Here is a 72089-nt window from a genome sequence, read left to right on the forward strand (position 1 = left end):
ATGGGAAGTAAATTCAGATAAATAACCTAAATGTTCATTGAACAAATCAATTATATCGTTCTTAAATTTTTTTTCTATCTTATGATATACTGAAAAAAACTTATCTTTTTGTGTTTAAAAAATTCTTTTACAATTCTAGCTGCTCTCTGTTGACCACAGTGAGCACTGCAATTGCTCTCATCCTAAGGAAATGCATTTACTTGTAGTTTTTTATTATGCAGACCCTCATTGTATACTAAACGGGGCATAGAGTGATAATTCAGGCATGTTGTCAAAATTAATGTTGACATGTCAGATAGCTGTTGGCAACTGATGACACATAGGAAAAGTTCAATGATTCAAGTATAAAGATGACAGAAAAAAGTCAACAAAACCTCTTGAAACTTGTACTTGTTTTTTTTTTTTTTTTCTTGACCAATACATTTTGGTTCCAAAATCAGTATGTGGCACATAACTATCTTTGTCAACATAGATTCATCAAATGCAAGGAAAATATATTCAGGACAATAAAGATAGTTATTTTCTGCCAATCCATGTGGTATTGATTTGCCAGAAAAATTTATAATTATATATATATTACATAAATATATATAGCCACATATACACATATTATATAGATATATAAAATTTGAAAGTACCTGGTCCTATGATCCTTCAGGAATAATATGAATGCAAAGAAAAATTCCTCATCAAGATGTAATGTTACTTGACAGTGGGACACAAGTTTTGGCTGCATTCAGTGTGACATTGCTGTGACCTAATAGCTTGCTTTGCTGCAGTTTGCTGCTTTTTTTGTTGTGTTCAAATGAAGATAAATTTCAATATTTCACTTGCTCGCATAGTCTGCTGTAACATCCTAAACTATTAGTAGCTTTTCCACATATAAATTACTGGGCTATCACTTCACAGAATATGGTGTGGTGCTATTTTTAGCATTCTGTGTTTTTTTCCCCAGCTTTTTCTTGGTGGCATTACTGTTACAGACCCATTAGAGGGGACAGAACTGCTGTTAGTGCACAATGTTAGTGATATATATATTAGGAATCAGATTGCTAAAAGCATACATATTTAATGAAGGAAGCCTAAATACAAGGTTATAGTATTTAAAAGCATAAAAGAGGTAAAAATATATATGTAGAAAGTCATCTTCACATTACTGGATGCTAGACTCCAAAATTAGAAAACAGCATCCTTGCGAGAATTAATGAAAACTATTCTGTAATATTTTTCTGTCAATATAACAAATAAAATGAGTTTCTTATTTATGTGATTAAATTATCAATGCATGGCTACATTATTAATATTATAGCAATTGTAATTAGTTTTATGTTTCAAAACTATGATGTAAGTAAATTACTTCTAAAGACAAAGCACACTGTATATAAAGCCCTCTCTAAAATACCATTTTCTAAATAACATTGGTATACCTTTTTTTTTTATTTTTACAACTTTACTTCTCTGAAAAATTGAAAATTTGAAGTCAAGCAAAGAAAGAGCATCATGCTTTTTATTTGCACATACTATCTTCTTTTCATTAAAAATGATATGTGAGAGTTAGAACTGGTAAAATACGTGGAAACTAGTTAAACTCAATGTTGCTCTTTTAAAAAAAATGTATTGATTTTATTTAATGTTAAATAAAAATGATAATTTTAAATAAATAGCTTTGCATTTTGAAACATGTATTATTATATTTATCATTTGCTCCTATTTCCAATTTTTCAAATTTGATAGTAGTTGTTATATCATACCTTAAACATAACCTTTTATTTTTTACTCTAATGTTTTTCTAATGACTGATAACCAAGGATTGGCATTTGGTTTTCCAGAATTTATTTGTGCATCCTGCATGTAAAGGTCATAAAGCAAAAAAAAAAAAAAAAAAAAGCAAATGCAGGTTCATCTATTGGCACAGCCTGTGCATTAAGCAAATATGTTATGTATAAGACAGAAATACACAATCATATCAGTATAATACTAGAGTTGTTTAGATGGAAAAAAAATTGAATATGGCCTAGTTTTCAGAGAAACTTTTACAGAAAAAGTGAGAACAGAGTGAGAACAGAGACAAGCTTTGAAGGATGGATAATGATTTTAGGAAAGAAAAGAAAATTGAGAAGAATGTTGATGAAGTCAACATTTTGAATTTAGTAGGAAATATCTCGAGAATAGAAAGAGAGGTAACAATAAAAATTATTGACTTTATTCTTTAGTCAGTGGGAAAATATCATAGAATTTTGAATAAAGAAGAGGTCGAATAGAAAGGTTTAGGAATTTTAACATGGAATAGTAATAACATGCTGTTCTTAATAGCTAGTTGTCTATAGCAATAACAAAGGAAGCAATGGACATAAAGGATACTTAGAAGAAATGCTGCTTGCAAAGAATTTGGTATTAGCTGGGAGTGTGATAAAAATTTTTACTTTTCTAACATCTCCGATTCATTAAACAGGTTTCTTCTCTAGACTTTCTTTTACTAGTAGTGATTCAAAATTTCCCCTATCACCAGTTTCAAAAAAAAATTAAATTTTTTTTCTCTTCTTTTTCTCTTTTCTTTTGCATTTAATTTCTTAGCTGTACAGCATGTATCTGTGCCATGTTTCCCATCTCTGTCCTTTTTTCTCAGTTCCCCTGACCTACCCTATGCTTTTTAGCGTTTACTCTTGGATGAATTTCTAACTCGTTTCCTGCCATTGCGTCTATCAGCGGCACATTCATAAGACCTCTTTGGTATGGCCCAATATTCTTTTCTAGTCTTGCATCTCATTGTTTCTAAGTACAAAATGGAAGCTCCTGTACAAAAAGCCTACTGTTATATGAATATAACATTCTTTATGTTTTAATCTCTTATGTTTCTCTTGTGCTCTCAGTTCACCTTCTCCCAACCACAGAAGCATGTCTGTGCATAGTTGTGTGTGTGTGTACAAACATACACACACACACATACAAGCCCACACCCGTCCACTTCTACCAATAACCCCAATTTTTCAAAAAGGTTTACATTATAAAATCTTTTAATTATATACAGACTTCATAGAACAGCATAATGAAGCAATATATTTTATTTACTCAGCTTCTACAATCATCGCATCATTATGGTCAGTATTTGTTCATCTAAATCCCTACCACACTGAAAGTATCATTCTCATTGCTCTCACTAAAGCTTTCTGCTCATTATCCTTTCACATGTTTCCTCTTTTGTCTGTTTGTTTCTCCCACCCAGCTCACCTTATACCATTTATCAACCCTTCAAGAACACAAACTATAGATTCAATTCATCGAGCTCTGGTACACTTAGAAACAGGATTGCTGATCCCTCCAAGCTATTTCGGACAAAACGAAACCACCAAGAGCCCCTAGCAAGTTAGACCAAAAACTGGAGAAGAAAATCCATCAGGATCTGAGGTCATTTCAAAATCACCATCTTGCTCTATCTTTGTATCTGGATCTGTAGCCTCTTAATATCACTCATAATCACATTGTTTCAATCCTGAATCCCTGTCTTTTTCTCACTGATATACCTACTTCCTGTTTCCTCAGGCAGACACCAATGGCTTTTATGTTTGGCTTACATGTAGCCCATGGTCCTCTCCATCCATGACTTACCCATGGCATTTTAGTTCAGCTTTATCTCCCTCATGAACAATTATGGCCTGAATAGGGAGAAAATGAATTAGCAGGTATGAAACCAGGTTGTGCAGGTTACACTCCTTCAACATACTTTCATGTGCCCTCTCCAATGGGAGAAATTGATTTGCCCATTTCTGCTCATAAGGATGTGAGGTCACCGTGGGATTCCTCAGGGGAGGAAGAACATTGCTCTGCATGTAGTTGTCAAACATTGAATTATTAAGCATCCAGATTATGAAGAAAATAATGGATCAAGGCTCAAAATCGCAATTGTGACAGGGTAGGTTATAAGTTTTAGCCATCTGGGAAAAGTAATAAGACCTCTTTCTCTACATTTGGGAGTTTCTCTTATGTCATTGATTCTCTGTTCACAGTAAGGAGTAGCAGGATAGCAGTTCTATGTGGATTTTAATTCTCTTACCTCTGGTGAAAGTGTAGTTCACGTCTTAACTTGTTCCTTGGGATTATTTAAAAGAACTCATCAATTGATCAAATTTCTTTCCCACTGGGTTAATTTTCTGGAGCTGTAAACAGCCTTCCATGAAACAGAAATTGATCATATGAAGGACTTCCAAATGACAGAGTTAAAAATTGGGTGAAAATATTTTCATAGAATGATTTTCCCCTCAATCTAGGAATATCTGTGCCTAAAACATCCTAAACATCCTAAACATTGACACGTCTGGACCATATTTGAGACATTGAGTATCAGCAGATGTCCTATTCTACTAATTACGCAGACCATGATATATGCAAAAGAAAAAGAAGGATAGAAAGCGTATTATACAAGTCTGACATAACTATTGTAGTTTCATTAGGAAGCTACTCAATTCTAAAATAATATTTTCTATATTCTTATTTTTAATGTCAGACTTCTATATAGACGGTCATTGTAGGATTCCCTTGATATCACCAATCACTATTAGTTCACATTCAAATAACTATTTAAAACGCTTTTTTTTCCCTTATAAAATGAATATCTGATATAATGGGTAATAAGTAAAAGTGCTTTGTTTGAAGTTCAGTTGGAGTAGGTAGTTATGCAGCTTTTTACAAGTTGGTTAATATTTTAGGGTTTACAGGTTGTAAATAATGATTGTCCACTGATAATATGCTGCTTATGTGTAAATAGCATTTTAGTTTTCAGAAAATATCACCTATGGAATTGAGTTTCCTGAATATTTTTGTGTAGACTTCCAAGTAATAAAAAGAGAAACTACCATTTACTGAACATCTAATCTGTAACCCATACTTAAACAGTTGTTCTTCTATACAAATAATGTTTTTTTCTACTTGTTTTACAGATAAATGCAAAACATGTTGCAAATGCATACAAATTATGTTAGGCATCAAGTAACATGATTTTTGGAATACCCTGTTCTGATCATTTTAATGGTGCTTGAAGTAATAATCTGAGCAACAATAAATTAGTAAATATCTGCTACGAGACATAACCATTGTATATGGCTGCTTATTTAAGTAAATAACACGTTATTTTACATTAAAAAAGCAAAGACTAGTTCAAGATAAGTCTCTTGCCCAAGAAATAAGATACCTGTGTGGGCAAAAAAATTAACTCTGCCCCACCAACTCCACTTCTCATTCTTTTTTTTTTTTTTTTCCCCCCAGCAGCAGCAATCACTGAGGGCTGGAAGAGAAAGAAACTTGGGTGTTAATTTTTCTAGCTTCCTCCTGCCAATCTGTATTTTAACTGTGACTGCATTTTTTTCTTCCTAAAGCACCACTTCTGCTGGTTGACTTTCTATTTGTACCTACAGCTGCTGGTTTCTGTGTTCTAAAAATGGTCCTGTCCTTCCTCTTTCAGACTGGGGCTGGTAGTGCTTTGCCCCTTTATTGACAGGGGGACTCTTCCTATCCACGCTTGGCTAACATAGTACAACTAACAGATAATAAACCAGCCCTTGTATTAAGCCCTATTAGAGTCCTTTAATTTCTCTCCTTAGGGAGAATCGACTTTTTTCTAAAACTTTGATTAACATAGAAATTGTCATTAGATTTGGACTCAGGAAACAGAAACTCAGAGTGGAATTCTGGTGTTGGATTATTCATATACTTAATGATCTTGCCATTTTCTAGCCAGGGAAAATAGGGCATGATGATCTGTGGCATATGGTGGCATTATTAGGGCAGGTACAATACAAGATGTTCTCAGAGCAAATTACCATGACTCAGAGTCACTATAGCTACAATAATAATTGCAATAAACAAGGTATAGGCTGGCTGTTTCTGATGGCGCCAAAGAGTATAGACAGAGCAATGGACCAACTGAAAGACTCAAATGTATGCCCAACTCAGGACATGCAAAAATTCAGAGGGCCACCAAGACAACTTTAAAAATGGCTTGATCTTCTGTAGCTACACGAAAGATAAAACTTACACTTAAGCGCAATTTCAACTGAAATTGTCATAGAGTTGAAACATTGATGAACATGACCCCCTAGGATTCTAATACTAAAGCAAGAGAACTTAGAGGAAGAAGAGTGCTACTGAGACATAGTATGGGGATACATGAGCTGACAGAATCCTTGGCTCACAATGAAAATCAGGTCCTAACAGTGCCCAGAAAAAGAAGTACCAGAGAATTTCTCCCTTGCAAGAAAAGTCTCTACACACCAGAAAAATTGCAGAACTTCTTCAATTTAATTCAGCAGGAAACTGGAGAATATATTGATATGGATTATGAGCATGATAAGCCAAGATAAAAAATGTATAGATACACTTATCAGGAAGCGAGATTTTCATATACTAGCCCAAACAGTTAGGAGTGGTATTAATAGATTACGAGACTAGTTAATTAAGTCTGATTCATCTCAATCAGTGAGGTTTAATTGCCAGACTGCAAGGCATGCTCAAAATCACAGCTTGTCCCTTAGGCCAAGTCTGGCTAGCCGGTTTGTATTTGTGAATTAAAATGTTACTGGAACACAGACACACCCATATTAAGCATAGGCTGTAAATTCTTTTGCATGAAAATGGCAAAGTTAGGTACTTGCAACAGAGAGCATATGGTCCACAAAACCCAAAATGGTTTCTAACCAATGTTTTACATAAAATGTTATCTGGCCTCTCTGCTAAAGGAAGGAATCAAAAGCTCCAGCAGAAAAGAACATTAAAGAGTATTAATTGTATACAACTGTTCAGCCATCCCTACTGTTCCCCCACAATATTCCTGGTAAAGCTGGACAATAAATACCTCCTTAACCAAGGAAATAATGTCCCTCTTCTAAGTGCTATAGTTGGCACTGGGTGATACTGCAATCAAACCCGACTCAGGAATTGAGGAAAGTATTGTGGGTTCTGTTATTTCTACAATTTTGAAGTCTTTCTTTAAGTAAAAAGTGCAATATTATGAATGCAAAAAAAAAATGCAAAAATGATGAGTGATTTAGAATAATAAAAACAACCACAATAAATAAAATATTTTAAAAGCTGTTGAATAAAATAACATTATAAAATCCAATAAAATACATTTTAAGAGAATAAGTAACTTTATGATCAAGTTTTAATTATTTTTTGTTTTCAATTGAGAAAGATTGTTTTTAGTTTATTTTGCCTTTAATTTGTTTTTTTTGCTGTATAAGAACTTTTCTTATAACAGTGATTCCACAATGGTAGAGGCCAGATGGTAAAACTTCACCATTGGATAAGTTGTGCCTGATTAGTATGATTAGCTTTAGGTATCTATATTTGTGGCCCATTTGTCACAAATTTCAAGGATAATGCAAACTGATAGCTTCTCTAGGTCAAGTTTGACATTCATAATTGGATAATTCAGTTTGTTGGGTTCATATTAAGTTTTGTTTCTGGGGATCGATGACCTTTTGTTCAGTTTCCAACCTAAGCCAACTCACAAATCTGGTGTCCCTCTATTGATAGGAAGTTCAGTTACTTTAGGAAAAATCCACATCACAATTCACTTCTGTATATCTGACAATATTCCTCCAAGTCTTTCTCTAAAGGTACTTGTAGAAATTTATAAGAATTACTGCTTGAGTAAAAGGGCAATGTTTAGGGCTTACAAGTTTATACTCTCTATTATACTAATACACAGACATTTTACCAAGCTCCATTGCTCATAGTAGAAATATATAAATGTCAAATGATAAATGGATTCTAGACCCAAGTCTGTCTCAGAGGTGCCCAGTTGAAACACAAATTTATCTAGGGTTTATTGTTCAAATTTTAGAATATGTTTTTAGAATATGTAGTGAGAGTAGATGTACCTAGTAACATATAGAATCTCCACATTGGTCACCAGATTTGTAAAGAGTTATTATATTAGGAAGGGTCAAGTGGAAATAATGAAACTGCCTCCTTTCACCCTTCATCTCTCATGAAAGCAAGCAAACTGAAAGCGTTATTGGACCTTTGAGGGCACAAAATATATAGGTGTCATCATCAAAACCTTAAGGGATAAAGAGGTATTCCTTACATGTTTCTATATGATATGCCTGATTGTCCAGTGAAAAATCCAAGTGAGCCTTATAGAATGACTAAGGATTATTAAAAATATAATTGTGTGGTGATATCATTTCCAATTGTGATTGCAGCTGTGTTATCCCTACTGGATCAAAAAAGAACAGTCTCTGGCATCCGGCATGTGACTTTTGGCCTAGCACCATGTTTTCTTTTCAACTCCCTTTGACAAAAATACTCAAATTATTTTGCCTTATAACCCATGGATAGTAGTCTAACTACTACTTTCTTACATCAAGATAATACAAACTCTCATGCTTTTTGCAATAATGTGGATTTCTAGTACTGCAGTTATAATTATATTGTACTAATTGGACCTCGTGAGTAGATTGCAGTGATCTTTAGTAAGAATGTATGTCAGAGGAAAGATATAAATCCCATGAAAGTCCAGGATCATGACAAATTAAAGAGGTTCATATAAGTCCAATGACCTGGGAAATTTAAGAATATTTTGAAAGATAATTTCCTGTACCTTATACTGCCTATCATAATGAAAGACACATAATTTCATAGGTTACTCTGATCTATTGACCAAAACCTGTTAGGCTGACAAGGTTAAGGGGCCTGAATCAAAAATAAATAACTCTCGAACAGTTCCAGGATATAATACAAGGGGCTCTGCTCTGTTTCTTGGGCCTTATGACCCAGAAATGTCAATGGAATATAGAGAACCCTATAAAACCTCTGAAAAGTTTCAGGAGGAAAATTACAATACTGGACCTCTTCTGTTGATAATTATTCTCCAATTCAAAAGCAACTCCTGAAACTGAGCATCTGATCTGTGATACACATAAACAAATGAATATTCAACTTAACTACACACTATGAACTAGTGTTATATGATCCATCAAATCACAAAATGGGATGTGCATACAGCATTTTATTGTTAAACGTAAACAACATTTATAAAACTAGGTGGTACAGCTTCAGCGGACCTAACTCCACTGAAGAAATTTGCCATTTCTCCATACATTAACTACAACAGCACAAAGTAGCTGTATTTGATTTTCAGTAAGTATCAGCATCAATTTTGAATAGACAACTGAGAGAAAAATTCACCATCGTTATTATCAACCTTTTGAATAACATATTCATGAGGGCAATATTATCTTAACTTTATCATAGTCCTCTTTTACTCTTAGAAATTAAATTCCAACAATATTACTCTAATGAATGCTTTTTTTTTTTTTTTTACTGTTATTTACAGTGTTTGACGTGAACTTTTGGGGGTTTTTTGTACATTTTTTTTTAATGTCTGATTTACTGGTTAGATATTTAACTTGCATCATTGTCCTTTAAATACTTAATAGTTTTTAGATTTGCTGTTAAAAACTAAATTGTCACATGATGTATTTCATTTAGTCATTCTTTTTGAATATATGGATGCTCACATGCATGCATAAATATGTTTGGAGTAGCTCGTCCTAATGCTTTGTCTCTTTTTAAACACATAAATTGACCTATACTGAACCTCCTTTAATATCCCAAACATTTCTGTATCCCTAAAAACAAAGTTTCCCACAAACTTGTCACCAGCTATAATTCTGACAATTCTCCTGAGACTACTTGGTATTCTTAACAGATCAATAGGAATTAATCTACTTTATATGTCCAAAGTCATTCTGAGTTTCATGCCTGCTGGGTCTTTGAATTGCAGTGAAGAGAAAGTGATTCATTATTAAGACTTGTATTCTCAGTCATGTGGCACCCATGAGGAGTGAAGAATTTCTTTCAGTAAGTATTTCTCTCCAGCCTTGACAAGAGTTAGTATACTCTAAAAAAATGGCAAAAATGCAGGTCCATGTGAGACTAAATGGTAACAGGGCATAGGAAGGTCCTCACTCAATACATTCATTCCTTTAGGTCTGTGTTTTACTGATAGTATAATAATAGGTTACTGAGGCTGAACTTTACACATTTATAAGTATTCCCTTAGACTTTCTGAGTATCAACGAGTATGACTGACATATTGAGAAGAAGGCAGAATTAAGAGATGTTTAGAGGTTAAAAGAAAAAAAAAACAGTATTCTTTTTAGAGATTTTGCCTAAATCCTATGCCTGAAAGCCTGTTTCTTCCTATAATGGTGTTTCCTGTTGTAATTTATATTTACCATGTGCATTTTAAATAGACTTCTATGGTTGTCAGGAAATGACTCTTAACCTTGCAGTCTCTTCTCTAAGCCTAAACATAGACATCTGTTATGAATAAGTTTCTTATAAAGTATCCTTCTTGATGAGATCATTAAATTGTCTCTGTTGTTTTCTTTAGATATTTCTTATTTTTACAATTAACTGGAGCACTTTTCGAAAAATATTCCCTTATCTTCTCTGCTCTGACAATCAAACTGTTTTTCATTTATTATATAATGAATTAAAACCATCTCTGAATTTCTTCTGCAATTCAAAATAATGTGTGGAGGATTTAGATATTTGTATCCCACTTATTCATGTAAAGATGCCTCCCTAAACAACCATTTGCCATTTTAATTTCATTTCACCGTTCTTAATTTTAGAATGCAAAACGATTGCTTTCTTTTCAATAGCATGATCAAGAGGAGCATTATGGACACACACCTTAGATTTCCACTTCATTCCTTTGTCTCATTATGATTTTATTTTACTCTGCATTCCTCTTTCTCATCTGATATTTATATTTTTCTTATTGAGATTTCTGAGATGCTAGCCTTCTTTCTTATTTATTATGTATCTTTTAATTATAATTGTGGACCTTTCAGAAAGTTAAAGAAACTTCTTGTATCCAATTTCTATTTTTCTGTCTGGATAAATCATTGCCAGTGCTAAGGGCTGGCTAGTCACCTTGTATAAATAATCACAGAACTATAGACACTAGGAGAATGAGCCCTTGTCTTTTCCACATTTTTCCCACTAATAAACTTATCAGCAAACACAAAGGCAAAAGTTGATTTACAGTCACTGCATTAATAATAGGTAGACAATTAATAAAATTTCGGTAGGCCTATTTTCAAGCAGCTGTTTTCGGAATCAATGCAAAACCCAAAACTCATTTTTCCATTTATCCCCTCTGTATACTCCACTCAGCTTTCAACTTGTACTAATCTGGTACACAGCACCCCACTGGGAAAATGCCACAGGTGGGTAAATTAGGTTTGTAAATCTATGCCTTTTGAGTAATTTGTCAATAACTTGGGAAGTGATTTATTTTAACATATCTTTTTATGAGATATGTCTAGTTATTTCTTGGTAATTATGCTAATTCAGTCTGGCTTGTCTACATTTTATTCTTCAGAGATCAAATTTTTGTAAGAACTAGAAGTTTACTTTTGGTTTTATCTTAGAGATAGCAGTTGGCATTAAATTCTATTTGTTATTTTATTGTGTTACTTGAGCACTTTTGTTTCTGTTTGATATCAGGCTCTTTTTGGATTAACTTTATTTATTTTTGAAATGTTAAAAAACACCGCGATAGACAGAACGTTTATATCTCCCTAAAATTCATGTAGTGAAACCCTAATCCTCAAATGGATGATACATGTAGGTGGTGTCTTTGGGAAGTTATTAGGTCATTTGGGTAGATTCTTCATAAATAGAAGTAGTATCCTTATTTAAAAAAAAATACTTTAGAGAATTGCTTTTGCCCTTTCCATCATGCGAGGACAGAGCAAGAAGTCTGCAAAAAGGAAGAGAGCCCTCACCTGTCTATGTTGGCATTTGATCTTATGATATAGAAAGTGGTCTCTCACCAGACACTGAATCTGCCAGTGCCTTGATCTTTGAGTCCCAAAATTCCTAAACTATGAGAAATAAATTTCTATTGATTGTAAGTGATTCAGTCTACGGTATTTTTTATAAAGCAGCCAAAACATACTAAGACAAATACTAATATAATTTATTGCCAATGTTTTTTAATTATTTTGCCTCTCAGTGGATAAGTAATGAATTTGACAGGGATGCTATAACAATGACATGTTTTAAATGACTCTGAATTCAAATAATCACTGTGTATCATGAAAAAGATATTAGCTTTTTGTCATGTTCATCAAGCATGCAACCCAGTGCCTGAGATGTGATATGAAATTGATGTGTGCATTGAACTCAAGATACAGTAAGACTACACCCCAGTTATTCTATATAATTATAGAAAACTGGGCAAGAAAATAAAACAGAGAAACCCTCAAGTGTCTTATATTAAATTATAAATAATATCTGATTGACAGAGTTATGTGAATTAATAAAATTGTACCTAAAAATAGCAATTCTCCTTTCTATAAAAGTGGATTAAATTGTTGCCGAGAATATCTCTCATTAAGACCTAGAAAATATAGAGAAAAAATAGATTGTAGAATATCTGGTTGGAGGCATTAGAGAAATATCAAAATTGCCAAGACTTGAGGACCTAGAGGCCAGAGAACTTCATTGTGGTTTGACAAACTCAGCATTTCCTTTCAAGTCATTCATAATTCCTACATGGTAATAACAGAGAGGCAACAAGGTCAAGCAGAAAGTGTATGCTGGAAAGACAGACACCTTGAGCAGAGAAGCTACAAAAATAACTTCCTTAGAAGACTCAAGCAACCTTGCAAGTTGAAGAATAAGAGTAATATATAAAATCAAATCTTTTCTTTCATGTGGCTCTGTGTTACCTTTGTGCTAGAAAAGCGATGTTTATATATTAAATTTAGAAAAACTGAGAGAGTTGCTACACATTCTTCACCCTTCAGTTATTACTTATAAACTCTTTTCTATGTTGACATGCAATAAAAATCAGGAATGTGACATACATTTGGTTGTTTGAGTCCTCTGGTTCATATGGTAAATGAGAAGCTGAAGAATATCAGTATATTTGAGAAAAGAGGAAAGATACTACAACAAATTACCACAAATGAATAGTATAAATATATTCCTGAATATCTAAATTTTTCAGAGAATATAATAACACATTTAAATTAAAAGAAACTTTCAGCATAATGGAAGAGAGATCTATTTATTGATGCATACATATTTCCACAAGTTTTAAGTTTTAAAAAGGTTTTATAACAGCATATATAGTATAATCAGACTTTAAAGCTATAATGCACAGAATAAACATCTTGAAAATCATGCATCAAGAAATCTATCAATGATTACCACAGTGTGAAATGATTCAGGGTGATCTTTACAGCATTATTTATATTCATTTTCTTTTCTATTTTTTATTAAGCATGACTTATGTTAATATCTTAGAGGAGATATTAATGTGAATGTACATCAATTATCTTAGTGCTCTTTCTCATCATTAGAAAATAAAGTGGGTATAATCTATATTGTTTAATTTATATTTTGTCTCCTTGACATGGATTGATTGTCGTTTCCAATAGGTTCTTTATTACCGAATCACCCAGATATTAATCAACCACTTACAGAGTACATTGTGAAGGTGCAAGTAGTATATCTGATCACTGAAGATTGAGTACTTATTACATAAGCTAGTTCTGCCATGGTGATATCACCTTTACCAACATATTTCAGCCTTGGTCAACCTTCTGAAGTAAGTATAATTCCTAATATTTGTTAGTAACTTACAAATTAAGAATGCTTTATAAAATATACATAATGTTTATTTGAGACTTACAGCAACCATTCAATGTATACTATATCTCCCTTTTACAGTGAGGAAATTGAGGCTCAAAATGTTTATGGAAGTCCCTGATATCCATTGAGGAATTAACTATCAGAATTAAAACACAGATCTTATACACTAAAGATACTTGGCTCCTCCTTTATTCTTTGCTTAATTCTTGAAGAGGACTAAAACTTTAAGAAGTTAAATTATGTCTTCAAGGCACTCAGCAAATAAGAGCTAGAATTCTAACCTAAGTCTTTGTATTCTTTCCAATAAAGCTGTGTTAGTGTATCAACATGTATAGGTATGTGCGTGTGCGTGTGTGTGCGTGTGCGTGTGGGGGGGGCGCATGCGCCCCCACACACACACGTGCTCATACACCGACCCTACAATATCCTATTTATCCCATAATAGCCCTCAAAGACATTGCCATAGAAATTAATTATAGTAAGCTAGCATGTATTAGAGTTTCCTAAACAAAATATTTCTCAAGTACATGTGGTATTTGTAATTTCTTGGTGAGACAGATATTACTGCAGCTCATCAATACTTCTGATTCTTCTTTCCTCTGGTGTTTTAGGGAGATTTGACTCTTTCATCCTCCTAAAATGAAGTATAATTATCTGATATAAAAATACTTCACTTGAGAGAAAACCATGTCAGAGTTGATGTGTTAACTTTCAAGCCCTTTTCCTTTGCTCTGGAAAACCTTGCAATCCTTTATTGAGATTCATAATAAGATGGTGGAGCCTCTTTCAGCAGAAATCTATAGCAGAGTCACTCACATAACCTTCATGAAGCATGAAGCATAAGCAATAGATAAACCCTTTTGTTCAAAGCCACTACAATTTTGAAATATTTATTAATGTAACATAAACTGGACACTACTAATTACTCTTGAATAACTTTATTTATAATTTGATTAAGTACTTCAGAAACATGCTTTTTCTCTTATTCAACACATATTTATTGAGTGCCTAATACATGTGAGCAATATACTGGATCTGTATATACTATGGTATGTAAAACACAGGTATGACGTCTGTCTTCATGAAATTTAATACATAAAGGGCTCAGCTGATTATTTTACGTTAGGATTATAAAGAAGCATGAACTGCAACTTCCCTAAAACATATAAAATTATAAAAAAATATTGTTCCCTTTTAAACAATACAGAAGCAATTTTATTATTTAAGTTATATTATGTTTATGACAGTCTTAACTATGGTTTATGGTAAAGGATGGGTGAAATATATAGTTAGTAGACTTATCAAATGACTGGTGGAGAACAGTTTGTGTGTGTATAGAGTTAATAGACCAAAGTACAATTGTGCTAAGAGCCAAGACATAGAGAAAAAAAAAAGTTAAAACTACTTAAATTACTATTAAAACTAGTAGTACGGTTTTTCAGTTTCCTACTACTGTCCATGTGGTGTGTATATTTTATTATTTTACTCTCTAACATCTTTTTTTTTGCTAACTTTGTTCACTTATGTTTGTTCTATGTTATAGATTTTCATGGTGATATCAATGGGAAGAATTTGGAAACTTTGGCTGAGATGAAAACCAAGTATATTACATTGTGATTCTTGACTCTACGTTTCATGATGAAAGAGCTGACATCTCATTTACTATCTCAAGTCAGCAATTCCCTTCAGTAAACTATAAGTTCCCACTATCCACTTGTTTACACCTCTTAGATGATGAACACGATGAGTCAGTAGAGGTAGATGTGGCCGATATTTCCAATCCTTTCTTCCTATTTGATTAAATCGGACAATTAAAAATGTTTAACAGTTTAGCGTGTCCTCAGAATTTCCCAATTAAGCACAAAAATCAATGTGTTTGAGATGAGAAAGATTCCACCAAGGTTTTCAAAATTTCCTTACTATAAAAAGTAGAGTATGGAAGTACATCTATATTTTTGCTTTAATATCTTTTTTAATAGTATAAACATTTTGTATACATTTGTCTTTTTCTTGAATTGTTATGCTTTAATATAAAATATCTCAATATTTTACCTTTACCATTACAATATCTAATAGACAAAAACTAGAAAAAATGCAAATATCCTTTAACACTGAAATAGATTTTTTGTGGCATATTTATACAAAGGAATATTGTCAGTAATCAAAATTAATGAGCTACTACTACCTACAATATATGTACTTTTCATAAAACCAATGTTGAATAAAATGTGTCAAACATAAAATGTAATATATTATTCAGTTTATGTAAAGTTTAAAATAGCAAACCCAAATTATCTATATGATATTAATTAATACAAATATCACTGGAGAGGACTGTTCTGGGTTTTAGAAGCAATTTTTCTAATGATTTCTTATAGTTTTATATTTTTGATTATCTCAGTCTTTTTATGGGTCAGTTCACTCTATAATTTTCTCCAAGTCGTAATGCTATGATTTATACAGTTTAGTGGATATTTTTATACTACAATGAGGAGTTAATTTTAAAGAATAATACTTTTTGATAACATTCTCAATACTTTTCTAACCTCTCAAACTACATGCTATTACTTTTGTTTTACCTTTTTAGAATTTTTTTCACATTTACCATTTCATTGTTCTTCATTCTTTTCTCTATCTTTAGCCCTCTATTTGTTTTTTTTTTTTTTCCTACCTGCTAAAATATATTCATGACATTTCCCTTAGTATGGGCATACTAATGATAAATTCTCTTCAGTTTTTGTTTGTGAAATAGTTTAATTCACATTAAATTTGAGGTAGGGGATTGTGCATAGAAAACTATTGTTCTATTTCAATACATGGAATATGTAATTCCATTTTTTGCCTTCCATACTTTTATTGTAAGATAGCTGACAGGTCTCATATCTCCTGTAGCATTTTATTTGTTTTTGTTTTACCATATGATTATATGTAAAATTTTTAATTTACTTTTTAAAAAAATTCTTTTTAGGTTTTGTATGACTTCTTGAAACTGTAAATTGATGTCTTTAATAATATTCGTACAGTCTATCATTGTCCTGTCTAACACTGTTTTGCCCTCTATTACCTTTTTCTCTTCCTCTTAGGGCTGTAATAAGCATATGGTAGATCTCACTGAACACCTTTTATGCTTTATATTGTTTTTAATATATTTCCATCTTTTTTTTGGTTTCAGTGCTTATTGTGAATCATTTCTTCCCTATATTCCAATTAATTATGTCTTCTTCAGTTGTGTCTATTATGCTGCTAAATAAATCAATGGATTTCTTAATCTGAAATAATAATAAAATTTTATTTGGGAGAATTTTTGGAAACATTTCTCTTACTGTGTTAACTTTTAAATTGTATGTCTTCCTTCTTGATCTTAATTAGTGTGATATTTTAAAGTTTGTGTCTGAAAGAGCAATCTATATGTGGAACCACTGCAGGTCTGTTTCTTTATTTTGATATCTTTGTTGGTGGCAATTTATATGGTATTTCTTGCTAACGATAACTCTGGTACAGGCATGTAATGAATAGTTTACATTTATAGATCACATTATGAATCGCTTATATTTATAGACCAACAGTAGTGTTGGGTACTTTTTCATATTACATTTAACATGTTTTTCAATCTCTGCAATTGTAGTTAAATATTACCCATTTTATAGATATTAAAACTGTGGTACAGGGAGTTTAAATGCTAGCGACATATTTGTTATGTTACTAGCATTTAAAGTTTCATCAATCTGATCCCAGGAAATATTCTCAACCTCTCTGCTACCATATATTTATTAAAAACAAAGAAACAAAAAATCTCCTGTCATGTGATTATTTTGCCTACTCAATAACTTTCAGGAATCAAAATAATTGATAACTAAAAGTTCAGAAAACTATTTTATTAACTTCACTTTGTTCAAATGCCCACAGCTAGAAATGGGCAGAATAAAATTTCAAAATCAAATTAGTCTGGTTATTAAAACTTACATTTTTGATTTCTGTGCTATGCAGTCTTTCATATACATATAAAAATAAATAACAGATATTGAACTTATAAAAGATTTTTATATCTATTTTCTTATTAAATTATGTTACTTTTTACTGAAAGTATTACTCAATTATAGACACATTCCATAATAATACACCCCCAAACATACAGAGATGCGTATTATTTTTATTAAAACTCTAGCATTGACCAAATTGTGAGTGTTAGTTCTCAAACTGAGATACTTCATTCATTTTTACAACCAAAACATTAGCCTTAAGGAGGCATAATTTTCAAGTTCAGTTCAAGCCTATGGAGCACACAGCAGTAACTCATTTTTTTGAAATATGCTTAGAAAATATCTTTGAAAAGCAGTCTGTTATATTTTTATTTAGAGCTTTGAGTAAAATGGTATATTCAGAAGAAACTTATATAGTACCAAATGTGATAAAGAAGAAATTTAAAATAATATTTTTAAATAAATACATTTTTGTCACTGAGTTTATCTTTCTTAAATGCTCAGAGACATGCATATATGAAAATTTGTAATTAGTACGAGACACATTTAAGATTGGAAATGAAATTAAATATACTGAAATGCCAACTAAATTTGGATGATACATTTTTCTGATTGGTATAGGTTTTGCTTTTTACTTCTTTTCCACAAAGTCTTGCTTCAATGTTGCATAATCATCGTATGTTTATTTCATTTCTTTTTGCTTCAAGAGGTTTTGGAAACAAACTGTCTGGTAGGATGTCTTCTCTCGCCTAAAATGCCATTTTCTGATTCCTTTCACAGTTCACCCTCCTTCATTCTTAGAGACTTAGTCATTTTCTTTGAGAACCCTTTCTGATTCTTTTCACTCCTCGCCCACCTGACCTACATTTTAGTGAGGCCCTCCTATGTGATTTCTTAACACAGTCTGTGACGAACTTCATTTATCCACAGATTCTTACAGTTACTTACTTTTGTCCTCAACCTCATTGTGATTTGCTTGAAATGACTGTTTATTTTATTTTTTTAATACCTTTATTATGGTATAACTCATATATCATACAATTTACTGATTTAAATTTTTTAATTTAATATTCGTTAGTGTATTCACACAATTTAGTATAAACACAATCCAATTTTAGAACATTTCATCCCACATAAAATACTCCATACCTATTAGTCAGTCCTCATCCTCCCTCATAGTTTTTCAGCCCAAAACAACCATTAACTTTGCATTATCTTAAAATTAGTACAATGATAGATACATAGTAAAGTCTAAATAAATGCTTGCTATAAAATACAAAAAGTGATATGTATTAGTTTCCTATGTCTGCCTTAACAAAATGTTATAAACTTGATGACTTAAAACAACAGAAATTGTCTTGTAATTCTGGAGGCTAGAAGTCCAAAATCAAGGTGTTGACAGAGCCATGTTCCCTCTGAAAACTTGTATACAAATTCTTCCTTGCCTCTTCCTATTTTCTGGGAGTTATTAGTAAACTTGGGTGTTTCTTAGTTTTAGCTGATAATTACAATCTTTACTTTTTAAATTACATTGCATTATCTCTGTGACTCCCAGTTCATATAACTATCTTCTTATAAAGGCATGAGTCATATTGGTTTAGAACCCACCCTTCTCTTAGACAGCCTCATGTTAATAAATTACAGCTATAGAGACCTAATTTTCAAATAAGGTGGCTTTCATTGGTGCTGGAGTATATTTTATTTTAGGAGTAAAGGAAACAAATTAACCCATAACACAATGAATGAATGATTAATGAAACTATTCTCTGTTCTTTGCAAAGGTTTTCATCTTAATCATGTTAAAAATGAATAAACATACAAAATTTATTTCTCGAGATAGAAACAACTTCATAACATATATGTTCTATGAGCTACTCAGAATAAATTATTTCTAATGTAGGCTGCTATGTCTATAGTCTGCAACTTCTCTTTGGTGATATCTCCAATGAAATTATAAGTAAAAGTTGCCACCTACATACAACACGCTGTATTTTTTTTTTCATGGAAATAATGTTGCTTTGTTGAATAATTCAAATTAGAGCAGTATTATTAAAAGTAAGAATTATGAAATTTGTTGAATTTTTAAATATCTTTTCCCTTTCTACAATGTAACTTTCTGGTGAAATCTTGGAACTATTATTAGGCTCTGAATTATTCTGCTACCTGAAAAATAATTTTTGATCCAAGAATCCTAGGTCTCAAAATACAATCATTGATCAATAAAACAGGACAAATTGTTTATAAATTAGAGCAGAAATTAATTTGAAAATTACACAATAGCTCTCTCTATATATCAATAACCAATCCCAACATGAAAAATTGTTAGAAATTAAGTGAAAAAGAAGGAAATGTAATTTCAAGGATATAAATTTGGAACTAGAATTGTAGTTTCCAGATACTGGAAGCACCCAAAACTCTCTGATGGAAGAGGGGAAAACTAAAAGAAAGTTCTTTGGTTCTGTATTTATTATATGTTTATGCAACTGTAATCAGTTATAGGCAATTTATGGTTGCACTTCTAAGGCCAGATCTCCAAATAAATGAGCTTAAAAAAACATTCAAGTACTTATCTAAGTGTGCCATTAATCTTGTGATGCTTAATCTGAACTACAAAAGAGACTTTTATCTGAATCAAAGAAAAATTCCAAATAAATCACAAGTAGATCTCCTGTTATGTTTTGTAATTTTCTTTGTATAATTATTATTTTTTGATTTATAAGATGTTACTTTATATTGGTTTCAGGAAACTTGAAACCTTGATAGCTTAATGTTTTTAATGGCCTGGTTTCTTCAAATAATTCTTTTACATGTTAACCTGTTTTTACCTTAACATCTACTCAAACATGAAAGGAGGAAACCTCTTCTATTACCACTCCGGTATTATAAATACTTTTAAGATATATTTTGGTTAGAAGCATTGCATTTTACTCTCTAATTTGGCTTTATCATATTCTGATATTTATATATCTCTTTCTTATAAATCTTCCTCTGTCTGGAATGTTAACAATTTTGTCTGAGAGGTTAATATTTTAAATAGAAAAACTGAACAGTTCACATTTGTAGCTTTTTATTCTTATCGCTTGGTTCCAGAGTTGAATTAAGATGGACTTTAAAAAATCATTTTGCTAAAAGTATAAAACTAGACTACTATTTGACACCAAATACAAATTAACTCAAAATGGATCAAAGACCTAACTATAAGATCTGAAATGATTAAATACACAGAGGAAAACATAGGTACTAAACTTATGGACCTTGGTCTAAGTGAGAATTTTATGAATTTAACATCATAGGCAAGGAAAGGATAAGCAAAAATAAATGAATGGGACTATATCAAAATGAAAAGTTTCTGCACAGCAAAACAATAAAAAAACAAAAGACAGTCAACTGAATGGAAGAATATATATGCTAACAATACCTCTGATAAAGGGATAATACTCAAAATATATAAAGAATGTATATACCTAAAACAAAAGAAAACAAATGATCCAATTAAAAAAATCAGTAGAGGACCTGAACGACATTTTTCTTAAGAGGACATACAAATGGCCAACAGACATATGAAAAGATGTTTGACTTCACTAGCTATAAGGAAAATGCAAATCAAAACAACAATGAAATACCCCCTCGCACCTGTTAGAATGGTTATTATGGAGACAAAAAATAACAAGTGTAGAAAGGAATGTTCAGAAAAAGGAATTCTCATGTACTACTTGTAAAAATATAACTATGTGCAGCCACTACAAAAAGCAGTATGGATTTTCTTCTGAAAATTAAGAATAGAGCTACCATATGACCCAGCAATCTCTCTTCTGGGCATCTACATGAAAACCTTCAAAACATCCATTCATAAAAAAAAAATACACACACACACACACACACACACACACACACACACACATTCATTGCAGAGTTATTCACAGTGTCCAAGATATAAAAACAACCCAAATGTCCTTTGATAGCTGATTGGACAAAAATCACATAATATTATTCATATTTAAAATGTAAAACAGAAAGCAACAAATGAACAAATGAAACAAACAAAAACTCATTGACAGAGACAACATTATAATGGTTACCACAGGAAAGGAGGTGGGGAGAGATTGAAGAGAATAAAAGGAATCAATATATAGTTATGGAAAAAGACTAAACTTTGAATGTTGAGCAACAATGCAGTATACACATGCTGTATTATAGTATTATACACTCAAAACGTAAAATCTTATTAGCAAATATCGCCCCGATAAATTTAATAAAAAATATTTTGCTAATTTTATTTTTTTAAATATTGAATGATTCCTACATTGTCCTTATGGTTAAGAAACTGTTCTAGATCATGTGGGGATTATATTTGTGAATAAAGCATAGTCAGTTCCTTTAAGAATTCTTACCTTCTCATAGTTTAATAAACAGAGAAATGAACAAAAGGACCGAGGGGCCAAAATTCAGTCATGGGCCAGAACATTGGTGAGCCCCGTGCTATTTTTATGAGTTCAGATAACTTATAAACGTAATTCATAGATTCTTTCTCCCCAAGAGTTTTATTTTTTTATTTTTTTTTGTAATTTTATCTGGATATTTGACAGAAAAATTATAGCAAGGAAAATCTGAGTATTCATATAAGAAGATTAATAACTAAATACAAACACAAAGTAAAGAACATTTGGAAAGCAATTGAAAACAAAGTTCTTCCTAGAATTAAAATATTTTTTAAAGTATTATTTGTCTGCTTAGCTTTTTTTTTTTTTTCTAGAAGATAAAGATTTATAAGAATTTAAAATTATGCTCTACCTCTAATTTTTAGACCTAGTCTTAGGTCAACATGAGAAAAATAATAGCTCACCTACTATTTGTTTTAAGATAAACTAATGGTTCTTTTCCAGTCTTATCAAATTTCAAACTTTTTAGAAGCACAGAAGTATACTTAACCAAAAAGATAACATTCCTTGGAAAGAGAACTTTGCTTAGAAATATGAGTATATAAGATTTGTTGCTTTTTTTTTTTCTTTAAGGAACTCCTGTTAGTGCAGTAGCAGAGATGTAAAATAATGAGAAACAAAAGATAAGGAAGGCCAAATGGTATAAAGTTATTTTATCTCTGGAAGTCTCCCAACGACAGCTCTAAAACAATCTACATTGTGTAGCAGAACAGTTAGAATCAGTGTGGCCATCTGGAAACAGTCCAGGCATTATGGGTTGATGGCCCGAGACAATTTCCCTTTGACAACTGGGCACATTCATACAAAATCCTACCTCGAAGTCTGTAGAAAAAAAAATGCTCATATAAAAAAGCAACAGGATGGATTCTTTATATGTAAGAAATAAACAGTCATGCAAATTCTTGAACGAGTAATAATGATGATAAGAAACTGAATTACCAAAATTAATTCTGTATGAACATTGCACCTGACATTATTTAGACTTGTGTTTGATATTTTTTCATTTTTTACATTATAGAAAGAGAAGAAAATAATTGTCATATGACATATTATTGTGAATAAAAATGCAATAATTTTGAAATCTAAAATAAAAATAAGAAAAATGTAATAATCACATATTAAATTATATCACTAATCCATATTGTGGACTAAGTATCACAAAACTCCATTTTGGAACTAATAAATAATAGTTTCGTAATAATTAATCTTTACTTTTATGTTTTTGAAAATGAAACTCAAGTGAATATAGCTAAATCATGTTCCCAGATAAATTATTAAATATTGATAGATGTTTTCTCTAGAGCGATAAATTTTAAAGTGGAAAATGGAATATTGCTGCTGATAAGCGGTATCTAATATGCTCATGTGAATCTGCATGAAACATTGATCTCCAAGTTTGGTTTAGCTTCTAACATCAATGTTTCCAAGTAGTTCTCAGTACAATTAAAGTTGTATAGGTGGCATAAATCCAGGGAAGAACAGCTGTCCCTATTGATACACCACCAATTGTACAGAAGATCATCTCGTGCTTATTTTTACTATTTCATTTTCACTATTTAAGAAATATGAACATAAAAGCTACAATTGTTAAAATATTAAAGAATTATACAAAAAGTATTTTATGATATTTCGAATATCATCATCAACTAGCAATTGATAATGTATTAGATATTATTTGAAGAACATAAAGTTTTCATGGATGCTATGATTCATTTTGTAATTATCATTAATTTGCATGAATAAGTACCCATTTGTGAATAAAATTTCTTGATTCTCTAAGAGAAAGTATCAATGAACAGAGCTCATTTTGGTTTCTGCTAATTGTTGCCTCTGCTATCTTTAGAATGAAACCCTATATAGAATTGAGAAAAATAGCCTCTCACAATGAGTGAATCAGATTTTTCCAGTGCCTGAGATACTTCTTTATTATAACCTAACAGTTATTGTTTTTCTACTTTAGTACTATGACATCATTTATTATATGATAAAACTTGTTAAAAGGCATTCCATCTAGAATTGCCAAAATTGTGGAACCTGTATCCAAAATAATAACAGACTTTTAACTCAGAGTCAAAGTAAAATTTTATTTTACCTTTAAAAAGTTTATTACACTTGCTGAACACATAACTGTTTCTTATTTTTGCTACCATCATGAGCATATCTTAATAATTCTGAATGCAATACCTTAACACAGGAGTCTGAGGGTTTATTTGAGAAAAAGTGAAACTGGGAATTATGTAGCTCTTTGTCTGCTTCCTCGCTCTGTGACTTACCTGAGCTGTGATTATGCTCTCTAACACATAATGTATCTTGTAATGATCCAGGTAAATAATCCAACTTGCATGCCTACAAATTATTGATTGTATGGATTAAAAGAGAAAATGCAAGAAGCTAACACTGAGCCTAGTTCAATGTAAGCAAAATACAAGAAAAAAATACCTCATTAATGAGACTTAATTTTAACTTTCTTAATTTCTGGTCTTACATAATACTTCAGGTTCATCTTGTATATTTTCTACCCCATTCCCCAAATCAGTTATTTCTCTGAATAGCTCTGGTACTTACTATTGAAAAATTGCATTAGAAACCAAGATCTGATGGTCTCTTCACTACTGGGGTATCATTTCCTTTAGTCACTCTCAGTTTGCAGACCAACCCATGTACACACAACTATAAATATTTCTATATGTTACCCTCTGTATTTATATTAAGCAAAGTGTGAGTTAATATTGATTTCTCTAATGATCCATAAATCATTCTAGACTCTTCCCTTTGCTTATCTGAAAATTCTCACTCCAAAACTGAGGAACCTGCCATTTATTTATTTATTGACTTAATTGTTCATTTTCAGTGAACATGTACATTAGTATGAGAACTGTTAACTCATTCTCTAATGAGTTATCAACTAGAGTATCATCCTTAATTGCAATTCTTTTGGCTTTTAGTCTTATGACTCCTCTCATTTGAAATGTTACTCTGGTCAGCAGTTTTCCCCTTTACTCTCCTCAGAGATTGTTTGATATATTTATAATGCAGTTGAAATCTTTTGTCACAATCTATATTCCTCCTTGCGATTCCAGGACTTCCTAAATGCTTTGTTTTTAATTCAAAATAAATTTGCATGAACTGAAATTCACTATTTGTTCAGTAAAGTTATATAAGTATTGACAAAGGTATGATGTCATGTATCCATCATTACAGTATTATATAAAAATATTAATACTCTAAACACCCCTTGTACTTTTTTGCATGCTCCACTCTGAAACCCTGGTAACCACTGATTATTTCACTGTCTTTACAGTTTTGTCTTTTCCAGAATACCTTATTGGAATCACATAGCATGTAGCATTTGCATGAGACTGATCCATTTAAGTTTCCTCTTTTTAATTTTTTTTTTCTTGATAGTTCATCTATTTTTATCACTGAATAAAAATCCTTTGAACTGACTGTACACAGCTTGCTTATTCATTCACTTATCAGTTGCTTTCAGTTTGGGGCAAATATGAATAAAGCTGCTCTAATTATTCATGTTAAGGTTTTGTCTGGATTTAAGTTTGCAAATTAATAGGGGATTGCTTTGGAGCACAGTTGTTGCATTATACGGTAAGGCTCTGTTTAACTATGTGACAAACTACCAAAACTGTCTTCTATTAGCAATGAATGAGATTTCCTGTTGCTCCACATCCTCATTAGCATTTTATGTTGTCAGTTTTTTGGATTTTAGCTATTCTAATAGGTGTATAGTAAAGTATCTCATTATGATTTCCATTTGCAATTCCTTGAGTATCTTTCACATGCTTATTTTCCAATCTATATGTCTTCTGCAGTGAGGCATCTGTTCAGAATCATTGTCCCTTTCTTATTAAGTTTTCTTATTTTTTCTTTGTATATTTTGAATACAAGTTCTTTATCAAATATGTGACCTCAAAATATGGTCTCCTAGCATCAGTCTTGACTTTTCATTCTTTTAAGAGTGTATTTTGCAGAATTTTTTAATAATAATAAAGAACAAATAATTTTTTCATATATTGTCTTTGGTGTTGTATCTAAATACTCATCACCACACTGAAGGCCACATAAATTTTCTCCACTGATTTCTTCCAGAGTCTTTCAGTATACATATAAATGTATAAAATGTACATTTATATATATATATTTATACACACATTTATATTTATATGTGATTCCTTATGAGTTAATTTTTGTGATTTTGTCAGGTCTATGTCTAGGTTTTTTGTTTCTGTTTTTTTATATTTACACTTGAGCATTCAATTATTCTAGCATCATTTGTTGTAAAGAATCTCTTTATTGAATTCTTTTTGCACTTTTGTCAGAGATCAATTGGTTATATCTTTAAGTCTACTGTGTTCCATTGATATATTTGTATATGCTTTTATAAATGGCACACTGTCTTGATCCTGTCACTTTATAATAAATATTGAAGTTTGGTAGTGTCAGTTCTGCCAACTGTTCTTTTCATTCAATATAGTGTTAGCTATTTTAAGTCTTTTGTCTTTCAATATAAACATAAGAATCAATTAGTTTATATCTACAAAATAGCTTGCAAGGATTTTACTTGGAACAGTAATATATCTATAGATCAATTAGGAAAGAATCGATATCTTATTATGAAGTTTTCTAATGCTGGAACCTGAAGCATCTGTCCATATATTTAGATCTGTTACGGCTTCTTTCATTAGGGTTTCTGTGTATAGATTGATATTTTATTAGATTTATACCTAAGTATTTCATTTTTGGTGCTATCGTAAAGAATGTTGTGTTTTTAATTTTTAATTTTTATTTTTCACTACTAATATGTAGGGAAAAATTGACTTTTGTATACTAATCTTATATCTGGTGATCTTATAATAACTAAGCACTTATTAATTCCAGTTGTTTTTATTTGCTCTTCCTTTGGGATTTTCTACATAGAGAATCATTGCATGTGCAAAATCAGATGGCTTACTTTCTTTGCACTTGATTGATATAAATTTTGTCTTGTTTTATTGCATTAGCTATAATGAAGTTACTAGTTCATATGATGGGTATGGTGTTGGGATTAGGAGAAACATCTTATAATCTTGTGATTAAAGGTCAATTTAGTGCTCCTGTGTACCTTGGCCATGAACTTCACTGCTATTTCCTATCTTCTCTCCAACACCTTAGGTGAGGTAGTAAGCTAGAGTGTTCTGTAGTCAGTAATTCCCTTCTCTCAAGTAGAATAAGTTTCTAATAAAGCCTCAGCCTTGCTAAGTAGGATTTTGTTAGAGAGAACTCTCTGGGCTTCTTCCAAAAATTTATTTATCTCTTCCCTCGCCCTCCTCTTTCTCAGCTCCCTACTACAAGCCACCCTTGCCAGAAGCAGTCTCACATTTTGGTAAAGAAATTTTAAATGAAAAAATAGTCACAGTTAATTATTATTGGTGGAAAATCTTACCAGCTGAAAGGGGGTGAGATTTGAAATAATAATGTCATGGAGGGTATTAGTATTTGCTGAGACACTCCAATCCATTCTTCCATGTACTCATTTGTCTAACAGAAAAAGAGAAATGTTTGAGAAGTAATTTTCTTTTCCAGATTAGGAAACTGAGGTTTAGATTTGCTCAGTAGTTTTTTCTCAAGTCATATATTTTGTGTCAGAATCAAGAGCTAGTAAGTTTCTGAACTCAGATGTTGATGCTCCATAAAATAAAACCCTTCTTTCTTACTCTTGTCCCAGTGGTATCTATTTTTTCATATCATTCTCCTGGATTATTTTAGATTTTCATACATATATATCTATATCTACACAGATCTTTTTACAGATTAGATAGACATAATAGACAAATAAATTACAGAGAAATATAAAATAATATGTTGTATTTTTCAACTTTTTAAAAAATTTACATAAACCCTATAATTATCATATGAATTATTTCAACTTTTTCAGTTTAAAAAATATGAAATTATATCTAACCAGTGCATTTATGCAGCTTATTATCATTCTATTTTTCAATAGAAAATATTTATTCATTTTTTTCTAATATTAGAGAAATTTCCACTGTACTATGATTGCAAATAATGGTACAATACATCACAGTGCATATGTTCCTGGCCACATCAGTGATGTCAGAGTTTCTGAGTGCTGCCAATACTTTGAGTTATCAAATTTGTGCATATTCGACCAACTTGATAGTTATGAGATGTTTTAACATGCATTTCTCTGTTTGCTTGTACAATTAATAATCTTTTATATTAGTTTCTTTTTCTTTTCAACTCAGTTTTTTTTTTAATCTAGAAATTACTTGTCATATCCATTGATCATTTTTATGGATTTATTTTACTCGTGTATAATTATTCTTTTAACATTTATATATTCAGGGTACTAATCCTTTTCAGTTATAGGATTTAAAGTATCATCTCTTAGTTTTGGATTATCTTTTAATGTAGTGCATGATATTTATTTTAATGTAGAAAAATCATCTAGCTTTTCTTTATTTCCCTTGTGGAACTTTGTCTGAAATATCTTCTTTTTTAAAATAGCTTATAAAGTTCTAATTTAAAAAACATTTTCCTTTTATGCCTCCAAATCTAGTAGATGACATTTTGTGTAGGTTATGTATTTGGAATATATATATTTCTCTGTGGCTAAACATTATTTCTAGCCCCATTTATTGAATATGCTGTTTTTAAATTTTACCTGTCATATAAAAGGTTCCAACATGTTCATGAATTTATATGTGTAGGTATGCTTCAGGGCTATTTTCTTCTGTGAACATATTTTGTTTGCTATTATGTCAATACACAATTCATTACTATAGCATCATAATGATTTAAGTAATGGTGGGAAATTTTTATTCCTCATATATTTTTTGGCCACTTTTGGGCATTTTTTCTTCTATAAATAGCTTAGCCATTTTCTTAAGTTTCATAAGTAAAGACTTGAAACTTTTATTGTAATTTCACGAAAATCATTAACATGCTTTGAGAAAATATTTTAGATAATGTACCAAGAATAGTATATATCTTACTTATATTAGTTATAAGAATGCTATTGTTGTTAGTATAATCTCTCATGTATCTTGAATATCTATTAAAGAATCACATCTTTTTGTTGACTGGATTTTAATTTTTCTTTTCATATTTTTAATAATTAATTAATTAACTAACATTTTGTTCTATTCTATAAGACCACAAGTACAATGTTGTGCATAAGTAGTAATAGTTTTAACCTATGTCTATTCTACAACCTCAAGCACTGCTTCTAAAATTTCACCATTAGATATAATTTTGGATGAATTTTTTTTTGATAGTTGTCTTTAATCAAATGAAGTGAGCTTTATTTTAATCTTAGTTTTTAGGGCATTGTTTCAGTGTCATTTATTGGTAGCTGATTTCATCATAAACATTTACATCTTTTGAATATTATATTACTTTTTCTCCTCTAATCTGTTAATATAATATAAAGAATTTCATGTATATTTTATCCAATATAAATGATACCATTCTGTTTGTTTGAGAATATATCCAGTTTGTTCATGATACAGTATTCACATTCTTATTTTTGGTGAGAGTGATGGGTTGCTGGTATAATATTAACATTTTTGCATTTATTTTCTTCATCATGTTTTGCCTATAATTTTCAAAGCTATTATTTATAATGTGAGAAGTGACTGACCAATGAGATAGGGAGAGAAAAGAGATAGAAAGAATCTGGAGAGGAATGTGCAATCTCAGGATGGTTTTCTAACAAATGGGAACCTGTGTGGCACATTCAAATGATTTTGGTACCAGTCTAAAATTATTGAAAAGTTTCTTTCTTTTTAAATAAAGTTGCATATTTTATTATCTATCTCTATCTCTATCTCTATCTCTATCTCTATCTCTATCTATTTCTATCTCTATCATCTCTATCTCTATCTCTATCTCTATCTCTGTCTCTGTCTCTGTCTCTGTCTCTGTCTCTGTCTCTGTCTCTGTCTCTATCTCTATCTAATCTTCACAGCCATTGTCATTTGGGAAAGTTATAGAGTTATATGTGACTTCGCAGGGAAAAAAAGAGCATGGAGTTTCCATGTATGGAAATATTGCCTGAAAACCACACTCATTATCATAAAGAATACATCGTGTGCCATGTGGATAGGCTCGCTGAGCACTAAGAGATAGATCTATGAGTTCTCAACAACCTTCTAAAGATCCGATAGAGGTGGATCCTCCACTGCAGCCAGCTGGTGATTCAATTTAATACTCTCCATTAACACAACTTATTGTATTTGACTTCAGGCAGTCGCCCTGTTTATATTCCCACCTCACCCAATTCTTGTGCCATGTTTATTATACAAGTCACATCTTGAACACAGTAACTCAGAGAAAACTAATCACATAAGCATGCATTACCTTTACTTATCTCCTGGCTTCTCCTTCTCATCATTATGATAACCTAGAACATTTTATGTCCCATATTTTACATTTACCATATTCTGTTCTTCCCCGCTTTTCTTTCCCCATCCTACTATTTTTCACCGTTAATGAATAAACTCTAGGGAAAAAAAAAAAAAAAAAAAACCTTAAAAAAGTGTCAATCATGTCTGTTCTATTACATATTCTTTATTTAAAAACAGTTTATGTTAAATTATATGTATTAATATTCTAATCTTCATATTATAATCAGTTAATTAGTAGCAATTAATAAAGTTTAACTAGCTTAAAATAGCTGTCTTACATCTTATATGTTCTTTGTAATCTTACTTAGGCCTCTGTAACATTTAACCATTTAAAAGTACTTTTTGAAAGGACAGTTTGAAAGTTCTTATAAATCATATACATATTTACCAGACGCTAAAATTAATTCTAAAGAGTATGGCTGAACAAAATGGTATCATCTGGGATATGCAAGGATAGTATATAATTTTTATAGTACTTATGGTAAACAAATTGTCATCCCCCAAAGTATCTATATTATAATGTTTGTGGCCCATGACAAAAGTGAGTTTACAGGTATGATTAAATTAAGAATCTGTGATGAGAGATTATACTGGATTATTCAGGTAAATCCAGACTAATCACACCGATTCTTATGGAGGAAGGAGCTTCACAGAAATATAAAGAGATCGAACAACAACAACAAAATGAAGGCTAGAGTTAGAGATTTGAGGATGCTACTCTGCTGGCTTTGAAGATGAAGGGAGGTACCAAAAGCCAAGGAATGCATCTTAGATGCTAGAAAATGCAAGAAAATGGAATTTCTCCTAGAGGCCACAAAGACATCACAGTCTTGATGATACCTTAATTTCTACTCAGTTAAATCCATTTCATAAATCTGAACTCCAGAGTGATAAATTTGTGTTGAGACAATAAATTTGTGCTAATTAGTTACAGCAGCCGTAAGAATCTAATATAATATTATATAATACCTCAATGTTACTAATGTAATTTTTCAACATAACACACCTTGTAAATGATTTCAGTATCGACTTATGTATCTGTGACCATCTGTATTAAAATAGTGAGGAGCACTGAGGTGGAGGAGAGAAAGAGAAGCCAACTCTGATATAGACATGAAAGAATTAGTGAGAATTGGAAAGGTCAGAGAAGCACATCAGAACTGACTCTCTCCTCCTTGACAACTGGATATATCAGAAACTCCACCTTCAGCCCAGTCTGTGAACCATATTTAGTTTCAGAGAATTGTTACATAACAGCTCTGCTACTACACCTTAAGTTATAGTCTCATCCTATAAAAGGCTTGTAAGTATTGTCTACATCTTCTTAAAAGAGTCCATTCATAAAGTAACTGGGGTGGAGGGCAAATTTTTATATATATATATAATTTGATTTGTCGCTGTTAACATTTTCATTCTGGGGATCCCTATGAGACTTGTCACCCTATTATGTATCTTATGAAGTCCAGAAAGGACTGGTCTTTGCTCTCTGGGGGTAGACCAACCATCTATCAACTGAAAGAACTCAGAAATTGTTCTAAAAAACATTTTTGTGGATGTGAAACAATTAAAGATGTTTCCTTTTCTGGCATTTTGCTGACAGTAAAAAATAACAAGAAAACATTTTTTTAAAACTCTAGAAAACACAAATGGAGAGAGCACATTTAAATTGTCCTTTAATAAATAAAATCTTTGTACTTTACTCTCTTTGCCTGCAGTCAGACTTTGAATATACTTTTTACAACAAAAAAATTGCCTGAATAGTGTCCCTCATAAAGACGCATCTCTTACTGCATTTCCAAGTTAACTAGAGACTCCAAAGAATGACATTCTATTGTTACATTAGGATCCCCCCATTAACATATGACAGCACTCTTTACAGAAAAGTGAGAGAATAAATGCGAATAAATCTTATTTAGCTGGTTCAATTTAACACTTGAAAAATATGTGAGTCATGCGATAAGGACTGTGTATAAAACACACAAAGAATAAAGAATTATTCCCAGTGATAATCATAAAGTAGTTGGGTTTGATTTTTTTTTTTTTAGCAGCTGTGTGCAAATCATTATATATCAATGGCCATGGGGAAACATTGTCAACATCTGGAGTTTTTATTAAACAAATACCAACAGCTACCATTTGATTGCTCTTTCCCAAAGCAGAGATTAAATAATAGTCCATCAGACACCTGCTGCATGAGATTCATCACAGCAGCCTGTTCTCTCCATCAAGCGTCAAGTAGCAGCTTCCCTGCATTCTCTGGCACACAAAACTTGTCAGTGTGCATGTGTGTGTGTGTGTGTGATTGAAACTAGAAACAGAAGAAAAGAATACTGATTGGCAGGGAACACATTTTATTTCTTATTTAAATGAGAATTTTAAAAAATTAAAAGCATGATCATTGCATTATACGTGGTCATGTATTTTTCTGTGAATTTTAGATTTCATGTATTCTTGTATTATAGTATTAACAAGTTTTTGAAGAATATTCACACACCACAGGACCTAGAATAAATCATAATAAATCCCAAATATAAAAAATGATATACCCATTAAAACAAGAGTTATTAGAATTGAAATAGGAAGACCACTTATTTGCATAAAAGTTTTCACCTAAGTGTAAGAGTTATACATCCAGGAAATCAGGCTGTTAATTTAAATATTACCTGGAACTTTGCCAGTTCTATGTTATGGGATATTAAATAGAACCATGATTCGGAAGTAGCATATGGTAACACCTTTCCTAAAGACAATTAGTCTCTCCCATATTGAAGAAGTGCAAGTATAACAATGTTATTAATATAAATCATTTTGTCTTTTGTGTCTGTGACACTGGAAATGTGGTCCTCAGACCAGCAAAATCAAGGTCACCTGGAATCTGGTTAAAAGTTTATATTGCTGGACTCTACAGGTAGATCTTTTGGAACAATTTATGGAAGTGGGTCTAAGTATCTGTGTTTTATCAGGTTTTCTAGGTGACCTATATGCATGCTAAATTAGAGAATCACAGATTAATGTAATTTGGGAGCATCAGTAACTTGAATTTATTTGTAAAATATTAAGGATATTCAAATTTAACATAACCCCATAATTATTAGTGTAGGAATTCATATGACTCCGTGTGTGTGTGTGTGTGTGTGTAGTTTTCAAACACCGCTTATAAGAAAATAAGAAAATAATCCCTCTTATGTTTTATTTTGTAAGAATATTCAGATATATGCAATTGGGCCCATGAAATTCTTTTACCAAATTTAATTTTAAATGGAAAATGTATGTTTTTAATATGTAATGGACCAGTTCACTTAATAGGAGTAAAAAATTGTCAAAGTAAAGGAAAAGGTTTGGGATTATATAGAGACTGAAAGTGCTTGTTAGATAATAAACTTAAATACAAGAATTGAAGTAATACTTAGAAATAAGGCTTGGATTAATATTACTCTGACTACCATGGCATAGACTTTTGTTGTTAAGATATTGTAAAGAAAATTTAGACACTAGTAAATGTATCATTTAGGTGTATTTTCAAATTAAGTTAGTGAAGTACACTGGGCTTAAAATGGGAGGTAATTATTTTCACATAACAAAAAAAACATGTTGCTGGGAAAGTTGCTGGAACAACATCAACAATTTGCAATTATCTTGCTGTGCTTCCATGGTTACAATATATCAAGTCCATTTTCAAGAAAAGTGGAAGTGAAGAAACAACAGTATTAAATCGATTTGTCCCTTTAATCAGAAAAGCAAATCTTTCTTTAAAACCCTCTGACAGGCCTTGGGTTCAGACTCATTGCCACATGAAGCCACCTTTAACAGAAGTTGGGAGTCAGATGGAGGTGGGAATGAATTTGTACCATCCTATCAATAATGTCTGAATAGCCAGTTCAGAGCTGCTGCAAACAATATATACAAAATCCAGATCATTTTTCAGATCAATGACTCTATAATCAATAGATATTTGTTTAGTGAGCAATTTCAATTATCAATATAATTTTGAAGCAAGCTAGTTGGGTTAACTCAATAAATGTGTTAAGGATGAACATTTGTTTATAAACTCTGTCTCTGAGGATTCTAATAATGTATTGAATACATGTGATACGAAGAACTTAAGTAGCCATTTTCCTCATCTCCTATCTCCAACAAGATATACAAATATAAAACAGATGTTCACATTCTACTTCCACACTTACCTAGGGAGATGCATTGCATGGCTGTCCTTGGTGACCTATTCTAGTATCTCTATGCATATTACCTCAAGGATGCTCACCTGGACATTAGACTTTGTCAAGTATAGCTTCATCAGCAGCAGGATACTGAACTCAATGAACTTTCAAGGTCTCTTTTAAGGCTATTATCAGATTTGCCTGCCTGTGTAGTCTCAGGACTTGTTTATATCCACATGAGGTCAAAGCTTCCTCCCTCCTATTAATTTTCTTGCCATCTGTGCTGCCAGATGTAGTGAGAACAGAAGAGGCACCCCACCCTAGGGAAGAAAAGGCAACTCCGCCCAACTGCTCAGCCTTGCCTCAGAATTAATTATTCCCTTTGTTCCAGGAGATTTGTACTTTAATTTACCAACAGTAAAGGTCTGAGTACAAAACCAAGTTGAAAATAGCCATCTATTTAGTGCAACAAAAGATTGAGGCTGAGCGGAAAAAAGTTGCACATATTTCTTCACTCTTGCTATTTATAAAATTTTTCAGAAATTAATTGCTAGCTACAGATATGCTAGAGTACAGTATTGTATTATTAAGTGATTGGCTGAAAATCATTGAGATAAGATTAACTCAGAGAAGGAAGTAAAAGAAGCATAAAGTAAAGGAGGTCAGTAAGGAAGGTCAGGTCCTGAAATTATTCTATGACAGAGACAGAAAAAGCTTAAGTTTCTACTCCCATTCCTGGAGAAAACTTGTAAATTATCCCAAGAATGTGAAATTTACCAAAATGAGGAAGTTATACACCAATGATGGTCTTCATTATTTTTGGCCATTCAATGTTTTTCTTAATTCATTTTGTACCTTTCATATTATAGCCCTTAGAATAATGTGAGGCTTTGGGAAAACTTTTTTCTTTAGATTTGAGTTACTCTTTCATGGATTATTCTAGCTAAAAAAGACTTCCAAGATCACCCATCTATCTCACTTCATGTTACAGATACAGCAACTGAGGCATGAAGAGATGACATAATAGTACTAAATCCTTTGTCACTCAGACTATATGCTGTTGAGTAAATAGCTCATTATTGTAACAATTCAGTGATGTATTTTGTATGTTACTATTTTAGTTACCTTTCACAAATCCATCTACAAATCTTATAAACAAAATTGAACTTTGTAATTATTGAGTGAAAAAAATCACTTCCCTTATACCATATGAATACTAGCAGCTTTTAGGATGAAATTTAAATTAGGATCAAACCATTCCTAATGTTCTCAGCATGTTCACAAAGATGGGATGTTTGACTGAGTAGAATAGGGAATGATACTAATAAGATAATGGTGATGATAAAAATAATATTACTATATTATAATAATCTATTAATTCATTTAGTCTATCCAAGTTCCGCCTTTACTGACTCTGAATTTTGATAAATAACTTAACCTACCAGGACTTCTATTTATATTAAATTGAAATTATTAGTCAATAGTGAATCAGTTGAGCCTATAAATTTTGATCTCCACAATAAAATAGTTTATATTTTGGTTTTGCTAAATGTTTAATGCAGTTTTTAAAAAAGTTGCTCAAAGGTTATTCTAAAACACTATGTCCAAGAAAAATAAATAAATGCAGAGAAACATGTCAGCAGAGACAAGCTCAACATGGATACCAGATTTCTGACCACAATCTTGAAATCCCAGGGGTCCCTAAGGCAAAGATCAGAATGAATATTTGGAGAGTCATGCTAGCTGAAAGGAAACTACAAATTTATCATCTCAGACTTAGGTCCTGAACACCCACTCCCATTTGGTTAAGTGGCATCAACTTCAATACACAGATTATCCATGCTTAACTATCCCAGTGGTTTAGCAATCCCTGGCACTTTTAGTCAGATTAATTCAGCAATTAATTTCCAAGTCATCGTGGAAACTGGAAACTAAAGTGTATAAACATTTGCAGGATTTGATTATCCATCCTTTTCCAAAAATAAATGTTCTCAGACTATATTAATAAACAGAATTTGTCTAACTTTTAATCAAAGCAAAGTATATTTTGCTTTTAAGTTCATTGTACTCTCTTGTTACTCCATGAAATGCAATCTAATCAACATCCATGGCAGTTTTGTCTTATGTACAGCTCTTTATTATGTACATTTTAAATTTTATACATTTCTGAACTTTTACAATTAAGTGAGCCATGCAAGCCGACAGCAGTATTTTATAGGCATCCTCAGAGAAAGTGTTTTCCTTATGACAAAAAAATAAATAAATAAACAATACGTAAAATAAAGCACATATTAGGTTCACTAGAAGAAAAACGTTGGGAGACTTCAGATTGGTCCTGAGGTTAGAAAGGCATTCACAGCTTTTGACAAATTCTCTTCATTGTTGGCAATGAGCAGTTACTGAGAGCAAGCATTCTCACTTACCTTCAGAAACAATTCAGCCCTGCTCTGCTGAAGAGCACGATGATAAACATTAGTGTTATGGTAGGGGCCAAATTGCCCCTTAAACTGTTCTTTCTTTGAATAGTTGTTGCTGCACTTTGGAAGGAGATCCAAGTTACAGTTACTTCAGTTTGCATTTGGTGATCAACTACTTAACTTTTGAGTCTTTTTTTTTTCCCCTATCCTTAAATTGCCCTGGCATGCTCTTTTCAGATGACTGCTAAATCAATGAAGAAGTTAATGAAGGCATTCCCTACTGTGAGAAAACACAAAGACTCAGAAGACACTTCTTTCTTAGAAAGAAACCATGCAAAGCATTTTGACTACAGTATGACTAAAGAAAATTCTGTAGTTAGATTTTTATTAGAAAATAAATAACACTAAAACAAGAAACAATGGAAGTATCAAAGATGAATATCCAAGTCAATATTTTCATAATTGTAGCTGTGATATAATAAGAAGAACACTGGATTTGGAGAAAAAGAACCTAGTTTTACAGCCCAGCTATACTATTTACTATAAAAGACCTATAATAGGATTTATAAGCCTCAGGTTTTCTTCTAAAATAAAGTATAATAAAGATAACCTTTTCCTTAGTATGTATGTAACAACTAAAATATAGGGCATTTAGAAGCACTGACTGTCCATGTAAGCCTTCGAGAAGCTTTTATAAAAACCAGTTGCATCTGATTTTATATAATAATTCAAATATCCTTCAGTATTTGTCTGGGGGTTATGTTCATTTTAAAATATCTAACTCATCCTCATTGAACATATACCTAAAAATTATGTTCAGACCAAATCATCTATAAAATGGCCAAATCAGAGATTCATTAAATCTTCTAATTATCCCTGTTTGTTAGACTGCTTTGGACTAATGGATATTGCAGGAACACAAATAGATAGCACAAATTCATAAGACATATGTAGTCAGTGGAGATTGTCCCCCCAATGGCCCCAAAATGACACTTCATTTACACATATGCACATATGCATAGGCACACATACACACAAATAGAAAATATAACAGGAAAGAAAAGGATCCATTCACTTTGGTGGTTTAAATACCAACAAGATTTTTAAAAAATTAAATTTGACAAGTTGATATATAATTACAGAAAATACTGAAGGACTGAAAATAACTTAATGAGTAAGATGAATATCATAAATAACAAGAAACTATGGTATTGACATAGAGATTAAAACAAACTAATAGACTAGGAAGGAGAACTCATAAGCTGATTTTTGCATTCCTGGAACTGATAAATAACCCAGAGGGCATTGAAAATTGGTAAGAAAAAGAGGTATTAAAAAAAATTAGAGGGAAAAATAGTTTTCCCTATCTCATGCCAATAGTAATGTATTATTTCTAGATAAATAATGGTTACAATCTCTAGAAAATTATAATAGTATATATGAATGATGTCAAAGTAAGCTAGAATACCTCAAAGCAGAAATCATTTAAGTATATGATCAATAAATTTGATGTTAAAATTTAAAACTATACTCAATAGAATATGTCACATATATATTTAAAACAGAATTCTCCCCAAATGATATTTGAATTATATTGAACAAACCAGCAATTTGTAGTCATAAATTTAAAGCACCAATCAGACAAACAGTGAGACAACCCAATAGAAAAATAAAATATAAAACTGCATTTCAGAGAAGAGGAAATAGAACGATAAAACAGATATTCAAACATATGGCAGAACTTAAAAATATTCAGGGGAATGAGAATTAAAATAAAAGTTAAAATATTATTTTAGACCAAAGATATTGAGAAAAATGTAAATTTCTGATGCTATCAAGTACAGGCAAGGATGTTGGGGGATAGAAATGTTCAAGACACATGAACTCCCATCAGTATTTGAAAAGGTACCCACTGGACACTAAAGGACAAATTTGCAGCTGTGAGGTACAATGGCTCAGGGACATGTGCTCCAGTGTATATAAATACTTTTAAATATCTAAAGGAAAGAGCAAGATGAATAATGATGTGTAGCACACAATAATTCTTACATAAAATGTGAAAATTTTATATTTTAGAAATACTTATTTAACAATTGTATTAAAGATAAGCACAAAATTAAAAATAGTGAATTTCGGAAAAGAAAGAATAGAAATGAGGTTAGAAGACAAGGGCAAAAAGAGATTGCAACTGTACTTGCACATTTTATTTAATTAAAAATAGGCTCACAGAAACATGACTAAATTATAACATTTGATGAAGTATGTTTGTATTTATACACTATTTTTATCTTTTATCTTAGTTTTTAAAACATTTAATCTCGGTGACCCGTTAACATACCAAAAAAATAAGTTAAGGGGGAAAAAAGCTAGAGCTAGCCCTGAAAAAACAAGCTAGAAGACATTTTTAATTTTATGCAATTGCAAATAAATAGAGCCTCTCTGTAGGCAGCAAAAGCTTACCAGCTTTAATAAGGCTCATTTATTCAATTATAATATTAAATGATCTTGGAGATATTTCCAAAATCCATGTTTCACAAGTTTGAAACTGTTTCAGAACAGTTTTTCATTGTTCATTTTTACAATGACTCACACGTTTTGAAGTAGAACTTCCTGGATAGACATTATTCAAAATGGCACCAAACCCCAATTGAGAGACTTGATTATGAAAATAATGTTCAGCCTTCCAGTGCGCCTACAAGCACACCTGCATACAAGGCTCTCAGAGTTTCATATTTTTATTTCAGCAGTCCACCTTCTCTCAAATCTCCTATAAATCCAAATAACACTGGTGCATTGCTTTATAACATCTGTTCTTAGTGGAAGGTTATAGTGTAAAGTAGCGCTTAGAGATTTGCAAAGAAGACTCAGTACAAATGGACCCCTCATTTGTGTTTTTTCAATACAAATGAAAAGAACCAGGACATAACCCCAGGGCCCTATGCCCTCGATATGAAAAAATATATATACTATGTGAAATAAAACAATCCAGAATAAAAGTTTAATTAATTTCAACTGACTGAATATTTATTAAAAGTGACATTTTTATGTTTAGACATAATTCATAGGCTTCAAAAACGATGTTTTAAAGCTAATCAGAGCATAAATAAACAAGAATGTAAGATAGACACTTCTTGGGACATGAAGTTTGATATAAAATGGTATACAGAAGAAAATTAGAAAGGCATTCTGGAAGTGATAAAATTCACTCTGAGCATTGATAGATGAATAGAAAGTTCACTTGGATATATTTAAAATAACTTTTTTTTTTCTATTTCTAAAAGTAATATGCATGCAATTCAGGAACTGGGATGCATTTAGAGAAGCACAGTTGAAGGGATTTCTTATTGTGTATGGTGTACTTGTGTATTTCAATAAAGGAAGAAACTTTCATTCTCTTTCCCATGAAAAGTTCCATTGGCACAAGCACAGGTTCCTACAGGAGTAAATGCAGCTAACAGAACTGGGGAGTCTCTGACAGTCCCTGGAACAAGTTTATATTGTGGAGGTGTCACTTTTCCTCCAAAGTGGAAAATAGATTCCAGGCTTCCACTTTTACTATGGGAATATTTGTGGAGAAACCTTGGAAAGCAAAATAAACAGAGCAGAGAGAAGAACGAACATTGTACATTCACATCAGAGTGGGTGACCTAATGTGGTTCTGTGTTGTGAAGCAGCTGAAAGCTGTGGTGATGTGAGAGGTTTTGTGGTTTGTAGAAATTGTTTTGGAAATATGTATAGGTTAAACAATATAACTGCTTTATCTAACACATCTTTCTCATTTAAATTAAATATATCTTAGAGTTTTTAATAGAAAAATTTTGTTTTTAAAAAAATACAACTGAAGTACTCTCTTTTCTGTCTATTCTTTTCTAAGCCTTTACATACCTACTGTTCTTTTAGATTTTTGCTTTTTATCAATATTAACTACATGTTGGGCCCCTTCTTCACCCCAATTCTGTAGCTAGGAAAGATAACTCCATGAAGATACCTTTCTTAAGGGAGCTTAAAGTCTAAAGCTTGACCACCCTGTCTTATACTGGTTTGGAATTACTGAATTGTCTATTGTATGCTTCTCAGTGCTGGGAACACCTTTGAATAGGCTTTTAATCCACCACGACATTACCTTAAGCCTCCTTCTGAGATCATAAAGGAAAGAAAGAATTCAGCAGGCACGATTCAGGCTTTTTGGGGGTGGGAGCTTATCCATCTCATCCTGTGTCACCTGCACGTCTGCTGCCTACAGCCATATCTGAGTGTAGAAGTGAGTCCACCTTTCTTCAACAGTCTGCATCATAACTTTAGAGTTCATGAATTTGGAATTTTAACTATTTCCTTACCTGGCAATATTTTTTTGCCCATTCCCTCTGACCAGGCTGTTATAATAGTGTTTCACTTTGCTGCGGTTGAAAACAAATATTAAATGTTCTTAGTCACTTTTCAAGCTGTATTTAAGTAAGGAAATTTGAAAAACTATATTTATATATCTAGATAACTTTTCTATAACACACACATATATACACATATGTATTTCTTAAATACTATGTGTAATTTAAATTCTTATATAATATAATGATTTACAGTTGAAAGTAGAAAGAAACATAGTGCTTAGATATTTCCCATGTTGATAGCTTTAATTCATTGTAAAATAAATTCGTCTCTACATTTATTATTATTATTCTAATTAAATCTGAATTATCATAGAAGACGATAGCTTCTTGTGAGAGAGCCATATATATATACAAGCCCTATCTTTCTAATGTGTTTTAATCCTGAGATTTCTCAGTAGACTTGAAACCATTCCAGCATCTATTATGAACTGAGGATTAAATTCATTGACTGTCTGGCTTGTTGTGATAAGATGATAGGAAGATTTCTCTCTTTATTATGAAAAAGATAATACAATTTATCATTTATCTTTAATGATATGATGTGAGAATAATATCTCTAATGGTTGCATTATCTATTGTCCTATGTACAAAAAAGACTAATACAGGATATTTCTGCTAAAATTCACTATTAAGAAAAGATGAGAGCCACAGGTAACTTATTACAGGTGACTTTGTCAATACTGATACTAATCATTCCAAATTTTTCACTCCTCTCTGTGTTGAAGCATAAAATTATACTTTATGTGTTGTATTTAAGAGTTGAAAGCTATTTATGGGTCAACCAGACAGTGATTCAATATTTTTCATATTAAACTCACATACGTTAGAGCCTTAACATTATAACCGTATTAATAAGAATTGTCAGAGAAGGAAGAATAAAGACAACTATGTATATACACACAATAAAATTGTTGTTCTCTATTTCTGTATTATATTTATACACTGAAAACATACATATAAAGTATATTTATGCACATAGTATATAAATACATACACATTTTTACTTCTATTTCTTTTTGTAGAATTTATCAGTTTTTAGTAAGTACAATAATTTGTGAAATTATTTGCGTTTTGACTGTTTATAGGAGTGACACTGTGTTTTTGTTCTCTGGAGAACATTATTTTGTCTACAGTGCTTCTTGAGGGCAGAAAATAAGTAGTGGATAGTAAATCTGAAAGAACCACCTGATCTGCCAACAACAAGAGCAATGATGTGTGCCTGTAGCAAGTTTGGTGGTATCAACAGGAAGAAATGATCTGGGAGGAAACTTAGGAAGGGTGAAGGTACTGCTCTTCTATGGCTGTACTTTAACCAGAGACAGAAATTTTCTTGGAAAATGCATAGTAATACTGACAGTATTCTAAATTTAGAGGAAATATCAAAATACATTAACTATATATTATATGTAACTGAAGCCATTTTTAAGTACACATATGCAACGCAAATTGCCCAAATGTTTTTCTATGTTTCTATTGCATTAGAATAAGAGCCTCTATTGGACTTAGCTCAGTGTTAAGACTCTCAATGTCCCAGCTGAAATCTATTATTACATTTTCTCTCAGATATTGTTTTTTGCTTAAAAATAAACTAACACTCATTTGCACATACTGTAAATCATTGCAATTTTTGATTACTTATTTAGGGAGTGGAAATATATGCCAAACATTTCTAGGAAAATCAAGGTGAAAATTAAATTAAATTAAAAAGTTCTAGTATCACTTTAAAAAGTCTCTGATTTATCTTTGTTTCAACTACTTCTTTAAAAAATCAGTAAAAACTCTTGGAAAAGATGCTTTTTACTCATTTCACTACTCATACCCTGGAGCTTGTAATCTATGAAAGTTACTTTGAAGCATGACAATGTATATAATATTCTCCAACATTTAAGTCTTTATAATTATTTCAAAGTTGAACTCATAAGAAGTGTTTATAGTTTTAATCAACTAGTACAGATCACATAAATCATATGGTTCAGAAGTAAGATTTTAATTATTTTCTTCTACAGAAAAACATTGTTAGCTATTATTTTACAACTCTATTCTTCATTAGCAGTGGAAGTTTTTATCTATTTTAGCTAAAATAACATTCTTTTCATATGTAAAATTATGAAATAATATTTTTCTTTTCCTAAATTTGCTACTATAAAGAAAAAAAGGCCTACAGTATGTCACATTTCACATGATTATATATACATACATACCACAAATGAACACACATAATCAAAGTATGAGTTTCAGATACCTACTTCTGAGAAACATCAACACACAATATTCAATCTATTTTAGATACAGATTATGTGTTCCCTATAATTTTTTTTATATTTCCTAAAGTGGGGAGGTTATACATTACAATCATGGCATCTACAAATCTGTATATATAGATTTATTGCCTTTTATTGTGTTATTGAATCAGTTAGGACTTTAAGTATGAAATTAAAGCAGAATGCTGAGACCATATCCTTATACTGCCCTCAAAGCATTCAGGCTCACCATTAAACAAGCTATTAAATGTACATTTTTTGTAACTTTCCCATCAACTTGGGGAATTTCCATTCTATTTCTTGTATGTTGAGAGTGCTTACCAAGAATGGATGTTTGCATTTGTCAAATATTTTTTCCGCATCTATTACTATAACCATATGATTTTTGTTCTTTATTTTGTAGATAGATGTGGTAGATTAAATTGATTGACTTTCAAATGTTAAACCAGCCTTGAATATGTATAATATATCTTACTCAAATGTGATATTCGATGTTTGTGTATTGATAAATTCAATTTTCTAATTTTTTTGAAGATTTTTGCATCTATATTCATGAGAGCTCAAATGGAAAAAGTGAACAACAGGCTAGAGTAGAAGAGCAATATGAGCAGAAAAAATGGAAATCCTAAAAATATAATCAAAAGAAAATGCAAGAAATAAAAAAGAAAGAACTGTGACATAAATGAAGAATCCCTTTGATGGTCTCATCAGTACACTGGACATGGCCAAGGAAACAATCAATGAAGTTAAAGGTGTGTCACTGGTTATGTTAAATACATGGTCTCATAATTTCAACATTTGTGTCATATTTGAGACTTGTTCTAATGTTATTTACTTGTCCTTTGGCATACCTTCTAATTTTTATTAAAAGCTAGAGATAATATATCAGTTAATAGAAACTAAGGTAATTAGGCCCTTGGTGTGAGTTTTTACATTCATTTGGCTAGGATTTTGAATGTGTTCAATGTTTGTTTTAGCTGTTGGTCCCAGAAGTTTCAAAATGCTTTACCGTGCCTTTTTATTTTCCCCTATTTTCTTTGTATTTCCCCAAGAACTCACCTTTAAATAGTCTCTGTTTTACAGTTCTTTCAGTTTTAATCTACGGTTTTGCACTGGAATCCTGTTGGTTTGGCAGTAGGTGGTGTTGGTGGAGAGTGTTATATAATCTTATAATTAAATCCCAGTCTTTTAGTGAATCTGAATCCTTGGGCCGTGACTTTTACAAGTATTTCTTAGCTTTTTATTTTTCTCCTTTCTTTGGTCATACAGAATGGCTAGAAGGCGCTATAGTAAGATATTCCTTTCTGCAGGTGATATTAAATTCAGGTAAATTTCTTCTTCTGGAGAGTAGTACTTCGTCATGGAGAATATTCTGGGATAATTTAAAATAATTATCAAAATCTAAGTCAAATATATCCCCAAAGTATTCTTCATTGGAAGATTCTGATTCTAAGGAAACAGAAATTTGAAGTTCTTTTTCCAAGTTTTCCCTTAATTTTTGCATTAACATAATGATTACTTTCAGAATAGATAGTATAAATTTGAATTATAAATTTGAATCAATTGAAATATCGATATTAGGAATACAGTAGAGATTTTTAGAGTAGTCTCATTTAAAAGTTATGGACTAAGATACCACAGGTATTTTGATAACAGACCCAATGGATTATGTACCTTTGCCTCAGATATACATTCTAAAATCTTTTCAACAAGGTATGGTAAGTGTCCTCATGTTATACCTTTTTAAATGGAAAAAAAGTAGATTTGGTTGCTGTTTAAACTTACTTATACATGACTTTTCCGTATAATAAAGATGCTGAATTTTAAGTTACAAAGCTGTGAATATAGAGATGTGTATAAACAATGCTGTACATTCTTAACAAATGCACCCAAAGTATATTAATTATACTAAATAAATAGCACCAATGGCAGCAATGTATAAATGCAGGGCTTGTTAGGGTAAAGAAAAACAAAAGCTTCCAACCCTGTAACTGAACCCTGCTGTTTCCTGGGATAGCACCACATATGGTCTTCAGTCTACAAGCACCACAACATAAGGAGTATTGCATGCCCTCAAGCATTCGTAGCTAATAGATTATAATGGTGTGGTATGGAAAGTATGGAAAAAGTTCTTTTCTTTTATCTATGAGCCATGCAAACCTATAGTAAAATGGTAAGTAATTTTCTAGAAAAAACAGTTTTGTAGAACTCCACTGTATGAAATGTAGGATGTTGTATAAAATCATGGGGAAAATGCAAAACAAATGACATTCTTGACCTTAAAATATTTATAGTTTACTGTTTTGAGGACAAATATATCTTGGCACAAAACTTTATAACAATATAAAGAACAAAGACAAGGTTTTGGCTGATGTTATCAACATGTAAGCTATCTGAACATGTTGATACATCAAGTATTTCCTTGTCTAATTGACAAAAAAAGAAAATTAGGATTGATAGTATTGAAATGCTTTTAATAATAAATCTGTGCTAAAATAAAATATAATAGCAAAGTCAGATCTGTCAGATAGGAAGCTTTCAACTTTTTATTTAACCAGTGATAGACCCGTGTACTTAAATTATGTTAATGCTTTAATGTTATGCTGTGTTATGTATAATTTATAACTTTTGTGGCATAAATACATTTATGCAGTCTTCTTGATTAGATCGTTTACAATCTAGGAAGTCTCAAAGTAATATATTTTATTTTTATTTTATTTATTATTTTATTTACCAAATCATCTTATGAGAAGTGGTTATATACTAGTTATCTTCTAGAACGCCTACTGCAATATGAGTTGTTTACCGTTAGAAAGGTACCTAGATTTATAGTAGTTTAATATTCCCATGCTTCATGTTAACAACAACAAAAAATAATATGAATTCATTATCATAAACAGTTTTTTACACTTGATTAAGACATTTATTCTCACTTTTTGCTCCTTACACAAAATGTGTCTGTGCCTTCATGTATGTGTTTGAAACAGAAAGATAAGTTTTATAATGAGAATTAACAGATTTAAATCACAAGTGCTTTGTGGATTTTCACATTACAACTTGGGAAGCATTAAATTTTTAGGAGATTTGTATTTGACGAGAATCCTACTTTGTCACTAATTCTACATTAATCTTTAATGAGAAGTCAACATTAGATAATATAGAGATAATTATTTATGATAGAAGAAATGACAACAAAACACTCCAACATTAATTTGCTTCATTGTAAATTATAAGCTCGGCTTCTAATAGAATTAACTGACGGCCAAGTAAAATAACATAATTTATTGTATAATCCTGCAACTCTAAACAAAAGATAATGAGAAGATAAGGTACTACATTACAGTCATGAATTTGAATGTCATTCATAATCACTAAATCTTTGATTTGTTATATTCATGCAAAGTGAATAAGAAAGTAGAAAATGAGTAGGAAAATAAGAAGGTAGTGAAAATAATGAGATATTCAAAATTATTCAGTTAAATAATAGAATAACAATCAAAATATAGGCAAAAACTTTGGATTTCAATGTTAAATTTTCAGAATAATGTTTATGTGCTATAAGCTCATTACTAAATATACCTCCTGAATCTATTGGAAATTCTCTTTATGCTCATGAGACAAAAATAACGAGAGTATCTCCTTTTTCTTCTTTTTCCCATATATATAGAAGTCACATGGAACTATTCTAAACAAGGGACAAGATGGTAAACTTAGAGACTTATTTGAAATAATGTTCTGTGAATGATAATAATGCAAATTCCAACTTTCTTATTATTACCAGAAAATTACCCATGTTTCATTAGCAGATCTACCTCATGCCAAGTTTAACCTGTTTTTGAAGCTGCCATCCAAAGATACTTCATGATCTTTGTGAATAATAATATAATAACACATTTCTGCATTTTTAAATCAGTCAAAGTATCTTTACCATTATTCTATGAAGAAGATAGAGTTGGCATTGATCACGTTAACCTCGAGTAAAGTAATACTTATAAAGTTTAGGGACTCTATCGATTACCGAATGACTCGTTGTGCCAGGAGTTGTGATAAATACTACACATATGTGACCTCATTTAAATGTCTGAAAGGCCTATGAGGTTTAGTATAATTTTTATTTTGGAGATAAGAAAAATGAATTAAAAAAAAATTTAAGTCACAGAGCTAGAGATAGAGGTTGTCTGACTTCAAATTCACTTCTCTTTCTCCTACTAGTGTTTTCGAAACTGGCACCACAGTGGGAAGTTTTCCTGAGGGTCTTGTTAAGGCTGAAGGGGCCAAACTCCTGATTTCTGGTCTTGCAAGACATATTTGCCTCTCACCTGTGGTTCTTGCAGAGGTTTTGTTATTTAAAAAAAGGACAAATTCCATAGAATATATAATACCAAGAATGGCCTTCAATGTAAACTATGTATTTTGATTGAGGAATCTGTGCTGATATAGGTTCATTGATTGTAATAGCCCACCCTGCTGTGGGAATTTAATTGTGGGGAGGCTGTGCATATGTGGTAGCAAGGAGTGCATGCAAAATCTGTGTACTTTCGTTAAAATTTTGTCATAAACTTCAAACTACTCAAAATGAATAAATAAATAAATAAGTTCATTTAAAAAAGAAAGAAAGAACCACAGTCTTAAACATGTTTTTAAAATATCTATCCTAAAATGATATCTTCTCTCAGACAATGATATATAAACTTTGGAGTATATGAGAAAGTCAGAGCTAAAATCCCTCATTTCTGATTCACCACTCTATTGGTTGCTAATTAAACATAATCCACAGAGTGTTTTTCCCATCCCATTAGCTTTTTTTTTTCTTTTTGTTATTTATACCTCAAAATGATATCACGAACAACTTAGCTTTATACTTTTCTCAATATTTGAAATATTTTACCTACAGGAAGTTTATATTTTGCAATTTCAAACCTTTTAGCATCCTATCCCGCCACCACCAAGTTTAGTACAAGATGAGAAAATACGATCACATTCTTCTCTGTGTGAGAGTAATCTTAAAATTTACACTTCCATTTCCCCCATTCTTATCAGTGACACTTTTCTTAACCTGACCTTATAGATTCTGTATTCTTGTCTTTTAATTATTTTCATTGCTGTGCTGTATACTTTCACCAAAGTCTTTGTAATCCTCTCAAATGTAGAGCATAGCAGGGTAAAGAGCACTCTAAGAAGCAGCAATATAAAAAGAGTAAGATAGTTTCCACCTTTTTCTATGTCTTTATTATTTCAACAGAGTTTTATTTGGAGCCTTTATGAACTACTTAAATGTTATTCGTGTTACTTAATTTAACTTTCTTAGAAGAGTCTGATGTAATAAGAATATTATAAACTTTGAAATTGGAGAAAATGGGTTTTGATCCTGGTCTTATCATTTAATTACAATTTATTATATCTTCCTAGTCTCAGTTCCCTCATCAGACAAATTATTTACAAGATTTAAGAATGTCTATTTTTCTCCAGAAAGCTATAACTTATCTATATATAAATATGATATAAATATGTACTTGCCCTCTATAGTTCGTCAGCCATGATATCTGACAGTCTGAAGTAGTTCTAATAAGATAACTTGTCTCCAGGTCACTCACCACATAGAAACAAATTGGACAAACCTATTTCTGAAGAACTTGAAATCATAAATTCCTGATTCACATCTTAGATAAAACACTAAATAACTTTGAATAAGTCCATTAATCATTTAGTATTTCAATTCCTTCAAATATGACTATAATGACATATCTTTTAAATTAATTGTGATAATAAATTGAGGTAACATTTATATAATGTTACTATAGAAATAGAAGTTACAAAATACTGTATTTTTAATTAGACTAAGAACAAAAAAATACAAATAGTTTAAAAATCTCTATACTTACCTACATATATGAATATTCACATAGTGATATAAGGAGAATGTATATTTTAAGAGGACTTTCCATGTTCAAGAATATATACAAATAAGCACACAGTCAACATAAATACTAAAAACTTTTATTATATTAGCTTCTTCTGGAATGTTGTATATCTTATTTTAAAAGTGATGTGTTGTTTACTAAGAAGTATGTTTTTTTAAGCTGGTTGTGAGAATTTTAGTATTAAAAATTTCAGAGGTGAAATCACTCTGAAAAGTCATATTGGCTAGTGATTATAGCATGCCATTAAAAATGATCTCTTAAAAATATGAGTGACTCATAGGAACACAAAAATTGTCTTGGTATCAAAAGGTAGAGAAGCACTAATAATATTATTTGAACTTACTATCTCAAAGTCTTTTGCAAACACTTCCTAAACTTCATAATATCTGCCAAAATTCTTCTGTTTGGCCATTAATGCTTTCTTTCAGCCTTGGGTAAATAAATACACCTTTATACACATGTTAATATTGTATGGATGATAAATATGTTTTATAAGTCTAAGGTAAATATTAATAAAAACACACTAAAGATCAATTGTTATAATTTTGACAAATATCTAGTACAAGATCTTCTACACCCTACATCTAATTCATCAAAAAATAGCATTGGATTCTTTAAAGAATGTGCAGAATTTGACTGTTTCTGATCTCTTCCCAGCCATGACCTGACAAACCACAATCATGTTTCTACTTGATTACTGAAATAACTTGCTAATCAGTTCCCTATTGCCAGCTTTGCTTTCATTAAGAATCAACTCTCCACCCAAATGTCACAGATATCGTTTTAAAATATAACTCAACTCATGTCACTCTTCCACTCAAAACACTCTGATGATTGGTTTGAAATTTCATTTACAGTGAACCTTAAAGTCTTGATAATGATCTACAGAACTCTCAAGGTCTGATCCTGTCCCTTTCTCTCCATCTAACAAATTCTCTCTCTCTCTCCCCCTTTCTCTCTCTCTCTCTCTCTCTCACACACACACACACACACACACACACACACACACACACACACACACTTATCTGTCTCCTCCCATTCCAATACACTCACTCAAAACTTTACATACTTTTTTCTCGGCTTGGATACTTTTGCGGGAATATGCAAGTGGCTCATGTCTCACCATTTTAGGTCACTTTTGACCCTTTATCTTATCAGAGAAGCCTTCCATGATTTGGCAGTTCCACCCAGATATTATCTATCTTGCTTTGCTTTTCTTTAGTGCCCTTAGTTCCACCTGACACCACACACATACACACATGTATATGTGAGTATGCCTGTGTGTTTATCTGCAAGACCTATATATGTTATAGTATTTGTGTATGTTGTTCTTTTTTTAATTTTTACAATATAAGAAATTTCCAGTTAGCCTTTAAGAGTCTAGGCTCAAATGAAAGATAAGAAAATTTGGAGGAATGTGTATTTACACAGAGCCAATTCATCTCACTGCTAGTATCCTCATGAGACTATAAAAACCTCTCTCTCCAAAGTGGTAGAGAATGGAAAGAAAAAAATTGAGGGAAATAATGGGAAGTATTGATGAGAAGATGCCTTACAGCCTGCTCTCCTTCAGGGGTTAGATCTGAAATTGATGGATTTAGAAGCCAGTTTATTTGGAGCATTTGTATGTTGAAGATATTCTGCCTTCAGCTCTGTGTCAAAGAATACTCTTTGCCATTTTGATGCACAAAATACACATTATTACTTATCTAGAAATATAAATGCAAATCAGAGGAGTTGAAATGGGAAGGGAAGAGTCTGGAATTGGCAGAACTTACATGATGAAGTTTGAAAGGCAATTAATTACCTGACTTTTCCTGAATTATCAGGAAAATTTTTCTGCTAGCAGGCGAAACAAAGCTCAGAATAAGAACTAAATGGTATGATAGTAAAACAGAAGTAAAAAGTGAATTAAGTTAGATAGAAAAAATTGAGAACCATATGATTTTACTTCTATGTAGGGTATAAAACAACAAATGAACAAGACAAATGAATAAAAACTCATAGATACAGACAACAGTTTAATGGTTACCATAGAGAAAAGAGGGAGGGTGATAGTTAGATAAGGGGGGAAAAGTTCAAATAAATGATGATGGAAGGAAATTTAATTTCAGGTGGTGAGTACACAATATGATATACATATGACATATTGAATTACACTTGAGACCTATATAATTTTATTAAACAATATCACCCTGATAAATTTAATTAAATAAAGAAATATATAATCTGTTAGATGATGATAAATCCTATGGAGAACAATAAAGCAAGGATAGAGTTAATATTCTGAGATTTTACACAGTGTGCCAGAAAATTGAAGTCATTCCTTGAGAATAAACAGCATTTATATGGAGAGAGAGAGAGAGAGAGAGAGAGAGAGAGAGAGAGAGAGAGAGAGAACAGAAATAGAAAGAAATAAAGAAATATGATTAATGCACAGCTATTGTTTGTAGGCTGGACATAAGTTCTTAGAATCCTACTTCAATCAAGAACATATTTATACATTCTGGAATTAAATTTCAATATTTGTAATATGTAATAAAAAATGTGAAATGGGATACCAAAAAAAAAACCTTTTTTTTTGCAAAATAAAATATGTCATAATTAAGAACATTATAATAAATTTCTAAACTCTACAGTAGAAAATTTTTAATAAAACATTGAATAATGTTGATTTTGATATCAATTTAGAAAATGCAATTCTAAGTTCACAGAGAAATGCTGACCTGCTTTCTTAAGAGCATGTACTTATCAGGAAATTGAAAGCTTTTCCTTGTTCTCATTAGCAACACAAGTCCTACTCTTACCTCTTTTCATCACCAACAACTTCAAAAAGAAAGGATTGTTTATTCATGCAAAAGAAAAAATCATACCCATTGGTTTTCTGATCTCTACCTACGTCTTGATAATTATATTATTTTTCACTCAAGATTTTAGTATGTATTTGTAGATATATCTTTACCTTCACTGACTTCAAAATCCATGTGTGTAGTATTTCCAACCGCTTGTTTTTCTCATCTCTGTATTCACCTCACACCTAGTTTCCTTGTATTTTTTCTTCCTTCAGCTACATATTCCCAAGATGGTAGTATGCATATTCTTATTACCAGAAATTTCAATATTCCTGAAATCACTTTCTAATCTATCATAAAAATTTTAATTACTCTAAAAGTCCCCTAAATCCTCTTGCTTCTCTTTCCACCAAACCTACAACTCTACCAAGCCAATCAGCTTCAAATCTGTCTGAATTTTCCTTATATATGCAGTGAAATGTTTCTGAAGAAAATCACAGAGTTAGGCTACCTGAAGCCACTTACACATTCATTGCCACCTGCCAGATACAGGCACACACAACATTTGTTGCTTCTGCAATACATTTCTCCCTCTTAAAAAGCTGATGCTCCTACCTCTTCTTAATTAAAAATTTTTCGACATTCTGTAAAATTTCCCTTTTACCTATTACCACTCTCCCTACATCCCCACCCTTAGTCTCGTTCTTCTTTTTGGTTTCTATGGAAAAAGAAAAATAAATTCAAATATTCTGTGATCAAAGGACAATACCTTATCATGAACTTGAGATCTTATTCCCCTGCTTCTTTGGTGACCTTTCTTACAGGATCATTTTCCTCAGTCTATATTTGATTTACATATTGTATTATAAAACCACACCCAATAAAATAAGAGATCATAGACTGTTCACACTTCCTCAATCCTCAGCTGCAAGATACATCCTCAGTTAGATAATCCTCAGTTAATAGCAAGATATATCCTTTCTCTCTCCCACATTTCTTCCTTCTCCTATTATTTCTGTACCTCCAAGCTCTTCCTGCAATCTCCTCACTTCTCTAGGCTGGGCATCTGAACTCCTCCTCCGACTCGATGATTTAATCTCTCCGTGAGGTTTTATAGCCACAAATATGCTGCTGACACCAAACTTTATACCTCTGGCCCAGCCACGTCTCCTGAGTTCCAATTTATTTATTCAACAAACTTCTACACTAAAATGCTTTACAAATAACACAAACTGAAAATGTTCAGATGAAACTCTTTCTCTTTCCCTAATGGGTATTTCTCAAAGAACAACCCATTGGAATGGAGTCACCATTGATTTTGCCTCTCACTCACTCCATAGCCAATGGATAGTCAGGCCACGTGCTCCCATACTAAGGATTGGGAGAGGGAGTACGATTGTGATTGGGTGGAAGGCTATGCACAGGGTCTTCCATTGGCCCTTTCTTTGGCTCTTCCTGCCTGGCTATTTCTTAGATTTCAGTTTTCAGTTCAAATATTAAGTCTTCAGTAAACCTTCCTAGACCACTTTATCTAAAAAAAATCTCTTTCTTCCATTTTTTTCTTACCACAACTTATTCATATTCTTATTATATGACCTTTCTCTTTGTCTTAATTGTTTGTAACCTCCACCAGGTTATCATTCAGTTCACTACTGAATTCTTTAGAGTAACTAGCACAAGTGGTACATTACAACAAATACAGAATAAATACTTGTTGAATAAATGAAGAAATATATCAGCAAATAAATTATTTGTGGAAAAAATTGAAATGTAATATGGGAGACCTCAAATCAGCAAAATTTTATTATGGACTATAAAATGTAAAAATAATTAAAATTCTAAGTATATGATTTCTTATTACATATCGAGATATGTAATATTATGCTCATATATGACACAAAAGTTACAAAATATCATGTTATAATATTCATTCAAGTCCTCAATAAAGTAACTCAATAAACTAAGACAAATAGTTAGAGATCTAATGACAAAAAATAATACATCTATTAAAGTGATTCCAATTTCAATTGAACTTGTTTAGGGTATATTTCATTTTAGCAGAAGTAAATTATGTAGAAGCTAGTGTTTTACTTCTGAGGCACTTTTTTTTTTCTTTGCAAAACCCTGTACAAATTTATTATTATGTGATTGCATCAGTTAATATCACCACCATAATTATTTACAGCTTATTAATTATTGCTGAACAATTAAAAAGACTTAATAACCCATTTCTCATTAACTTATCTTTTACATAAGAACGAGATAGCTTGTTTGCCTTAAATAATAAAACATTCTCAAAAATTTCATCAAATACTAGAATAATAAAAGTAGAAAAAGTACATAAATTTTATTTTACCCCTATGACTAAAAAAAGTACTTTAATATAAGGTATTTTTTTTTCTTGGAATTTCCCTTTTTATTCTTTGACTGTCTTTCTCTCTCTTTCTTTTTTGAAATTCTCTCTCCTGATCCATTAACACTGCATACACCTTGACACACTGCTCCTCTCATCAGAGGAATAAGCAGTAATAATCTGGTTAACAAACAACATCAGCATTGACTGATTTTAAGAGGTAAATTTACATTGCTTAAGACCCCTTAAGTTTTAAAGAATTGTGATAGGCAGCAGCTAATGTTTAATATAAAAGGAAACAATATTACTAGTGTAATTTCTGGCCTCAGTGAAGACGAAAGAGTTGGATTTTCCAGCTCTTCTGAAATATTCTATAGACACGACAACACAGTCTATGCCAAAAGAGATCTTTCATCTCAGACAATAGGCTCATTTGATTAGGTTAGGAGTAAAAGATATTATATTACTTCCTATATTTAATTCAAATCATCACCCTGCTTTTCCGCTTTCCAGAACAAAGAGAGCAGCTCTTCATAGTGTATCAATAGCAACGAGTACCAGTAGACTGTCACTAAAATGCCTGTTTTTTGATACTTTCAACTGAATATTACTCTGAAATTATATTATGATTCTTCTCTGAACCTTTTGCAATTAGTCAAACCCCTCTTTAGCCTACAACTAAAGTCAGTACTCTGCTAGCACAGACTGATTTTTGCTAAAAAAAGATGAAAGGGATTTCATCCTCATGTACATGCATCCATTCACATTACTTTATTAAAAGAGATTGTTTGATACCAATTTTACTGTTATATATCATTCTCCCAGGTAATATATATGAATCAGCTAATGTGTAATGTGCAAAAGCTATAATTACATTTAAGACAACGCCCTTGACCTAAAAAGTCTTACCATCTTATAAAAAAGATGAGCCCTCAATTCAAAATAAAACCATATGTAGTAAGTGCCAAATGATAATAGTGCTGTTGAAGTATAAGACTCCAAACAGTCATAAATCCACTGACTATTTCACCACTATGTACTTTTAAGTTGTTAAATTTATGAAAATGACTGCCCTGTAGCAGGAATCTGAGGCATAATTCATAGTTTTTGATTAATAGCTCAGCTGTCATATAACCCAATTTTGTGTTGTATTTAATATCTTTATGTCAGTGAATATATCACCACTCCATATTTAATTTGTGAGCTCCTCATAATCTGTGGTGTTTGTTTTATAGCTAGTCTTACATGGAAATAAGAATATAACCCTGTGATAGTATGGTCCAATTACTTAGGAAAAAATAAAATAATAACTGGATAGTTTTACTTTGGCTTCTTTACCAGAAAAATGCATTTATTATTATTGCTTCGGCTCTCGTCTATAGTTTAATTTGCTTTATTAAAAAAAGGGGGAAAAGATACTCAAATAATCCTGATTTTTGTTTTTTCTCCCAAAATTTTACAGAAAATTCAATGAGTAGTTTTCACACATTAAGTTAGAAAATTTCTCTACTTAAGACAACTGACCTTGAATTAATTGCTTTAAAGTAGCAATTTTTTTAAATTGTATTCAGAAAACGTCTCCTAACCTTGTAAATAAAATTCGTAAGTCTTGGAAAAAAATGGAAACCTTCCAGAAAACCAACCCTCATCAGAGAAGATGGAGTGACAGGATCTAATGTGGAAAAGTTCCCAAGACAATTGAAAAAGGAAGTTTGCAGTGTACGATATAAAAAGTTCCTAGAGTTTATGTAGTGATAGAATGTCTTTTTAATGACAAAGTTTTCTGTATTGTCACTTTATAGATAAATGAAGAAAGAAGCCCAAATTTTTAATAAAATGGCATAAAAATTTATATACAAACATAAAGCCTTTTAAAGAACAGAACATGTTTAATGAAAATTACATGAGGACTTATAATTTATCTCAGGTGCATCGTATCCAGAAAGTAATTTCCCATTAACTTATATTGGCTAGGATTGATAAATAATGAGGAAAAAAACTTGAAAGCAGCTATTTTCCAGAGTTCTGTATTTGAAAAATTTGAAGGCAGGGATATTTTATCTGTGTAAAGGTGTCCAAGTCCAGGCAAATGCAAAAATATAGGCATAGATTTTCATAGTTTCTTCCCCACTTTCTCTATTCTAATCTAAGGTTTTGCATTAATTTCCATATGTATTACTGGATCTTTCCAGCTACATATTCTCTTGTGCTTTTTCTAAGTATGTATCCATAGTGTTGAGCAATATTTCAATTAAAAGGTTGCATCAACAGGATCATCACTATTGATGCAGCCCTTTTACACGAAATAATCTGTTCTTTTTAACAGTACTATCAGCTTTTCTTTGTCTACAATGTTTCATCTCTGATTTTTGTGTATTGACTGGTACCAGCCTACACCGCTTACCTCATCACTTTCATATTGCTGCAAATGTTTAACACCTCACTATCCGGAAAATAATAAAATGTGTGTGTCTAAGTTTATATTTTATTAATGTAAAAAATGTACAGCAAGTAATTTATAATTAGTAATAACATATACAGTACCTTTATTGTAAATTCCATAAACCAGTTGATTTTCCAACAATGCTTTTATTAGTTTTGCCAAATTTTTGTATCTTAGTTCATAGCCAACTTATGATTGCAATTCAACCATGATTTGACATTTTGTGCTATTTTCAAAGTAATGAGAAATCAAATACACTTTTAAGTTTATTTTGCCTTATTTGTTTTTCTTCTCATCAATTTTTTAAGCCTAGGAAGTTCACAAAACAAAAAACACAACTTCATTTTGTAGTGTTTGCCACTTTTCATAGTATATATACTCCCATCATGGCCAATTTCATGCAACCAGCGTGACGTCACTGAATACAGAGCTGAGAAGCAATATTTAGTAAGTAGTACATCATTTCCACTACAAAAATAGTAAGCATCAGTAACTTTAATAGCCTAGATAATAGTAAAATATAGTAAAATAATTAGTAAATAATGAGTTGTAAATATTAACCTTTTTCGGTATAAATAAATTGTAGGTTTATTTATAATATGATTTTAAATAATGACTGTGTTGAAAACTAGATGGAAAAAACCCTATAAATTTAACCATCGTCTATTATAGGCACATATGATCTGGCTCCCACACACCCTGCCTCATTATTCCCTGAGCTGCACACTCTGTTGCTTAGCCCTGAAATATGTTCCAGCATCAAGAATTTATCCTCCATGTATATTTACTACTTATTCAAAGCTCCAGTTCTATCTTTATCCAAAATTTTCCAAAATTTAGAAAAAAAGAACCTACCGTTAAATTCCCTATGGTACAATAGGGCAGCCTCTATCACGCAGTACTCTCAGCTCAATTTTAGTCTCCTTCTCCCAGGATCAACCCCTCATGCCAAATGAAAGACGAATGGAATTTAGCTTTAAGCAGGTTTGGTTTTGAGTCACATCTTTTTCATTTACAAAATGTGACCTTGGATAAAATTTGAAATATCTTTAATCCTCCATTTCCTCATCTGGAAAATGGAGATGATAATTTACATTTATAGAATTTTGATTAGAATTTATGTAGGATATAAAACATGTTCATAGAAGATGATCTATAAAGATAAGACACATCTGCTTTTTTCTCTTTCTACTAAAATAAAATACTTTTTTTTTTTTTTCCAGACAGGAAGAGCAGGTCCAAAAGGCTTAAGAGGAACCTTTATAGCTAGCCAAAGCCTTATATTTTCAGACACTGAATGAAAGAATGAGCCTATCTACTCAATATGATCCTAGTTCATTAGTGTTCTTTTCTCTACTGGCCACACATTTCCAGTTTCGATGTTTCTTTTGTGTATCTCTGGACTGTGGCTTCTATACAGCTGTCTTTCCTGATACTATGCCCAGTTAGCACATGGATTTGTGCCTTATGAAGCTGGTTCTTGATGCAGCATACTTCCCAGCCATTGTTCCTGTCTAGTTTGTGGTACTACTTCTCTTTAATTTCTACAATACTGAGCTTCTCTGTCCATTCTCTCCTGATCCTACCTTCCCCACTGTTTCTCTGTTGCTTTTGTCATTAGACAACCTTCCAAAATTTACCATTTCAGCTCTACTAATACTGAAATTGAGGCAATATGAACAAGAAATAAAATACGGTAAAGCACAAGAGCAGAGGTCCAAAGAATGAGGATCTAGCTCTGATTTGATGGCTGTGTGACTTTGGAGAAATCAATAAGCTGCTCAAAGCTACAGTTTCCTCAACCTAAAATGAGGCACAAGATTTCTCTAGGGTCCTTCTAGATCTAACATTTAATGATTCCATGATTCTTATTTCACTGTTGCTCTCAGCAATATAGTCAACAGGAAATATTGCCTCCCTCCACTTGTCACTGAAACAAAACTTAATCAGCAGAAACAACCTCAGTTATCTGACTTCATCAGCCACAGAAGCAGGTAGGAAGAAACACTGCCTGTAGAATTTGAGGAAATAAGCAATATTTGTTTTCTAATTTTAAATTTTAATTTATGTTTTATCTATAAAATAAAGTTTTATTTTTCCAAAGTAGTAAAAAACAATCTCCTGCATAATAAAAATAGACCAGTAAATATTGTGAAGACTTGTCATACATCTCAATTAAAAAGTTGTGACCATAACTTACATATCATGTATGAAAGTTAGGCTGATGTTTGTTGAAACATTAACCTACTGAGGAGGAAGTAGGCAAAACAATGATAGGATGATAATAAATTAATCACAATGCTAAATTAAATATATGATTATTTGATTTCAAAATAAAACATTTTGTTTTCTCCCTAAATCTAAAAAAAAAAAAAAAAATAGGTGAAGTAAGCTAGTGAATTATGGACATGGCAACCACTATACCTCATGATATAGAATTCACTGGGTTCCATATTCATCTATGTCTTTTTTACATTAGCTACATGTTTATTTTTATAGTATTGATTATTTCTTCTTAATTTTCATCAACACACAGTCCTCTAATATTTTTATGATATCTCATTTGCCTCTACATTGGTAGATTTTCCTTTGCTATTTTATTAAATGTGATTCGTTATGATTCCCCAGCATTATACTACAGACTCTATCTTCTCTCTTTATTCTTTTTCCCTGGGAAAGTTGGTCTATTCCTAAAGCTTTAAGTATCATTAACCAGCTGATAATCCATACGTGTTTTTTAGTGTGTGTGTGTGTGTGTGTATACACACACTTATTGCACATCCACACAGACAATATGATTGTAAACATGTGTATATGCATATACAATTGTATGTACATGTACATATATGCATACATATACACACACACACACGCACACGCACACACACAATTTATACCAATATTTGAGCTTTCTGTCTTTCATGTCCCTTACAACTTCCTTAAATTAAAATCTTCCAAATCTTCATTTTCACTGATGTCCCCTGTTTCAGTACAGGACATTGTATAACTCCAGTTGCCAAATGCAGAAATTTAAAAATCATTCTTGACCCCTTTCTTTCTTTCATTCTCTGTATTTCATCACTCAGTTACTTCCATTGAGCTTTCACAAATACATCTCTATTTTTATTCCTCTGGGTTAAACTACCATCCTCAGACATGGCAATTGCCTGCAGACATGATTCCCTGCTTCGGGCCTGACACAGCAAATTTACACCAACTGCAGCCAGAGTGAACTTCCACCACAGACATTCCCATCAAGTCCTCTTTTACAATTTCTTCATAACCTTGGCCTATATGGACTTATCTTGTCTACATGGGATTTTAAGATTCACATATCAAATTTTTATCTGTTTCTTAATGCTCTGGAATTGAAAATTAATTATAATACTTCAATGAGGGTCCTTTATTCTCTTAAGAGCTTGTACAAGCTCTTCCTTCTCATTGAATTGTCCTTCCTCTTATTCTCCTTCTGTGATTGTAATTCAATTTTTGGATTAGACGCCATATTGATATTTTCAGAAAGCTTCTCTGAGCACCCTAAAGAAGGGTTATATATCCTCTTCAGCACTACAATTGCACAATTTCTCTGTTTTGTACCTACTTATTTAATTATACATCTCAACATTTGTTGATGTCCATTAGAGCAACCAGTATTCATTTACCCTTTACAGTTGTATCTCTAGTAATATTGAAAGTTTAACAAGTAAATATATATGATGTCTATTTTAAGTTGAAGTTCAAATAAAAAAAATTGTTTGTATGTCCCAATATTTAGAAAATACATTAAAGGTTTGTTTATTTGAAATTTAAATTCAATTGAACATTTCTATTTTTTGACAACTTTAATCTATAGATCTTGAAATATGCCTACCACACACCAGTTGTTTAATACATAGTCAATGATATAAAAAGTCAACCAAATTATTATTAAACTTTATTTCTTAAAAAATTATAATACAATTTAATATATTCATATTTGGAAGTTACCAATGAGTGTTCTTTGCTTAATTTGATAGTACAGTCATTTTAACACATTTATAGGTTAGATCATATATATGTCACTTAGTTGTAACATTAAGAATGGAAATTATTTCTGTATACAAGCGATAACTAGGTAATTCAGAGACTATAGGTTTTTGTATTATGTTCATTTTCGTTGTTTTTATTTTGCTCATAGGACAAAGACAAGGCCCATCTAAACTTGCTGAGGGAAGCTTTCTTTAGGTTTTCATTTCACAAGTCCACTCTTAAACATTTTCCTCCATGGTACAACTGCAGTCAGAAGCGCTTCAATTGCTTACAGAGGAGAGAACAAGGACCATCTGGTCCCAACCTGGAGGCAGGCTCAGGGGAATAGAGCATTATTTCCTAACTTTCCACTCTGTCACTTTGATGCATGAATTTTAAAATCCCATATAGTCATACCTTGATTTTTCTCTGAATTATTGTGGAAGAAAATAATTTTTTTTCAATTTTATAACTTTAATGTTTACTTAATTTTGTTGTACTATGATTTGAAGTCTTCTCTATAGGGTGTAATTTAAGAAAAAATGAGTTCAAAAGACTAAATATAGTAGATGACCTCCATTCATAATCTGAGTACATTTGCTAAAAGGAATTGATGAGAAAAGTATTTACAAATCTAAATGTATGCATATACATGTGGATTACATCTTTTCAAGCTTTTACAAATTATGTCTGTTGGCTTGTTTCCATTTGAGATGAGCACAAATATTAATACAAAAGTGGATAGTTAAATTTCTACAAGGTAACAAATAGAATAGATTAAGGAACTCCTAAGGTCTGCCTCTCCATTAAAGTAATAAAATAAGTAAGGGGAAATGTGAGAATCAACTTTTTTAAAACTCTGGAAACTACCCAAAAGCTTATAAGAAAAAGGGAGAATTCATTCAAGGAAAGTGTCTGCATCTTGGCGAGAATAGAGATCTATGTGTGATTTTAACTTACCCTAGTTCCAAGTCCCAATTCCCAGCTCAGTAGTAGCTTTGAAAATGACAGCTTGGATTCTATTACAGGTATAGGAGGGAGCAAAACTGACCCATTTGTAAAAAATTCTATGTATCTATATTTATTTGTTTTATTTTATATGTATGTATGTGTTTGTTTGTTTATTGCCTGCTAGTGGCTGTATCTGGAAAACTGGCTCCAAAGGTTTGTCTTTATCTCACTAAACTCAGAATTTACCATATGCTAGGCTGCTATCTGTAAGCATTTGTCCAAAACATATATAGAAAAATGTTTTACTCATTGATGCCTGAGGTAAAGTATAACAGATAAAATAAACAATAGACTAAACAATACACTTTTTTTTGTGGGGAAAATTTGGGAAATGAGATGCTTTGGATAGTGAGGGCTTTGAAAAGCTCCATCAATTTCTTAGAATCAGGAAGGCCATACACAAATCCATACTGTATATATGCTCAAGAAAGACCTGGGAAGACCCAAGTACTCACCTCTGGTTGGCACTGAAGCTCTGTACAAGAAAGGAGTAAAGCTAAGGCAGAGTTTTTAACTGCCTCGCTAAATATTGATGGTGTATCTTAATCCACCCTCTGTAAAGACTGAGAGATTTTGGGGGCACTTCTTACATCACTCTCTTAATCCTATATTACCATGATATCAAAGCCAGATAAAGATGTCACAAGAAAAGGAAGCTATAGAACATCTATTATTAATATACATGCAAAAATCCTCAACAAAATACTGGTAAAACAAATCCAGAAGCATAGTAAAAGGATTATTATACCATGACCAAGTGGAATTTACCCCAGAAATGCAAGCTTGGTTTGACATACAAAAATCAATTTATACAACATGCAATAATAGAATGAAAACAAAGCAAGACAAAATGAAAACACATGATCATCTTACTTGATACAGAAAAATCATTTGATGAAATCCAATACCCTTTCATAATTAAAAATCTCTCAATGAATAACAACTAGCAATAGAAACTTAAGATAGAACTAAGACTAGAAAGGAACCTTCTTAACTTATTAAAGGACATCTATGAGAAACTCATCATCAACATAATAATCATGTAAAAACAAAGCTTTCCCCTTAAGACTAGAAACAAGACAAAGATGTCTTGTCTCCCACCTCTGTGCAATATGGTACTGAAAACCTTAACAGGGCAATTAGGCAAGAGAAACAAACAAAAAGCATCCATATCAGAGATAAATAATTAGAATTATTTCTATTTGCAGATGATATAATCTTAAATATAGAAAATTATGAGGATTCTAGTATAAACATTCAAAATAATAAAATAATTAGGAATAAATGCAAAACTTATACACTGAAAACTGCAAAACTTTGTTGAAAAAAATTAAAAATGGAAATAAGTGGAAAGACATCTTGTGCTCACAGATTGAAATACTTAATATTGTAATGATGACCACAGCAAACAAACAGATGACAGAGCAGCCCTCAGAGTCCTTGGCCACAGTCCAGGGAATGGGGAGTTTGAGTGGCCTATGATTCCCTGAAGAAACAACAGTTAAGTGTTGGGCCAAGGTCTTCCAACCTGGGATGTAACCTAAACTCCTATGAAGGTAGCAGGGAAAAACATGGGGATTCAGACTTCTATGGGGCTGTCAGACACTGGCACCCATGTGAACATAATCTGAGGTACCTACAGGGAGGAATTAGCTGGTGTCATTAAGGCAAATGTGATTATTCATGTCAGACAAATTTGCATTGTGTTTGTGTGTGGGGCCCTATAGGCCTTTTCTGGTGCTGGTGATGGCAGGCCCCACAACTGAGTATGTTATAGGAATTGACATTTTTGGTTTCTTGAAGCACAAAACATCACTACAACCTTAGGGATTATGCCAACTCACAAAAAGGACTACAGGCCAACACAAAAATTACCCAAAACATGATGAGTAATTCAACAAGAGCAGTATTGCCTACCAGGCAGAGAAAAACATGCTACTTTTTTATTTGGGATTTTCTGCAGGCAGGAGAGTTATTCACTACATCATCACAGTTTAACAGCCTAGTCTGGCTGGTTGACAGTGGACTCCTATAGATTAAATGATGAGATACCATCCTTGGGCTCTGCATCTTTGCCATTACCAAGGTGGTGGCAGCCTACACAGGAGACCTGTATGCTGTTATTGATCTGGATAATGCATTTTTCTCAATATTTTTGTTGGATGATGATTAGGTCCAATTTGTCTTCACTTGTAATGGCTTGCAGTAACCTTTCACCGTACTTCTGCAGAGATAACTCAACTCTCCTGCGATAGGCCACCAGAGGGTAGGGCTCAATCTACAACAAGTCCATTTATCTCCAGAAGTACTTGATATTCACTATATTTTCATTGCCAGCCTAAGAAACAAGTTGACCCGGCCCTATATAAACTTATAGAACTATGACATGAGCAAGCTGGGCTGTCAACCCTAAACAAATGCACTAAAATCGCTCAATAAATACAGTTCTCTGAAAAATCTCCTGGGCTGGTAGAGGAGAATTTCTGATAAAGTTAAACGGAAGTTTCTGTCCATGACAGCCTTTACCAACAAGAAAGTAGCTCAACAGTTAGCAGTTTGTATGACTATTAGAGACAGCATATACATATCTTAGTATTTCTTGTCCCCTTCAATCAAGTTTCCCAGTAAGGCCAGACCCCTTTGAGATGGGACCCCAGCAAGATGAATCTTTAGGGGCTGTATAAGATTCAATGGCACATCTTGGCCATTGGGTTTGGTGGAGCCTGTCAGCACTATATAACTACAGATATTGGTGACTTCTACCCATGCAGATTGGAGCCTGTGGGTCTCTTGGGTTTTGTACAGATAAACGACATGAGATGGACATCAGGTATATCCCCTTCAACAGTAGCTGCTAGTCTGCTAGGTGGCCTTACTGGAAACAGATCACCTGACCATGAATGGACCATGTGTGGTCTTAAAACCTGAGCTACCTATGCACATATGGATACTCACTAATTCCACGGATAAGATAGAGCAGGTTCTGGAAAGTTCCATCATTAAATGGAAATGGTACACCCAAGATCAAGCCAACCAGGGACTCAAGAGATCAAATGACTCCATGAACAAGTACCTGCCTTGCTGGAAGGAGCTGAATAGCCTATAGCCAGTGCCTCCTTCCTTCCTATAGCCAAATTTGAAGATGATCCAGCTGAGAGTATGGCTTCGTTCATGGATATATCCATGAAATTCAAAGAACGTGGAGCCCATTTGTCTATAGAAGGCATTGGCTCCAAGCATGGCCACCTTATTTATTCATTCATTCATCCATCTATCTATCTATCTATCTATCTATCTATCTATCTATCTATCTATCTATTCGGCTGCAGAAGCATGTTCACCTTTTAAATAGGACAGATAGGACACTTTGCTTTGTGGGTCTAACTTTCTGTGGTAGTGACAGCTATGAACACTATTCCAATACCAGCTTTCCATTACTCATATACAGAATCATAGCTGTTGAACAGCTAGCTATGTTGTCCAGTGACTAGAAGATTATAATTGGATGATTAATGGCTTCCCATGTCAGGACAGGAACTGTGGAAGCAGCTTGCAAAATGGGAGGAAAGCTATTGAAAGGTAACATGAATGGAACTCACAAGTTGATCAAGCATGTGCTCAATAAATTACCATTTAGCCCATTGGGTTCACCACAGAGGGGACATGGAAATCTGCCATGGATACAAGAATGGTCCAAATCTTGAGGATGTCCCTAGAGAAATAGAAACCAAAGTGACACAGTAGTGGAACTTCCATCAGAAGCCCAGACAGTACAATGTGGTCACCTGGGCCACATCATACGGGGCTTAGCCCCATGTGAGTGTTTCAAGCTAGCCACATTGGATAGCTAGCTACCAGTCATGAACTTTGGTGGTACCTCAGCACTGAGGACACATATGTCAGATATGGGGCTACCAATTTAGTGTATCATGTAGATTTAAGAACAACTGTTATGAATTTAGGAAAATACATTTTCCAGGTGTTCAGACATCCAGCATGATCCTAGTCTGATCAAGCCACTTCATTCGCTGCACAAACTATACAGCAGTGAAGATTTTTCCATGGCATACGATGGATAGTTCATGCTCCCTACCATGCCCAGGCAAATGGGGTGATAAAATGATGGAAACTGTAGACCTATCTGATGCTTCCATTAAACAAAAATCTGATAAGAAAGTTCAAAATCATTCCTTTAAATTCTGATGAAATGTGTGAACATCGAGATTAGTAACAAATTCTTTAATTTGGAGGCTAGCTGCAGAAATCTTCAATGGTGAATGAGAAAGAATAAAGTATCTGAGAAAACTATTATCCTGTTCCTTGTGGATTTCTGAGTTCAGGGGAGAAAATATCATTGGTATTCATGGATTCTCATATAGAGATATGGAGCTCAGGTGAGAAGATGTCTAGATGAAGTAAGAGAACATCTGAACTAGAGCCATGTTGGGAATAATGGAGCATATAAAACTACAGGTTTTCTCTCTGCGGGAAATTTCTTATGTTGAAGAAGTCTGAATGGAGAGGTTGAGCTTTGTTCCAAGCAAATTGACTATAATATTGCCTTCAAGGATTAGAGATGGAAGTGGTTCTAGAAGTCCTTCTTACCCGTGCACACTGTGCTATTTGTGAATCTTCCCCAGTGGTATGAAGAGGTTCTTCCTTCTCTTAATTGAAACTCACTTTTTAGAGACAGTGACTAATATGCTTAATTAGGAATGTGCTAATCCTGAGTTCAGAGATGAAGTCTTTACATTTCAAATCCTCAGGAGTCTATGGCTTTTCTGAGTTTTGCTTCAAGAAAGGTTTTATTAAAATATCACTAAACAGTATGAATAATAAAACTGCAAAAACTCAGACAATAATTTCATACGATAACATTTCTCAAATACAGATGTATGAATTTAAAACTATTCCTCCTTTATAATATCTATCGATGAAAAGAGCATGAGAGAAAACAGAAAAAAATCATTTTGTAACATTGTAATCTGTTATATTTCAATTATATTTATATGTTGGGAAAAAGATAAATTTTTGTCCTAAGCTTTCTTGGTTATGTTAATTTCCCCATAAGAAAAATATTTTCTCATTTGTTGTAGTTGATATTTACATGTTGATTCTTCTCTGAAAAGAGGTGTTTTTGTCACAATGATTGTCACAGAACAAAATAGTCTTATGTAATGTTCAAATACATAAAGACAAATTTTCTAAAATAAATTATTTTAAAAGAAAAATAAAACCTCTTATAAGAATACAAATAAAAATGAGAAAAGTGAAAATTAAAGTAGAAACATATCCCTCCCCTTCTTTTTCAAATTACTTCATTTATATGTAAATATTCATATCCCACTTGTTCTTGAGTACTTAAATGTGTTAGCCTTGAAGGATAGCAGAGGAAGGAACAATCTTTGAATAAAGATATGATAACTGTTTTTCTACTAGGCCTGTTATCACAGGCAAAATTGCCTTTATCTTTTGGTTCAGGAAGCCAGGAATGCAATTCAATGAACTCTTAATGTGTTTATATTTCAGGAATCCGTTTCACTTTATGGTGTGCACATACATTCTAAATTAAGACAAATTAATTAAACAGACAAACTCCAGGAACTTATTTTTCTGCTATTTTCTTCACTACTTTGCCTTTAAAGAGTTTTCAAAATGTGTTTCAGTGTGCTACTCTGACCTTTACTTATGCACTCTGAACTTTCTCAGTTTGGGGCAAAAAACATTGTTTATTGTTGTCTTTTCCTTGTGCCCACTTATTCATGCTCACTACATTATGTAGGGGAAAAAATGATACATTTTATGAATTTAGACTCATCTACACAATGAAACGGTGGTCCATCTTAACATCTTTTACAGACTAATTTCTCCTCAGTGTACAGACAAATTGTAATAATTATTGTTGACAGTGCCTATTTTAGCAGCACATATACTAAATGATTGTTGACATATTAGTATTAAATGATTAGGATGGAATGGGTGGCTGCTTATATGACCACATAATTTTCATTATCGAAGACCTGTTCTGTTACATCATAGGTTTTTCTCTGTTACATAATGGTTTTGAACTAGACATTTATGATGAAGTAAACTCTAATGTAGAATATTCAGGAGCCTTGTGGTTAGTTTCTTCCCTGCCCAGCCCCCCCCCCCCCCTCCACCTATGGCACATAATCTTCCTTGCATGTGGAAAGAATGGACTTATATTTGGTCTATTACTTATTACCTTCAGCCATTATATGTTATCATTTAAAGATGTCTGAAGCACTATTGAGTTTCATTCTAAGGGAATTCATTTTGTTTAATGTGAAAGTTTAATAAATACATTTTACCGTTTTATTGTGAAAAAAATAGTGTTTTATTCTCCCTTGTATTTGGAGATTTTATTTGTGCATGTGTGTCTGTATAGATATGTGTGCCCCGTGTTTCAAAGCTTCAGCCTACTTGGAATAATAGTCATTAATATTTGCTACACCTGCCATAGGCAAAGGGGTCTTATATCACTTAGTCCACAGAGAAAATTAAAAGGGATTTGGGAGCTCGAAATTTGATTCTATATTTTTAGCAATAATGCAGAGTTCTTGTGTGTTAAGAGCTCTGATTGCTTCTACTTCATGGTTAATCTTGATTTCAATTTTTATTTTCCTGCTGTCTTTAGCTAAAAATCTCCAAATTATTCTTTCTTGCTTCTATAAAGCACCAAGCTGAGCCTACCTTTTGGGGTGTTGAACATAGAGAACTGTGAGTGAATTTGTTCATCCATTGTATGTTTCCCCAGGACAATTCGATTGTTGGTGAAATCTTTCTTATTTTGTCTGGAAGATGTTGTGCATGGTTCTTAAAAAATGGGTGAATGCTTTCCAAAATTCAACTTTTCATTGATTAAGCATTCTTCCAGGGCACCATAGAAGCTGCTTCCCTGCCCAGCCTCTGGCAGGCAGAGCTCATTGAGTGCAGTGGATGGTAATAGAAGAGATTGAGGAGTTCTTGAAACTTTTGGGATGATGGTGGCTCCAGAACTCGCTCATCAAACATAACCTAAATTTCTAGCTTTGTTTTTAAGCACAAATTAGTTAGAACATTTAATAATAAATCTCAAGTGTGCAAAAAAATTTATAGTCTGAATTTTGATATAGAAAAACTCAAGAGAAATTTACATTTGTATAACGAGGAACAGCTTCTGTGGATATTGTACATAATACCAAGTTATTGTATATGATGCATCTTACTTCAACTCCACTTCAAAATACAGTCAAATAGAGTAAAATCACAAGTGAGGACACCAGTACAAACATCTGGTAAAAAAGAGATATTATTTATATATATTTTATTATATGCTGAAAATAAACTTAATGAAATGTTGTTTTACTAAATGTTCCAAAGATAATCCTTAATAAAAAGAAAGAGTGAATTCCTCAAATTGTCTTATTTATTTCCAGATTGTCTGATGGAAGTTAGATTGGAGAAGGAAAGGGGGAAAAGAAAGGAAAACATTTCTAATTATTTTGCAATTTGCTTTAATTTAAATCAGAGTCTAATTTGTTGTCACAACAGATTAAGAGAGCCTATGCAAACAAATGTAATAAATTCCGTGTGTTTCAGAGCCAGGAGCTAAACCTAGATTTACTGCAGGCATGAACTGTATACAACTTTGTACTTTTAAAAAAAAAGAAATGTATTTACAAAGTAATAAACATAAACTAACAAGAAATTTAAAAATAAAGCAAATCTCAATTTAAACTAGTTGAGCAGGTATTTAAGTCAATATCATAAATAGCAGTAACCCTATTTCATTTTTTTTTAGCAAAAAAAAATTAAACTTTTATAATACAGCATTGATTTGTGCCTAATCTGGAATAGCCTTTTTTATTAATATTGTACTAAACCCCAGGAAATGGGGCCATAGGCCACAGATTAGTGCCAAAATACATATGAAGCTGGTTGATTCTACTTATTAGGACCATATAAGGTCCCTAACCCTGTTGCGATGAACAAACACAGGGCCAGCTGACTCACAGACATTCTTTCATACAGACCTGTTGCTCATATCTGTTCGCAACTTTTTCTTTCATCAGGGTCAGAGAAATCCAAACTGTGTAGGGACCCAGTGGTGGTGAACAGGACTGTGTTAGCAGAGGGGTGTGCAGAGCAAGTGTGCCAATTATCTTCTACTACAACTGGGTGCTAACCAAAACTGGCTACTTTCAAGTGTGTGTGCCCGTCCTGTAAAACGGCACCTGGGGGCCGTCAGGCGAAATGAGGTGCCCTCAAACGATTTCATTTTCCCTAGGGGTGGGGGAGAAAAAAATATCAGTTGGCTGTTTGAATGGAAGCATTTGCTTTCAATAGAAAACACATCATGACTGAGGAGGGGGAAGCGATTTTTTGGTTTTGGTTATTTGTTTTTGTGTTAGAGAATATAGAATAAGGGTAAAAAATATCACTTATAATTTATAACGTCTATCATGTTCACTCAAGTGACATAACACTTGGACCAAAGAAGCATTAAATATACACAAATAATGACACCACTGCTAGCAGCAGTCACTTCATGTATATTTTTAAAACAATTGAACACAGCATTTCTTTTTTTTTTCTTTTTTGTTTTTTTCCTTTCCTTTTTTAAAATTTATTTCTTTTCCTTTCATTTCTCCAAGGAAATCTGAAACTCATTTTTAAACATCTTTAGAGCTTCCCCACTGTCGTCCTGAATTCTCTTTTCCAAAACAGAAAGTTTATATCTCAGAGGAAAGTGTACTCATGGGGTTTCCAACTAGGTCAGTGGGGAAATTGCTGAAAATGTCACTGATATTATAATTTTTAAAACAAGCTCTGGGTTTATATCCCACATATAAGTGATATCATGTGACCTTCAATTTTTTTCTGTCTGACTTATTTCACTTAGTATGATTATCTCGAAGTCTATACATGTTGTCACAAATGACAGTATTTCATCTCTTCTTATGGCCGAGTAATATTCTATTGTATATATGTACAACAGCACCATAAAAAAATAAAATAAATTAAATTAAAATAAATAAATATTTTTTAAAAACTAGATGAAATCAAATAAAGTCTGTAATTTAGTTTAAAAAATAAACTCTGAAGATAATTTTCTATGGGGAGGGATACTAGAGCAGAGAAAATCAAGTCGTGTAATCACTTGTTTGTGAAATTCACTTTAACTTAGAAGAAGAATGATGTTTTAAATTTATAGACAAGGGCCAATTCACCTATTAGGAAGGTAAATAGTAGAGATGCCATTAACCTAGTCTGGTGACACTCATAGGGGATAGCTGCTCCTATGGTCCTTCAAGGAAAGCCTGCCTCATAGAAGGAGTGCTTTGGGCTGACAACTTCCACCTGCTGCATGTTAGGAATCTACATTGCAGTTTTCATGCTGAAAGCAGCCTTTACCTGGGATCTCCCTGCCATTGATGAGCATGGGAGTCCCGCTAGAGTCAGGCCATTCCTGCGACCCATCACATTGGCCAAGATTCTCAGAGCTGCTTTATAGGCTGAGGTTCTTCCTACTCAATCCTACTTCCTCCCATTTCTGCCCTTGCAAGTGTCAGAACTGCAGTATGGTCTTCGGGCTTTCGCACCTATGCCTTCATCCTCTCCCCTTTATCTTTCAAGGGTATCCCCTCCTCTTAAAACAAATATTTAATTCCATCATAATATTGAATATTTAATTCCATCATAATATCAATGAAACAGGGGAATTGTTTCATAAACTATATAAATGCTAACCAATGTCCTGTATACTTAAAACTAATAATAAAATAAATATTCCAAAGTTTTAAAAAAACATACTAA

This window comes from Rousettus aegyptiacus, unplaced genomic scaffold (genome assembly GCF_014176215.1).
Source record: "Rousettus aegyptiacus isolate mRouAeg1 unplaced genomic scaffold, mRouAeg1.p scaffold_m13_p_11, whole genome shotgun sequence".
Lineage (NCBI taxonomy): Eukaryota > Metazoa > Chordata > Mammalia > Chiroptera > Pteropodidae > Rousettus > Rousettus aegyptiacus.